The following is a 72,089-nucleotide window of genomic DNA, read 5'->3' on the forward strand; positions in this document are numbered from 1 at the left end:
TAATTCTTGCAGGTAACAAATATTTACCTAGAGTAAGGCACTATCCTGGGCGGATGAAAAAAAGCAAAAGCCTCTAATCACATGGAGTTTACATTCTACTCAGGGCAGACCCAGATAGGCAAACAAATAAGGTAAATAAGTGTGGTGTTATTTTCATCAGGGTTATTGGGAGACACAAAATAAATAGGGTGTGTGTGTGTGCGTGCGTGCACATGCCTGCCCGCACACATGAGGGGGAGGTTATTTTAAGGAACTAGGTCATGTGATTGTGGAGGCTGATGAGTCCAAAATCTACAGGATAGGTTATCAGGCTGGATCCCAGGGAAGAGTTGCAGTTTGGGCCCAAGGTCAATCTGCTGACAGAATTCCCTCTCACTCTGGGAGGTGACAAAGATCCTTTGCTTGACCAAAGTTTAGTCATGCTCCCTTTGAACTGTCCCATAAATAAGGCCTATCTGTGCATTTATTTAAAGAGTTCAGTTTTAACAAGAATCCTGCTATGTCAGTTTGGTGAGAATTCTTCATTTTTGATATCTGATCAAATTCTTCATACCTGCTGTTTCTCTAGGAGCTATATGATCATGCTGGCCTGTCTTCAGCAAAACTCCTTTTAGGTTGGCTCAATCAGAATCCCCCAGGCTTGCTATCTCCTCTTAGTAAATTTTCATTCATGAATGCCCCTCCCCTAAACTTGCTCCTTGGCTATAAATCCCCACTTGTTCTGGTTGTATCTGGGATTGAGCCCAATCTATATTGGGTTGGAATCTCTCTTCCTCTATTGCAGTAGTTTTTTATTTGAAGAAATATTAATATCATCTAAAAAAAAGACATGGAGTACCTGGGTGGCTCAGTTGGTTAAGTGTCTGACTTCAGCTTAGGTCATGATCTCACAGTTCATGAGTTCGAGCCTGGCGTTGGGCTCTGTGCTGACAGTTCAGAGTCTGGAGCTTGCTTCAAATTCTGTGTCTCCCTCTCTCTCTGACCCTCCTTTGTCTCTCTCTCTCTCTCTCAAAAAGAAAGAAAAATTTAAAAAATTAAAATAAAGATAAAATAAAACTTCACATAAATATCTAGAATAATGTTTAACTAAACCTCTGGGTATTCTGGACCAACCAAGCTGACACATAAAATGAATCATCATAGATGTTTATTTTGCTAGATGGAGATAAATGCTAAGGATGTCCATAAGTCAGGGAAGGGAAAGAGCAATTAATAGGGAATAGACTTAAGTCATTAGGTAGAATCACCAGATTTCACTAAAACAGTGATATTAAATAATGGCTGAAAGGAGGTGAAAGAACAAACCATGGGACTATATGCTGGAAGAGCCAGTAAAAGGACCACCAGGTACAAAAACTATACAGCAGGAGCCTGCCTACTGTATGCCAGGATAACAAGGAGATCAGAGCTTTTGGAACAAAGTGAATGGGGTAAACTGGATAGGGACTGGGAAAGTGGAAGAGAGGCCAAGACCCTTGGGCACATGTAGATCTTTGTGAGGACTTTACTCTTTATTCTAATGGGCTACAAAGCAGAGGACTGCCATGATCTAACATATTTTTAAGTAGGCTATCTCTAGCAAAAGTGCTGAAGTTAAACTGAAGGTTAACAAAGCTGGAGACCTACTAGGAGGCCACTGTAAGAATCCATTTAGGAAATAACAGTAGTTGTGAGAAGTGTGAAAATGGTAGCAATGGTAAAAGAAATCATTGTACTGTGGACATACTTTTGAAAATAGAATTTAAATTTGTAGTTTTCTACAAATTGATTGTGTAGTGAGAGAGAAAGAAAGTAATTAAACCAAATTTGAGCCTATGCAATTGGAAGAATAGAGTTGCCATTAACTGGCATAAAGAAGTCTGAAGGAGAATATGTTGTCTTGTTGGGAGGAACCATAGAGTATTTGTCAACATGTGAAGTTTGAGAGATTTATTAACATTTAATAATACATAAACAATATCTAATTAATTTATGGAATATGCTTGGCAATCTATCAAGTGTAGTATCAGTTTAGAAGAATGGACTTATGGACTTATCCCCTTGAAACTCTACATTATACCATAGACCATTTGGAATAGATACCTAGTTTTATATATTATTTTGACATTTCTATTTCATTAAGTTTTTTTTGTTTGTTTGTTTAGTAGATACAATTTCATCTGTATTTACCCCTCATTCACATTTTCTTTTCAGATAGTAAATTGATTAACTTGCATAATTTAGTATAGGTATATATGGTTCATCTTTATGGGTTTTGGTCATTATGATCCAAGAAGTCAATCATGGCAGCCAATTAAGTCAATCATGGCAGCATTTTTTACAATAATTAAGTTTAAATTTATTGTAATTTAAAAGGAAAAATTGCTTTCTAAAATTCTCGGTGCCAGAGAAGAAACAGAAACAATTTTTAAGCTCAGTAATCTGTTTTGATGTTTTCAATATGGGAAAACTTACAAACATTCAACTTAGAAAAAGCACAGTCTAGCCAATGAAATTAATGTAGATCAGATAAAGTTCATTATCAAGTAACTTATTTATTTAAATTTTTCTTTGAGTATAGTTGACACACAGTGTTACATTAGTTTCAGATTTTCAACTAATGATTCAATTTCTTTAACATTATGCTATGCTCACTGCAATTGTAGCTACCATCTGTCACCATACATTATTACAATGTCATTGACTATATTCTCTATGTTGTCTTTATACCTGTGACTATTCATTCCATAACTGGAAACCTGTATCTCCTACTCCCCTTCACTCATTTTGCCCATCTCTCTACCCCCTTCCCTCTGGCTACATGCAAAAGAATGAAACAAGGCCACTCTCTAACACTATACACAATAATAAACTCAAAATGAATTCAAGACCGAAATGCGAGACCTGAAACCGTAAAAATCCTATAAGAGAGCACAGGCAGTAATTTCTCTGACATCTGCCGTAGCAACTTTCCCTTGATATGTCTCCTCAGACAAGAGAAACAAAAGCCAAAAAGTAAACTATTGGGATTACATAAAAATAAAAAGCTTTTGTGCAGCAAAGGAAACCATCCACAAAATGATAACATCAACCTATTGAATGGAAGAAGATATTTGTAAATGATATATATGGTAAGGGGTTAATATCCAAAACATATAAAGATACTTGTACAACTCAACACCAAGAAAACAAGCAATCTGATTTAAAAACAGGCAGAGGACCTGAATAGACTGAGCAGTTTATATCAAAATAAACTGATTGTAGGAGGTGAAAGAAGAGGACTGTATACCTGAGAACGTTGAAAAACACAGACTGGGTATTTAAACTGATGACGATGATTAGTCGGATGAACAAGTCACACAAGCTTTGAGGTACTTCGGAACAATATAAGGAGTCGTTGTCTAACCAATACAAGTCAGTAGAATGCATTCTGGTCTTTGTAGGAAAAATAACATCAAAAAGAATTGTTTTAGGATTCTAAGGAAACAGATGGGGACCAATATATGCATCTCATAATGAAAAGGCAGTAGAACTTCAACTGAGTAGTTTTTAAGTGATTCTCATTGATTAAAATTATCCGCCATTTTTCTCTTCCTTTTTGAGTGACTTTTCCCTTGGCTTTTTGTCATTAACACACAGGAATAAAGAATTAATATGCATTTAAATCATTGCTAAGGGAAATTTTTTGTCCGTGTATACAACCTTCATTGGCCATGGCAATGAGGCTTCTTGGCTACAAGTTTCAGGCTAAGTCATATATCATTCCTATTAGATATTTCAAAATTGAGTAATTGACCACATTTTTTAAAAATATTTTTTTAATGTTTATTTACTTTTGAGAGAAAGAGAGAGACAGACAGACAGAACATGAGTGGGGGAGGGGCAGAGAAAGAGCAGACTTCAGGCTCCCCGCTGCCAGTACAGAGCCCAATGTGGGGCTCAAACTCACAGACTGTGAGATGACCTGAGCTGAAGTCGGATGCTTAACCGATTGAGCCACTCAGGCGTTCCAGCACATTTGTGTGTGTGTGTGTGTGTGTGGAGAGCTTATTTAAATTTTTCAGAAAGTGGAACTTTTAAATATTATTAATTAAGTGCATTCCCTTCCTAGTTTATATTTTCACAATAATGCAAAATAATTTTGATAATGTAATGTTATGTAATGCAAATGATATTAAAAGCAGTATATTCAACTGAAGATCTTCGAGTGAGGGCAATGATTCCCATATTTTAGCATGCATTACAATCACTTAAGGGACTTGTTAAAAGTCAGTATTACTGGCCTCATCCTCCAGAATTTCCTATTTAGTAAGGCTGAAGCAGAGCCTGGAAATTAGCATTTCTTTTTTTTTTTTTTCAACGTTTATTTATTTTTGGGACAGAGAGAGACAGAGCATTAACGGGGGAGGGGCAGAGAGAGAGGGAGACACAGAATCGGAAACAGGCTCCAGGCTCTGAGCCATCAGCCCAGAGCCCGATGTGGGGCTCGAACTCACAGACCGCGAGATCGTGACCTGGCTGAAGTCGGACGCTCAACCGACTGCGCCACCCAGGCGCCCCGGAAATTAGCATTTCTAACAAGATGATACCCATGCTGCTGGTCTGGGGATGGCAATTTGAGAACCACTGAACTAGAGGAAGAAAAGAATTTGGCAGAAGTCTATAGTTGTCCAGATATCTCATTAAACATATTTATCATATATGAGCTATCATTTTTATTGTTCTATATATACATGCATAAAGAGCTAGCTGCTCTTGAGTAGCCAGCGTTTGCATAAGTGGTAGCTTGTGTCAAGGCCTGATTTAAAGCCACATGGATACATTTTAAAGAAGGAGTTAAGTATCTTAAAGTTGCAAGTTAAATATTTATAAATTGCAATTTTAATCTCTCGTAGCTTGGTGTGGTGGCCCCATAGTTAGGAGGAATTCTAGTCGTGGAAGGGAGAAGGGAATGCCTGCTTTTGTACAGCATGGACTGGTTGACAGTGGACTCACTGAATATCGAGGAGTCATCTCACCCAGAGGCATCTCATAGATCATTGAGAGGTCAAGATTAGCTGATCATGAGTGAATCATTTCTGGAGATGTGAAGGACATAAATCTCATGTCTGTGGTAGACCCTGGAAGACTTGGGACCTTCAGGAAGGCTCTGCTGCCTTGTTGGGAGCATTAGTTTTATAAGAAACTTTTTCTTCTGCTACTGCAGAAAAGCAGCTGGGACAGAGCCCAACCCAAGCTCCCAACCATTTATTTAGTGTTTATTTTTCCTTAGCTATAAAGTTGTCATTCAACCTACCCACAATGTGTAGTCATACACTTAAATTATAATAATTATCGCTAATATTTAACTGTTATGTGAAAAATGCAAACATATATTATAATTGATATCTCTTGACTCTTAATATCTCATGGGTTTCTCTTAGATATGAATGTAAACAAAATACCTTCTATATGCTGTCATTCCTGTATGTGAACTGAGTAAGTGATAAATAAGCTGTTTCACAGGAAAAGTCAGGATCTGGACCCACACTGTAACATATCACAAAAGCATAATCTTTATAAGCCACATTTTCTAAATATGTATTTTATTACAATGAGGAAGCCACTTTCTAGGTGTAAGGAAACATATTTGGTACAAATAGGTAGATAATTTTGTCATGGATCTGCATGTTATGTTTATAACTTCAGACAGTTACAGCACTCAGATTTTATAAACAAATTATATACTTCCAGAGAGATATATTGTTGCAAAGAAATACAGAGTCATAGAACTTTACAATTAAAATACAAATAATAACAGAAAAAACAGATTCCACTTTTATAAATTATCTTATTTTAGAGCTTCCAGGTGATTAGTCTGTGGCTGGGTTTTCTGCTGTCAATCTTAATCGTACTTCAACTCACCGTGTTTCATGCCTTCTAATAAATGTGATGACAGCATTCATTTCATGAAGATATATGTATATAATTTAATTCCTAATGTAATGGATTAAGAAACCTGAAAAAGAAAATACAGACTTTCGTTTTAGTCAACATGGCACACTAGATAAGATGTGAACAGCCCTCCTGATTTAACAGCTAAAAGTCTGGATTAAACAACAATTTTAAAAATTGCTTGTAGGGGCGCCTGGGTGGCTCAGTCGGTTGAGCATCTGACTTGGGCTCAGTTCATGATCTAACAGTTCGTGGGTTCAAGCCCTGCTTTGTACTCTGTGCTGACAGCTCAGAGCCTGGAGCCTTCTTTGGATTCTGTTTCTCCCTGTCTCTGCCCCTCTCCCACTCACTCTCTGTCTCTGTCTCTCAATCTCTTTCTCTCAAAAATAATAGAAACATTAAAAAAAAGTAAAAATTGCTTATAAATGTTGAGCTGGTACACAAAAAAGGGAGAAATCTGCCCAGGAAATAAAGATAGTCAGGTAAAACCAGTCTTTGCCCCTAGGATTTCCACTGTTCAGGGTAAGTCAAGTTGTGTTTCACTGAGTGCATGGGGTTAAGGGACCAGGAGAAAAAGTCAGAACCCGATGAATGTGGGCGTCCAATAAGAAACCTGTGCAAGAATCAGTAGGGCTACATGATTGCCTTTGTTGTAAGGACGAGATAGAAATAAATTATCCAGGAAAAAAGGGACTGCAAGGAAACTTCTCTCTCTTTAAATGAGGCTGGGTTTGGCCGACTTTTTCTGTGGAGGGACAGAGAATGAATATTTTAGGTTTGGTGTCTCATAATTACTTAACTCTGCTATTGTAGTGCTAAGGCAGCCATAGGCAATATGGAAGTGATTGGGCTTGCTGTGTTCTAATAAAACTGTATTGATAGACCCTAAAATTTAAATGTTATATAATTTTACTTGCAATGAAATATTATCATTGCTTTGAATTTTTAACCATTTGAAAATATAAAAACCATTATAAGCTCACAGGTTGAACAAGAACAGATGTCCTGTGTTTGACCCGCCAGCCATAGTTTGCCAAAACCTAATTTCAACAGTGTGATATTGGTATACTGATACAGGAATTAACAAATGAAATAGTGTAAAAAACCCATTAATGGACCCACGCATAATGAAAGCTATTTAAAATAAAGTGGCCTTTGCATATCTGTGAAGAAAGATGGGCTATTTAACAGGAGAACTGTTAATTTATACAGAAAAAAAAATTACAAACACCTTAAATTAAATCTGTACCTTACATTATGAGGAAGAAAATAAATTCTGTATAGGTGAAAAGATTATCAGGGAAAATGAGACATTTCAGAATTAATGTAAGAATATATTATTTTATAGCTTTATGTTACGGAACAGTCTTTTTTGGGGAGGGGAGTCTTAAACAGGACATGAAATGTACAACTGTAAAGCTGAACATCGATACATTTGGTGATGATGACCTTACTATGAATAACTTCTGTACATAAAACATCGAAAAGAGAGTTAAATATGTCATAAATGGATAAAGATATCATGTGTTTTCAGCAAAAAGTTAATGTCCTAAAGATGTAATCTGCAATTTAATAGAAAAGAAAAACAACCAACAGAAAAATGGGAAAAATAATAGGAATTTCATAGGAACATGGAAAAGATGTTAAACCGCATTCATAATGAGGCAAATGCAAATTAAAGTCCATGAGATACCATTTGGCAACTGCCGTGTTCACAACATATAAAGGTCTGTTGGCACAATAAATTGGTATCTTCAATCACTACCTGGGTAAATGAAATGTGTGCACAAGCTATAAGCCCATCAGTTCTACTCTCAGTTGTTCCAAAATTGTGAACAAGCCTATTCATGGAGCTTTATAAATAAACACTCAGACATGCACTCTCACACAAGCAAACATATACTCAAACCTCAAAAACAATTGTTGAAAATCTGGAACTCCCTCAAACATACACTAATTATAAATTATGATTCATTCATACGCTGAGATAGAAATCAGTGGCCGGTGGGGCACCTGGGTGGCTCAGTGAGTTAAGCATCCTACTTCAGCTCAGGTCATGATCTCACAGTTCATGAGTTTGAGCCCTGCATCAGCCTCTGCGCTGACAGCTCGGAGCCTGGAACCTGCTTTGGCTTCTGTGTCTGCCTCTCTCTCTGTCCCTCCCCTGCTCATGCGCTGTTTCTTTCTCTCAAAAATAGATAAAGATTAAAAAATTAAAAACAAAAAATTAGTGGCGAGTGATAAATGAGCAAACACTTCATCAATCAATATGGATGTGGCTCTAAAACATATTTTTGAGAAAATTAAGCATGTTACAATAAAATATATAGATTCCAGGTTTATAAAGTTTAAAGGCAGGCAAAAATCACAATGCATATTATTCAGGATGTATATAGTAAAAGTGTAAAGAGAAACAAAGAAGTGGTTTTCACGAAATGAAGTAGTTACTTTGTGTGACTAAGAGAAAGAGATGTAATCCAGGGGCAATATTTAGGCCTTTCGTAGCTGAGTGATAAATATATGGGATTTTCTTACAGTATTTATTTCATTTTTAGTACTGTTTTGTATGTACACCAAGTCCATAGTAAAAATGACATAGTGTTATATTTAGTCAGTGATATTAAAATTATTTATTTATTCTTCTATTATAGAACCTAAAACTTGAGTTCAGAACACAAAGACCAAGAATTACAAACGCTGTTCTGCCCATTAATGATGAGCAGATCTTCAGAGAAAAGTTGTCTATGTAGGGGCGCGTGGGTGACTCAGTCGGTTGAGTGTCCGACTTCGACTCGGGTCATAATCTCACAGCTCGTGAGATCGAGCCCCGCATTGGGCTCTGTGCTGACAGCTCGGAGCCTGGAGCCTGTTTGGATTCAGTGTCTCCCTCTCTCTCTGTCCGTCCCCTGCTCATGCTGTTTCTCTCTCTTTCTATCTCTCTCTCTCTCAAAAATAAATATTAAAAAAATTTTAAAAAAATTAAAAAAAGTTGTCTGTAGAAACTTGATTATTACTTGTTAGGCATTTTTATGTGCTTTGTTTTTTATTTTAAATTTCAAATTCTTAATTTCCTCATGCACATAATATTAAAGGCAAATCTCTAAACTTGTGTTTCTTATAAAAGTCCAATATCTTGTGTTTATCCACTTCTCCACTTTATTTTTAGAGATGTATTTTCAGAGCCCCTAGACATTTGTTCAAACAGTTCAATGTCCTCCAGATTCAATAAATATACTACTATTGATTCCAAGTGTATTTTATTTTATTATTTTTTTTTTAATTTTTTTCAACGTTTATTTATTTTTGGGACAGAGAGAGACAGAGCATGAACGGGGGAGGGGCAGAGAGAGAGGGAGACACAGAATCGGAAACAGGCTCCAGGCTCTGAGCCATCAGCCCAGAGCCCGACGCGGGGCTCGAACTCACGGACCGTGAGATCGTGACCTGGCTGAAGTCGGACGCTTAACCGACTGCGCCACCCAGGCGCCCCCCAAGTGTATTTTAAACAATTTGGATCTTATACATTACAAAAGTTGGCTGGATGAAAGGTAACAGGGTTCATATCCAAAAAGCAATGCGTTAGATCAGGACAACTATAAAATAGACTGACCATCTAGACATGAAACATTTTGAAAGGACATTTGCTATCAGTCAGCAGCACCTGCACACCAGCAAACACAGACCCTCAGAACCAGACACACACAACAACACACAAAAAATTAAATGAGCTAATGATTGAAAATGCTTTAAATGGTGCTTACTACTTAGTATATACTCTGAATTCTTGCTAAATAAATAAATCTGCATTTGAAAAGCATATTCGGTATCCAAGATCCAAATCCCAAAGGTCATATAGGAGGGTATACCAGTAGTTTGCACTTCAGGGAGAACTATACTTCAAACAACTGCATGACCAACTTTCTACATTGGTCTTTCCTCAAGTCCAGAGAAAAGAGGAATACTGATATTTTACTTTTCAACCAACAGAAGCAGCAGTAGTTTAGTAAAATGATTTACACATGCGTAAAGAGAACCCTTGTGATGAAGGTGTTAGAATATTGTTCAAGATACTAAAATGCAGTGGCATATTTCAGAACTCATCTTATTACCTTGACAGCTTTTGAGAATATAAAAAATTGGGCGAATTGTTCATATGCAAAAGTGCAGGCCACGTTTTACAAAGATGAATGAAAAAACTGGAGGGTATTATGGTAAGTGAAATTAGAGAAAGACAAAAATTATGTGATGAATTTGATCAATGTACTCTTAAAATTAAGAAAGGTCATGCCAAACCTTGCCTTTTTATGTTCCTGCTGCCTACATCTACTCCCCCCATAATTTTCACTGCCAGCAGAAACAAAAATAAAAGACGAGCGAATTTATGCCTAAGTTATTGAGATAAGTTATTTCAGTTTTCCCTGCACAATCAGGTAGCTTGGGAGAAAATAAAAATGGTTTAATGCACATTGGAAAGAATTCAACACTTGACTCCCTTCCCTTGTCTTTCCAAATATGACTGCACCATTGAATTCAGGCTGTCTCCTAGGGGAAGCAGTTCAAAAACATAATTTAAATGTGTTAGATTGTTTCCTTCTGAAATAATTTTATTACTTGATAAATACTTGTGTGTTACTACACCCCAACTACACCAAAAAATAAGATAACTTGACATAATTTTGTTATTCTGCCTGGAAAGTAAATCATTTCAAATAAAGAAGTTGAAAAATATATACTGATGAAATCTCCTGGAAATCTATAAAAAGAGTCTTTTTTGTTATTGTTAGAAAAAGAAGAACGCACTAATAATTATCATAGGGAAGACATATTGATGGATTCTAAAATTAGTAGGCATTAAGGAGAAAGAAGATATGTGTGGAGCTTCAAAGCATCTCCCCCTACCCCCAATTACTAATTATTCTGGTGGTTTTTAGATAAAGCCACACATTCTTTACCCCTTCTTCCTCCAGGAAATACAGTTTAATGCACTTCTTAAGTGGGGCTGGATTATGTGAGTGGCTTCTAATGGACACGTTGTAGAAGAGGAAAAATGATAACTTTACAGGCAGAAAACTGTCAGATACCACCTTAATCAAGGTGAATACCATCAGTAATAAGTCATTCTGAGGCCATATGCCTTCTGATGCAAAAAGTGAGGCTTCTCATCTCTGGAGTAAACTTCCCCAAATCTATAACCTCCAGCTATTATGAGAAAACAAAAGACAAAAATTGAGAGACTTTATAGAAAATACCCAACCACTGTTTTACAAATTGTTAAGATCAGGAAAAGCAAATTCCTTGACCGAGAACTGTCACAGATTGGAGAAGACCAAGGAGGAATAATGCCGTGTACTATCCTGGATTGGATACTGGAACAGATGAATAGCAGATTTGTCGGGGGGGGAAGGACTGGGGAAAGTGGAATAAATTCTCTCGTTTAATTAATAGTAATATAACAATGTTGGGGTGCCTAGATGGCTCAATCAGTTCAGCATCAGACGTTGGCTCAGGTCATGTTCTCAGGGTTTGTGAGTTCTAGCCCCTCATCAGGCCCTCTGCTGTCAGCACAGAGCCCGCTTTGGATCCTCGGTCTCCCTCTTTCTCTGGGTCTACCATACTCTCATGCTGTCTCTCAAAAATAAATAGACATTAAAAAAATGTATTAGTATAACAATGTTAATTTCTTGGTTTTGATAAACAACCACGGTTACATAAGAAGTTAACATTAGAGAGTGTTGGGTGAGGGGAATATGAGAACTCTTTACAAAGTTTCTATAAATCTTGGGTGCCTGGGTGGCTCAGTCGGTTAGGCAGCCGACTTCGGCTCAGGTCATGATCTCATAGTCCGTGAGTTCGAGCCCCGCGTCAGGCTCTGTGCTGACAGCTGAGAGCCTGGAGCCTGCTTCGGATTCTGTGTCTCCCTCTCTCTGCCCTTCCCCCGTTCATGCTCTGTCTCTCTCTGTCTCAAAAATAAATAAAATGTTAAAAAAAATTTTTCAATAAATAAATAAATAAACGTTAAAAAATAAAAAAAAAACAGTTTCTATAAATCTAAAATTGTTTCACATAAAAGATTGCTTAAAAACTTTAAAGAACACTCATTGATGTACACCAAAACTAATATATGTCAATTATACTTCAATAAACAAAACAAAACACAACACAACAAAACAAACAAAACACTCGTTGTGGCAGTTGGCTTGGTTGCTATAACAAAATGCCATTCACTGAGTAGCTTAAACAACGGAAATTTATTTCTCAGAATTCTAGAGGCTGGGAAGTCCAAGGTCAGAGTGCCAGCTCATTGAGTTCTTCGTGAAGATTCTCTTCCCGGCTTGCAGATGACCACAGTCTTTGTATCCTCACATCATGGTGGAGAGAGGACAATCTCTCCTTCTTCTTTTTTTATAAAGCCATTCATTCAAGCAGGAGCCTCACTAATTCAATCATGAGGCCCTACCCTGAAGACCTCTTCTAACTCTAAATGCCTCCTCAAAGCCCTGTCTCCAAATACCATCACACTGGGGGGTAGGGACTCAAGATATAAACATAGGGGAGGGGAACACAATTCAGTCCACAGCATTTCTGTCTTCCAAATTTCTTAGAGTAGAAGTGTTCTTTTTTAATTGAAAATGAGGACTTGTCTCTAAGAAACCTTATGAACTGACTGCCTGTTCTCTCTTTTGTTTTGTTTTCTGTTTTGTTTACTCAGCATCCATTACCTCCTCAGGCCCTCTTTCCAAACCCAGATATCCCTCTGAAGAGTCTCCCCTCTATAGCACTACTCCTTACGCATGTTGTGCAAGTTGAGTGGCTAAGAGGAACAAGAACCCACCTAGGTTTAGTAAGTTGAGAATGATGTTCACATCACTCCACCAGAACCAGTGAAACGAAATGAGACTTCTGAGATTTGTGATGGATAAGTGCTCTTTCCTTCTGGACTCGAATTTGTTAGGATGTGTGGAACTGCTGTAACCGACATGTAGCAAGAGGAACAGAGAGACAAAGAGATCCTAGTGACATCATGTGTGTGTTTGATCAAGCTGTACTTTATGTTCAGTCTACTTCTAGACTTTTCAGTCAAATAAACCAAATGAGTCACTTTCTTTATTTTTTTTAAGTTTATTTATTTCAAGAGGGAGTGCGAGCAGGGGAGGGGCAGAGAGAGATGGAGAAAGGGACAATCCCAAGCAAGCTCCATGTTATTAGAGCAGAGCCCGATGCTGGGCTCAAACTCATGAACCGTGAGATCGTGACCTGAGCCAACACTCCGACCTGAGTCAGAGGCTTAACTGACTGACCCACCCAGGTGCCCCAGTCACTTTCTTATTTAAGCCATATTGGATCTGTTTTGCTGACATGTGCAACCAGTGAATACAAATACTGAATTTAATTGACATGAATACAAATTCACAAGATATTTATTTGAGCAAAAGGAAGTAGTAGAATGTATTCATAGCATTTACAACTAATCAGACAGACCTAAACTTTTACATAATATTGTCATCATTTTTATTTTTTTTATTTTTTATTAAAACTACTATTAATAGGAATTTGATTATAACAAACTATATGTGCCCTGAGAAGTAATGCTCTTCTGTTACTACAGATTCCTCATCTGTCAAATGGGCATTAACAGAGAATTAATCCCCAAGTGTTCTTGTGAATATTATTTGAGATTATATAAATACATATACATGCTGGAGTTAAAAAAAAAATATATGGTTCAATACATGTCATAAAAACAATAAGTAAACAATAAATAGTGTCTTATTCTTCTTTTGATGGAAAAACTAAAGTATTTTATTTTCTTTCTGCTATTGACACATTTTCTTGCGGTTTTTTCCTTCCAGAATGCCTATTTCTTGAGGGTTAGTCAACTTTCATAGAGGCACACATAAAAGATAATATTGTACAAAACAATTATTTATATTACAAGTTTCTCCTGTCTCAAAGTAGCCATATATATATAGATAAGTTAGAGTGGTAATATCCAATTTGGTAGCTGCTAGCCTATATGAATAGTTGTGTTAGGTTAAAATTAAACAGTATTAAAATTTCCATCCTCAGTCACACTAGCCACATTTTAAATACTAAGTAGCCACACAATTCTAGTAGCTGCCACATTGGACAGCATGTTTGTAACATTCTAACAACATAGAGAGTTCTGTTGGAAAGTACTATGCTGGAGTTAAAAAAAAGAAAAACAAAAGTGAAGAGCAAACAGACATACTCCAAAGGTCCAAAGGTCAAAATTTAGTTGAGTTTTAAGAAATGATTGCATAATGACTGCCAATATAATAAATCCTCTGTAAGAAATTCCCTGAGGCTAATTTCTGGAGAATTCCCCGTAATGTCCAGAGCTGAGATTTATTGCTCTGCAGAGAAACATCTAATCATCAGATTTCATGCGCAGTGATTCCATATTCTGATAAAATCTAAGACCTTAATGTCATACTCATTGTCCACTAAAGGTCAATATTTCTACTGTAGCCATCTGCAAAGTAATATGCATCAGATACTAATTAAATTTTTATAGGTGTCCAATATCTAGAACTATTTTCTTTGGTGTTTCCCTGTCCCAGTTCACTGTCTGTAACACTGGAAAAGTTATCTTTCTAAAAGCAGTTTTGATGACATCATTTCTCTGCTTAAAAAGCTTCAATAATTCTTACTTCCTAGGCAGTCTATATACCTTAGCAGATTTACAAAGCCCTTCTCAATATTTGCTTAGCCTATTTGTTTAGTTTCATTAGCCATTTCTTTCCTGTCTTCCCTCTGGCAACATAAGCATTCTTCATTGTGCATTTACTTCTTTTTAGCTCTCTAATCTTTTCCTAGAATGATTTTCCATCTCTTCTCTGCTTGGGATCTCCTCTTTTCTTTCCAGACACAGCTGAGACACCCCATTTGCCATTATATCCCTAGCACCTATTAAACACTTCACTGTAATGGTCCCTAGGATTTATTACACACTTCCATAAGAGGACTGTTCCCTTCTAGAGTAAGTATTTCTGTGTGCTGCTGTCTTTCCCACTAGACTCTGAACCCTTAAAGGACAGATATCATGTGTTATCCCAGGAAGTACCTCCCCTGCTATATATCCAGCACATATAGTTATTCAGTAAATATTTATTGGCTAGATATCCTTTAATACTTGCACTATAAATTTGTCTAAATTTTACTCAGTTTAGAATATTTATTTTAACCTGATTATTTTATAGATGGGGAAACTGACACTGAAAGACTATAGTTTTCCTCAAGGTCACATTACTAGTGGAGCTGAAGTAGCTAAGGGAAATTAGATAAGTTTCATGATGATTAAACATTTAATGTAGATAATGCCTCACTAGCTCCAGCTAAAGAAATGAAATAGAAGGGAATGATGTCTTCTAACTTATAAAGGGAAGAAAAAAGAAAATGATGTTGGATTTTGATGCACAAATCCAGGATTTTGCAGTCTGAGAGACAGACTGCTGCAATATCCGTTACTTGTCAATAGTCTGTATGAAGGGGTAGAGGTGGTAGGAAGTGGAAGCTGCTGGAAAAAGTGATGAATGCAGGAATGGTGACTAATTACTATGTAGATATCATTTTTCCAACTCATTTCTTTTTGAAACTCTTTTTAGGGTAAAGTTTTTAAAACATGGGACTAAGAATATCATCAGCCTTCAAGTGTACTACAAACCATAAAAACATAAAAGGATCAGAAAACTGGCAGTGATGACATCAGTCCATTGTTCTCCGCCAAATTATATGGGAAGGTAAGTGCACGCTTAAATAATAATTAGTATTATGTTGACTCAGGAGTTTATAATAAGGACTGTGACCATCCTGAAAACATTAATTTAAAGAGCACTTAGAGTTCATGTGAGCCAACATTTTTTTTTTCACATGAGAAAAATGAGATTTAAGAGAAGGTGAGTAACCACTTGATTCATCACATGGAATATTGATATCCAATATTTTAATATTATAATTGTTTGCCATTTGATATTTTGTCAAAGAACAGTGTTTTTTAATTTTTAAACATTTTCAATATTTATTAAGTATTATTTATTTAATAATGTCAAAGAACAGTGTTTTTATAATTTTTAAGAATTTTTAATATTTACTTATTAAATATTTATTTGGGGGGGAGGGGCAGAGAGAGAGGGAAACAAAGCATCCAAAGCAGGCTTCAGGCTCTGAGCTGTCAGTACAGAACCCGACACAGGGCTTGAACCCACAAACCACGAGATCATGATCTGAGCTAAAGTCGGACGTTTAACTGACTGAGCCACCCAGGTGCCCCAAAGTACAGTGTTAAATACATCATGGTAGAATTCCAAGTTATTTGCATCCTCTGGGACATTAGTTTCTACATTTTTCAAACTGCTGTCCATTTTGGCAACATTCCCTAAAAATAGGCCAAATACAAAATCTTCTGGGGAAAAATACAAAACAGGAAAGTGTTCATTAAGATTTACAAAAGAATGTTGAAATTATGAATTTGTGAATTATATAAATATCAAATCACATAAAGTAATTTTGTGATGTAATGTCAGAAAAGAAAATCCAGATATTGTCATAGCGTATCTACCTGTAAGTCCCATCATAATGTGCACTGCACATTATAAGATCTCTGTTATAGACTGTTTCTTCTTCAGTACAATTAAGAGATATATACTACAGAATGATACATACTATATTTCGATTCATAGGTTATTTTTATTATTATAGTTTTTAATCGTTACGGAAAAGTGTTAACATATACTCAGTTGACTTGGTGTTTGATTTGACTGTGCCTCTAATAAGATAAACTGAGCTCATTTCACATCAAGATGTTTATAATCATGATTTTGATTATCGTTTCCTTAAGAATGTATTAATCTATTCAATATATACATGTTGAATGCAATCTAGGTAGGTAGTAAAAAGTAGAAGGACCATGAAATTTGTAATCTAATAGATCTGAGTTTTATAGCTTATTCTGCAATTTATTGGCTCTGTAACCTTTAACAAGTCATAGAAGCTTTTCTTAACTATAGTTGTTTTATTTGAAAGAACTTTTTTTCACAAGATTGTGGCGAGATTTAAATAATATGTTGGGTATAAAGATAATAATAGTAACTTTTCTTATTTGTCATTGCATTTCAAAGATGATCAGGAAGACATTCTGTGAACTTAAAAACTCAGTCATTAGGGGTGAAAATAAAATAATGTAAATCAGAATTCAATATCAACTCAGTACAGGCACAAGAAGTGAGCCAAATTCTAAATTATCATTGTGAAAGTTGAAAACTTTACTTGGGGATTTTCCAGCCTGGGATCTGATCTTCTATCTGGTTACAAACCCTGAAACGCTGTCTGCAGCTGGTATGCATTTTAAGACCAAACAGCCTTTATTTGTATTTGTACCTCTGGAATTCACAGATAAATAAAACATAATTATTATTAAAGAAATTGCTTATTACAGAATTTAGAAGGGACAGATAGAAATGTGTTTAGGCTGGTATTACTCCCTGGACAAGAAGATAAAGTTCAAAAAAATTAGTTTGTCTATATTTTACTACAAGAATCCATGGCTATTCTTTTAGTTTTAGGCCAGCCAAATGTTAATTTAAAATTATATGATATTTGTTTTTCATGAGTCATGTAGTTTATTTCCACAGCTGGACTCTAACAATGCAATGAGGATAAATATAACCTAAATAAAAGGTCCCAATTTTGGCCATGATGCCTGAGTCAGCACTTGAAAATCCTCAGAAACTTCTTTTCTAAATTTTAAGAAAAAATCACTATGATCGAGAATTGTTTTATCTGCATTTTAACACAAATATAAATCTCAGACTTACTGTGGGATTAGAGTCCATTTATATGAACAATAAGGCAATATTTGAAGAAAAAACAAAATATACTTGAGTTGACCTTGAATAACAAATGACTACAAATCAAGAACATTTCTTTATAAATTTGTATCACACTTAATATTCATATATGTGGATTTTCCAGGGACGCATTCACACCAAAGATAGAAATAACACTTAATCTCTTTGGAATGTGTAACCCATATGTACTATTACAAACACCAAATTGTGGCTTTTAGTTGAACTGACCAGAAATATGTTTACCATATGATCATCTTTTTCTTCTTAAACCTTATTATTATGAGGAGACATATATTGCGTACATAAATATTGTACACATCGCCTATTTCTCTTTGTAACCACAGTGTAAGAGGGAGACTATTTTGTATCCTCTAATTTAAAATAAGGTCAAGTAACTTCCCCATATCATATTAGTAGATGTCAGATCTGGGATTTGAACTCAAACATAGTGGCTGAAATATCTGTGTTCTACTCGTATATATATATATATATATATATATATATATATGCATATATATATGAATACATATTACTATATATATAGTAGTAACTGTATATAACTATATATATATATATATAGTAACTACTACATATATGTGTGTGTGTGTGTGTGTGTGTGTGTGTGTGTGTAGTAACTACTATATGGTATACTATATGTATATATGGTATATACCTATATATATATTAGCTCCTTATTATAAGTTGGGGTAAATTACTTGACTTCTCTACATGTCAGTTGTGTCATTAATAAAAATGAGAAATTAATAAAAATGGGAATCAATAAAACTGGGAAGTAGTACCTTCTTCATAGGGTTCTGTCTGGCATATAATAAAACTATACAGTATGAGTGTTAGTTATTATCATGTTCTGTGTAATACCCAAAGTGAGACCTTTAACAACTCAGTTATGTGTCTTTAATATCTCTAATTCTACTCTAAATATATGTGTATGGGGGGAGGGATCTGGGAACAGCTCTAAGTAGCTAATACTGCCATATCCTTCTCTGCTATAGATGTAAGACATACAAAAAAAGTACAGAACAGATTCTCCTACCATTAATTATTCTATCAGCCACTCTAAGTCAATATAAGGGTAGTTGAAGAGGCTATTAATGAGGGTTTCTTTGAAGAATTTTCTGTGAGCTGTGCCCTGTATTCCCTGGGATTCGAGACTTGCAGGTCTGACATTTGTTGGAGGTAATGGTTAATTTCATGTGCCATTTTGACTGGCCACTTGGTACCCAGATTGAACATTATGTCTGGATGTGTCTGTGAGGGTGCTTCCAGATAAAATTAGCATTTGAATCAGTAGACTCAGTAAAGTAGATTGCCCTCCCTGATATGGGTGGGCATTTTTCAATTCCTTGAGGGCCTGAATAAAACAAAAGGTGGGAGAAGGGGAAAAATTTACCCCTTTTTTCTGCCTCACTGATTGATCTGGAACATCTTCGCCTCTTATGCTCCTGCCCCTCAACTGGGATTTGTACCATGAGCTCCCCTGGTTCTGGAGTCTTTGAACTTAGACTAAATTACACCACTGCTTTTTCTGGGTCTCTAGTTTGCAGCTTCTCAGCCTCCATTGTCCCATGAGCCAGTGCCTCATGCAGATTTTGATACTGACAGTGGTTCTAGAGGAATAAAATGTTAAGGATGAGTTTTCTGAAGTGGTTCTGGGGTATCTGAAATTGGCTCGCCATGCTGATTAGAGTTAAGGACTCTGGTAACTCCATTTACAGTATTAAAGGGAGCACTGATAGTCCATGTTATGATCTGTTTGTAGAGATACACAAACTATCTGTATTGGATATTTCCTTCTTTCTTTTGTTTTAAGTTTATTTATTTATTTGGGAGAGAGAGAGCAAGCATGGGGGAGGGGAAGAGAGAGAGAGTGAGAGAGAGAACCCCAAGCAGGCTCTGCACTGTTAGCACAAAGCTCCACGTGGTGCCCAATCTCACAAACTGCCACATCATGACCTGAGCTGAAATCAAGAGTCAGACACTTAACTGACTGAGCAACCCAGATGCCCTAGATTGGATATTTCTTTAAAAAAAAAAAAATTTTTACGTTTATTTATTTTTGAGACAGAGAGAGACAGAGCATGAACGGGGGAGGGTCAGAGAGAGAGGGAGACACAGAATCAGAAGCAGGCTCCAGGCTCTGAGCACAGAGACCGATGTGGGGCTCGAACTCACAGACTGCGAGATCATGACCTGAGCTGAAGTCGGACGCCCAACCGACTGAGCCACCCTGGCGCCCCTAGATTGGATATTTCTAATCGACTTCTTAGAAACCAGGAGCTAGCTGACTCTCTATTTCTATATGATACTTTCAAACATTTTTTGAAAACTAATGACTATAATTACATTAGCTGGTTGCTCCTAATGTCACTGGACAAAGTGGTGAAAAGAGGATGAGTTCAGTGATTCGAATTCCCAGCTCTAATGCAGTAAATGACCTGGGAGCTTTTAGGTGTTCCTGAAGGAGATCCTTACCTCCTGTAGCCACTGGGCTGAAATTGCTGACAGTCCATGTAGAACCTCATCTTGTGGCGGAATTACAGCACAACTTGAACTCTCAGCCTCACAGGATATCTACTGTTAAGGTGAGGGCACTGGCTGGGAAAGAATGAGATCTTGCAAGTAGGGATGGTGAAGTTTGGGAAGATCTGATGAAGCTGGGGACACTGGGCCTGTAAACTCTGATGAGTCTTCTTTACCAGTGGAAGAGGCTTTTCTATCCCTGATGGAAGCATCCATTGGAAAAAATATATATAAGTAAAAGGGTGGCTCTACTTGGTAGAGCCAAAAGAGAAAAAGAAAGAAGGGGTTGAGGAGGGGAAAAGAGTGAAGAGAAAGAGAGAGAGAGAGAAATAAATAGGTTGGAAGAGCAGTCTACATCTCTGTAAAGCATGAAACAAGAGTATCATTTTTTCTTAATTTTTTTTAACGTTTATTTATTTTTGAGACAGAGAGAGACAGAGCATGAACAGGGGAGGGGCAGAAAGAGAGGGAGACACAGATTCTGAAACAGGCTCCAGGCTCTGAGCTGTCAGCACAGAGCCCTACGCGGGGCTCGAACTCACGGACCGCGAGATCATGACCTGAGCCGAAGTCGGCCACTTAACCGACCGAGCCACCCAGGCGCCTCAAGAGTATCATTTTTGTAGTAAGACATGGCTTTTATAAAAGGGGATCAGCCTGGAGTCATTTTAAAAAGAAATCCATCCCAAAAGACCACTTATAATGATGTGGTGATAAATTGATTCTTTGAAAAATAAGAAAAAGAATACTAATTTCTATTATTTTCCAATCTCTGTGGTCTAAATAATCCCACCATAGCCAATTTTAAGATACCAATATATGCCATATATATTGGGGGACATAGCATAGAGGAGGTAAGCATACACTCAGCTCTCTAGCCAATATGAGCTAGATCCACCACAGCCCTGAAAGAGCCAACCATTGCAAATGTGAGGGGAGATTTGAACAGCAGCCCACCAGTGAAGACATTGCCTTCATCAAAGGAATTGCTATTGGAGACCACTCCTGGGGACCTCAGACAAACTATGAAAAGACCCCCAATTATGCATCCACCTTATCCAGATGGCACCAAAACTGGGCTACAATTGTAGTCTAATCAAGGATCTCCCTTCCTCACCCATCTTCTTGTTCAACTGGAACTCTGATGGGTCACAAACAGTGACTGGGGAGTAGGTAGAGGAGATCCAGAGAGGACATGAAAATTGACTATTACCTCTGACCCCCTCCCCACCTGTTGATTTCCCATCCTGTAGAAAGGACACAATGTTGGAGGCAGGGCGGGAAAACTCTGTGTTGGATAGAGAATCAAGTTTTATTTTCTACCAGGGGTGGACATTTTAATTACTAACCAACTAAGCAGTGACAAGAAAAGCTATGAGAACTGTCTGGGATTTCATCTAGGGAAGTTATAAGACAAAATAAAGTTTGTTTTTGATTGCACCTGCCAAATCAGTTATACCTCCACTGTATCTTCTGTGCCTGATCAATGCCACATGAGATTACGTTCAGAGTTCTGGCTTGTTTCTGCTTCCATTTGTAGATAATATGATTCCTTTTAATAATGAAGAATTACAGAGAGGGAGGCAAATCAAATTAGGACTGTGATTTATGTAAATGTGTCAAATGAAGAGAGCTTGTCTATGGGAAAGAAGGGACATCTATATGAATGTGTGTAATCATATTTGCTCCCAAATTGCTCTGTAAAGCTTCTATCCTATTTGTATACCTCCATCCCAGTTTGCGTGAGAAATTACAGATACCTACCTGTTTATAGAATAAAGTATTTTCTAGAAAAATTTTGCATGTATTCTATTTGATGACACTATATTCAGAAGACATAGAAAGGGATTTGATTGGATGACAAGAGTGTCTTGTGAAACCTCAGGTATTTATACATAAAATCACATGCACATGAAGATTCTCAGCAGAGCCAGCATGTCTGTAATACTATCCCTTCAAGGTGTAAAAATCCAAGCTATATTCCCAGTTCTGCCACAGCTGCCACATGATTTAGGCAGCTCTCTTAACCGCTCTGAGCTTTCTACATAAAATGTTCCCTACTTTGAGAATTTCAGTTTATACACCAGTGCTCTCTAAAGGCCTTCTACAAATGTTGCTGTAAACTGTTTCATCATATCTAGTCTTATCATTAGAACCTATACCAAATGGGAACGGAAGATGGCGGCGTAGGAGGACGCTGGGCTCACCGCGCGTCCTGCTGATCACTTACATTCCACCTACACCTGCCTAAATAACCCAGAAAACCGCCAGAGGATTAGCAGAACAGAGTCACCGGACCCAAGTGCAGACGAGAGGCCCACGGAAGAGGGTAGGAAGGGCGGCGAGGCGGTGCGCGCTCCACGGACTGGCGGGAGGGAGCCGGGGCGGAGGGGCGGCTCGCCGGCCAAGCAGAGCCCCCGAGTCCGGCTTGCAAAAGCGGAGGGGCCTGACGGACTGTGTTCCGACAGCAAGCGCGACTTAGCGTCTGGGAGGTCATAAGTTAACAGCTCTGCTCGGAAAGCGGGAAGGCTGGAGGACAAAGGGAGGGTGAGCTGCGGAGCCCCCGGACGACAGAGCTCAGTTTGGCGGGGAACAAAGGCGCTCGCCAGCGCCATCTCCCCCGCCCATCCCCCAGCCAAAATCCCAAAGGGAACCGGCTCCGGCCAGGGAAATTGCTCCTTCCGCGCGAACACCCAACTCTGTGCTTCTGCGGAGCCAAACCTCCGGCAGCGATCTGACTCCCTCCGGCTGCCACAGGGCCCCTCCTGAAGTGGATCACCTAAGGAGAAGCGAGCTAAGCCTGCCCCCCCTGCCGCCGTGCACCTTGCCTTCCCACCCCAGCTAATACGCCAGATCCCCAGCATCACAAGCCTGGCAGTGTGCAAGTAGCCCAGACGGGCCACACCACCCCACAGTGAATCCCGCCCCTAGGAGAGGGGAAGAGAAGGCACACACCAGTCTGACTGTGGCCCCAGCGGTGGGCTGGGGGCAGACATCAGGTCGGACTGCGGCCCCGCCCACCAACTCCAGTTATACACCACAGCACAGGGGAAGTGCCCTGCAGGCCCTCAACACACCAGGGACTATCCAAAATGACCAAGCGGAAGAATTCCCCTCAGAAGAATCTCCAGGAAATAACAACAGCTAATGAGCTGATCAAAAAGGATTTAAATAATATAACAGAAAGTGAATTTAGAATAATAGTCATAAAATTAATCGCTGGGCTGGAAAACAGCATACAGGACAGCAGAGAATCTCTTGCTACAGACATCAGGGGACTAATGAACAGTCACGAGGAGCTGAAAAACGCTTTAAAGGAAATGGAAAACAAAATGCAAACCACCACAGCTCGGATGGAAGAGGCAGAGGAGAGAATAGGTGAACTAGAAGATAAAGTTATGGAAAAAGAGGAAGCTGAGAAAAAGAGAGATAAAAAAATCCAGGAGTATGAGGGGAAAATTAGAGAACTAAGTGATACACTAAAAAGAAATAATCTACGCATAATTGGTATCCCAGAGGAGGAAGAGAGAGGGAAAGGTGCTGAAGGGGTACTTGAAGAAATAATAGCTGAGAACTTCCCTGAACTGGGGAAGGAAAAAGGCATTGAAATCCAAGAGGCACAGAGAACTCCCTTCAGACGTAACTTGAATCGATCTTCTGCACGACATATCATAGTGAAACTGGCAAAATACAAGGATAAAGAGAAAATTCTGAAAGCAGCAAGGGGTAAACGTGCCCTCACATATAAAGGGAGACCTATAAGACTCGTGACTGATCTCTCTTTTGAAACTTGGCAGGCCAGAAAGAATTGGCACGAGATTTTCAGGGTGCTAGACAGCAAAAATATGCAGCCAAGAATCCTTTATCCAGCAAGTCTGTCATTTAGAATAGAAGGAGAGATAAAGGTCTTCCCAAACAAACAAAAACTGAAGGAATTTGTCACCACTAAACCAGCCCTACAAGAGATCCTAAGGGGGACCCTGTGAGACAAAGTACCAGAGACATCACTACAAGCATAAAACATACAGACATCACAATGACTCTAAACCCGTATCTTTCTATAATAACACTGAATGTAAATGGATTAAATGCGCCAACCAAAAGACATAGGGTATCAGAATGGATAAAAAAACAAGACCCATCTATTTGCTGTCTACAAGAGACTCATTTTAGACCTGAGGACACCTTTAGATTGAGAGTGAGGGGATGGAGAACTATTTATCATGCTACTGGAAGCCAGAAGAAAGCTGGAGTAGCCATACTTATATCAGACAAACTAGACTTTAAATTAAAGGCTGTAACAAGAGATGAAGAAGGACATTATATAATAGTTACAGGGTCTATCCATCAGGAAGAGCTAACAATTATAAATGTCTATGCGCCGAATACCGGAGCCCCCAAATATATAAAACAATTACTCATAAACAGAAGCAACCTTATTGATAAGAATGTGGTAATTGCTGGGGACTTTAACACCCCACTTACAGAAATGGATAGATCATCTAGACACACGGTCAATAAAGAAACAAGGGCCCTGAATGAGACACTGGATCAGATGGACTTGACAGATATATTTAGAACTCTGCATCCCAAAGCAACAGAATATACTTTCTTCTCGAGTGCACATGGAACATTCTCCAAGATAGATCATATACTGGGTCACAAAACAGCCCTTCATAAGTTTACAAGAATTGAAATTATACCATGCATACTTTCAGACCACAATGCTATGAAGCTTGAAGTCAACCACAGGAAAAAGTCTGGAAAACCTCCAAAAGCATGGAGGTTAAAGAACACCCTACTAACGAATGAGTGGGTCAACCAGGCAATTAGAGAAGAAATCAAAAAATATATGGAAACAAACGAAAATGAAAATACAACAATGCAAACGCTTTGGGACGCAGCGAAGGCAGTCCTGAGAGGAAAATACATTGCAATCCAGGCCTATCTCAAGAAACAAGAAAAATCCCAAATACAAAATCTAACAGCACACCTAAAGGAAATAGAAGCAGAACAGCAAAGGCAGCCTAAACCCAGCAGAAGAAGAGAAATAATAAAGATCAGAGCAGAAATAAACAATATAGAATCTAAAAAAACTGTAGAGCAGATCAACGAAACCAAGAGTTGGTTTTTTGAAAAAATAAACAAAATTGACAAACCTCTAGCCAGGCTTCTCAAAAAGAAAAGGGAGATGACCCAAATAGATAAAATCATGAATGAAAATGGAATTATTACAACCAATCCCTCAGAGATACAAACAATTATCAGGGAATACTATGAAAAATTATATGCCAACAAATTGGACAACCTGGAAGAAATGGACAAATTCCTGAACACCCACACTCTTCCAAAACTCAATCAGGAGGAAATAGAAAGCTTGAACAGACCCATAACCAGCGAAGAAATTGAATCGGTTATCAAAAATCTCCCAACAAATAAGAGTCCAGGACCAGATGGCTTCCCAGGGGAGTTCTACCAGACGTTTAAAGCAGAGATAATACCTATCCTTCTCAAGCTATTCCAAGAAATAGAAAGGGAAGGAAAACTTCCAGACTCATTCTATGAAGCCAGTATTACTTTGATTCCTAAACCAGACAGAGACCCAGTAAAAAAAGAGAACTACAGGCCAATATCCCTGATGAATATGGATGCCAAAATTCTCAATAAGATACTAGCAAATCGAATTCAACAGCATATAAAAAGCATTGTTCACCATGATCAAGTGGGATTCATTCCTGGGATGCAGGGCTGGTTCAACATTCGCAAATCAATCAACGTGATACATCACATTAACAAAAAAAAAGAGAAGAACCATATGATCCTGTCAATCGATGCAGAAAAGGCCTTTGACAAAATCCAGCACCCTTTCTTAATAAAAACCCTGGAGAAAGTCGGGATAGAAGGAACATACTTAAAGATCATAAAAGCCATTTATGAAAAGCCCACAGCTAACATCATCCTCAACGGGGAAAAACTGAGAGCTTTTTCCCTGAGATCAGGAACACGACAGGGATGCCCACTCTCACCGTTGTTGTTTAACATAGTGCTGGAAGTGCTAGCATCAGCAATCAGACAACAAAAGGAAATCAAAGGCATCAAAATTGGCAAAGATGAAGTCAAGCTTTCGCTTTTTGCAGATGACATGATATTATACATGGAAAATCCGATAGACTCCACCAAAAGTCTGCTAGAACTGATACATGAATTCAGCAAAGTTGCAGGATACAAAATCAATGTACAGAAATCAGTTGCATTCTTATACACTAACAATGAAGCAACAGAAAGACAAATAAAGAAACTGATCCCATTCACAATTGCACCAAGAAGCATAAAATACCTAGGAATAAATCTAACCAAAGATGTAAAGGATCTGTATGCTGAAAACTATAGAAAGCTTATGAAGGTAATTGAAGAAGATTTAAAGAAATGGAAAGACATTCCCTGCTCATGGATTGGAAAAATAAATATTGTCAAAATGTCAATACTACCCAAAGCTATCTACACATTCAATGCAATCCCAATCAAAATTGCACCAGCATTCTTCTCGAAACTAGAACAAGCAATCCTAAAATTCATATGGAACCACAAAAGGCCCCGAATAGCCAAAGGAATTTTGAAGAAGAAGACCAAAGCAGGAGGCATCACAATCCCAGACTTCAGCCTCTACTACAAAGCTGTCATCATCAAGACAGCATGGTATTGGCATAAAAACAGACACATGGACCAATGGAATAGAATAGAAACCCCAGAACTAGACCCACAAACATATGGCCAACTCATCTTTGACAAAGCAGGAAAGAACATCCAATGGAAAAAAGACAGCCTCTTTAACAAATGGTGTTGGGAGAACTGGACAGCAACATACAGAAGGTTGAAACTAGACCACTTTCTCACACCATTTACAAAAATAAACTCAAAATGGATAAAGGACCTAAATGTGAGACAGGAAACCATCAGAACCTTAGAGGAGAAAGCAGGAAAAGACCTCTCTGACCTCAGCCGTAGCAATCTCTTACTCGACACATCCCCAAAGGCAAGGGAATTAAAAGCAAAAGTGAATTACTGGGACCTTATGAAGATAAAAAGCTTCTGCACAGCAAAGGAAACAACCAACAAAACTAAAAGGCAACCAATGGAATGGGAAAAGATATTTGCAAATGACATATCGGACAAAGGGCTAGTATCTAAAATCTATAAAGAGCTCACCAAACTCCACACCCGAAAAACAAATAACCCAGTGAAGAAATGGGCAGAAAACATGAATAGACACTTCTCTAAAGAAGACATCCAGATGGCCAACAGGCACATGAAAAGATGTTCAGCGTCGCTCCTCATCAGGGAAATACAAATCAAAACCACACTCAGGTATCACCTCACGCCAGTCAGAGTGGCCAAAATGAACAAATCAGGAGACTATAGATGCTGGAGAGGATGTGGAGAAACGGGAACCCTCTTGCACTGTTGGTGGGAATGCAAATTGGTGCAGCCGCTCTGGAAAGCAGTGTGGAGGTTCCTCAGAAAATTAAAAATAGACCTACCCTATGACCCAGCAATAGCACTGCTAGGAATCTACCCAAGGGATACAGGAGTACTGATGCATAGGGGCACTTGTACCCCAATGTTCATAGCAGCACTCTCAACAATAGCCAAATTATGGAAAGAGCCTAAATGTCCATCAACTGATGAATGGATAAAGAAATTGTGGTTTATATACACAATGGAATACTACGTGGCAATGAGAAAAAATGAAATATGGCCTTTTGTAGCAACGTGGATGGAACTGGAGAGTGTGATGCTAAGTGAAATAAGCCATACAGAGAAAGACAGATACCATATGGTTTCACTCTTATGTGGATCCTGAGAAACTTAACAGGAACCCATGGGGGAGGGGAAGGAAAAAAAAAAAAAAGGACGTTAGAGTGGGAGAGAGCCAAAGCATAAGAGACTGTTAAAAACTGAGAACAAACTGAGGGTTGATGGGGGGTGGGAGGGAGGGGCGGGTGGGTAATGGGCATTGAGGAGGGCACCTTTTGGGATGAGCACTGGGTGTTGTATGGAAACCAATTTGTCAATAAACTTCATATAAAAAAAAAAAAAAAAAAAAAAAAAAGAACCTATACCAAATGATCATAGGTTTAATTCTTCAATCAGCTGGATACCTGCTCACCTTCAAACATAATTAGAATACTTGTATTCTTAGGTCTCCGATAATTGACTTGCAGTATGTATGTATGTATGTATGTATGTATGTATGTATTTATTTATTTTTACAGTTTACTTATTTACTTTGAGGGAGACAGAGAGAGCATAAGCGGGGAAGGCAGAGAGAACAGGAGAGAGGGAGAATCTCAAGCAGGCTCCCTGAGATCAGTGCACAGAGCCCGATGCAGGTCTCAAACTCATGAAACCATGAGATCATGACATCAGCCGAAATCAAGAGTTTGACGCTTAACCCACTGAGCCACCAATGTGTCCCTGACTTACAGCATTTAGTGCTTATATTTATAAAACTGGAAAGGGACTATAATATGCATAAAAATAATTATTTTTGAGTCTTAAAAAAAGTAACCAACTTTGAAAGTGTTAAAGGCAATGAGGTGTTTGTATCTCTACAGTTGCACCCAACCAGTTTGATTTCTTTGTTTCTTCCTTATTTTTTTTGTCACTGAAATTATTGTTTTCAAAAATTGATGATCAGAATTGACCTGTTGTTTTGATGTTATAAAAGTACAATCTATGTTACTCTAAGGGGGACTGTTTCCTATTAAGGACCATTGATCCACAGAAAATAAATCAACTGAAGGCTGCACAAGTATAAATATAGCTTATAAATAATCCATTTCTCTTCTTCTAAATTAAAAAAAAATAAATGAAATGGTTATTTATAACCAAAACATATATCATCTCTAAAATGTTATTTTAATAGCATGACAGTTAAAAGAAAGAAGTGTAAAAGAAAATAACTAGAGACAGAAAAAGAAAAATAAATTAACATATATGCCAAAGAACCCTACACAAAGGTCAGATGAGGGAATCCTGTATCTATACATAAATGTGAAGGGAAAAAAGAGAATTGCAGATACCAACATGTACACGCAGTGTGTGTGTGGGGTGGGGGTGGGTGTGTGTACCCACATTATGAGAGAGTATAAGAAAGGAGAAATAGATTTCTATATAGCAACATCATTTCCTAGAATAATAGCTCTTTACTACAGTTCTTATTAAATGCATGTTTTATTCTCATTCTTACAGGAATAATATAATAATAATAATAATAGTAATAATAATAATAATAAATAAAAGACTATTTCTTTTTTTTTTTTAAACGTTTATTTATTTTTGGGACAGAGAGAGACAGAGCATGAACGGGGGAGGGGCAGAGAGAGAGGGAGACACAGAATCGGAAACAGGCTCCAGGCTCTGAGCCATCAGCCCAGAGCCCGACGCGGGGCTCAAACTCCCGGACCGCGAGATCGTGACCTGGCTGAAGTCGGACGCTTAACTGACTGCGCCACCCAGGCGCCCCAAAAGACTATTTCTTTACCCATGTGTTGTATTGTGGACTTTATTAAATTAAGTTTTAGGCCAACATCCCTCAGCTGTCACCTGCACTTGACAAGTAAGCCAAATTTGAATTCTGTTATCAAATGTGACTCTTCATGCCTTTAAAGCAGTTCCGGGAGCAACAGTATAACAATTGAAAACATTTCTTAAGTAAAAATGCTTTCACACATATTTTCTTTTGGATAGTTGGTTTCTCCCAATTACCATGTTTAACAAACTATACTGGTACATGATCATTACACACTGACATTTTCTGTGGACAAGCATCTAAAGTTACAAGTTTACAAGTCAAATTTATTTAGAGAGACAGGAAAGAATTTGAAGTTTGGGTTTAGGCACAGACAGCCTAAAACTCAAGGTCTGTCACTTACTAAACATTTAATTTTAAATAGGCTTCTTAAGTAATCTGATTTATGTTCCTGTCTTTAAAATGAAGATAATGACATAATTTCAAGTGGGTCATTGTGAGGATTAGAGCTGATATATGTAAAATTCCTGCAATTTACAGGTGCTCTCTAAAAGGTAGTAGTAACACTTTACATTGTTATAGTTTGCATAAAATGGAACACAGGAATATTTTTTTCATTTTCATCTTTTGAAAATTATTAATATGAGTGCTTTTCTATTTATCTCTAGTTTATATCTAATTGTATGTGAATACATATGTATATGTTATATAACTAACATATATATGTTCTAATTATATGTAAGTAGAATATGTAATATACTCACTATATTACTTAGCAACTACTGGTAAGAGACATTTTTAAGATATTGTAAGTATTAGTTTACTATTCCTTTCTAGGGGTGCCTGGGTGGCTCAGTCGGTTGAGCGTCCGACTTCGACTCAGGTCATGATCTCACCATTAGTGAGTTCGAGCCCTGCGTCGGGCTCTGTGCTGACAGCTCAGAGCTTGGAGCCTGCTTCGGATTCTGTGTCTCTCTCTCTCTGCCCCTCCCCAACTCATTCTCTGTCTCTCTCTCAAAAATAAATAAACATTAAAAAAATACTATTCCTTTCTAAACATTATATACAATTAAATTTCTGGGTATTGGATGATACTTCATGAATTTATTATTGGTCTTTGACTAGAATGTATCATCAGAATCTCTAGCAAGACAAAACCACATATTATATTTTCGTTTTATTTTTTTAATTATCTTAGTAATTTTTTCTATCTGTTCTTAAATTTCCAAACTATATATTACATATATTTTCCTCTATGTAAGTTAAGCAATAATATAATTTCATGTTTCATTCAAGTGGATTTTATTGCATTTATATTTCTTATTTTTAGAGAAAATGTTTTCATGTAAAATAGGAATATCTAAATATCTTACCAGATTTCTTATTGCTTTCCTTTCACCTGTGCAAGAGGACACTTGGTTGCAATTAAATGCTGTCTATACTCTTTCTCAGCTTTACATTTATCCTGTTTCAAGAAAAGAAACATCACTTTATTAGAACCTGATGTAAGGAGAGTATTGTCACTGTGGTGTTTGCACTACAGTGGCAGGAAATCTAATTCAATCATTTATGTCTAAACTAAGTATGAATATTCAGTCATACTTGTGTATGTACACAAATTTATAAATAGTCAACTCTTCAGCCATGGTACCAAGAATAGTTGGGCAGGAGCAAAGGTTTATGAAATCTGAGTTTAATTAATTTTATAATCTATTCAACTATGTTTATTTTTTAGTGGGAAAGCTTCCCTGAAATCTCCCGTTAAGTTAATGTTAAAATGCACTTACTCTCAGGGTGCCTGGCTTAGTTCGTTAAGTGTCAGACTCTTGATTTCAGCTCAGGTCATGATCTCAGAGTGTGTGAGTTCAAGCCCCACATAGGGCTCTGCACTGAGAGTGTGGATTCTCTGTCTCTCTGCCCCTCTCCCACTTATGCTCTCTCAAAATACAAATAAGTAAACTTAAAAAAAACCCTAAAATAGGGGCGCTTGGGTGACTCATTTGGTTAAGCATCTGACTCTTGATTTCAGCTCAGGTCATGATCGCTCCGTTCATGAGATTGAGCCTCATGTCACGCTGTGCACTGCCATTCTCTCTCTCTCTCTCTCTCTCTCTCTCTCTCTCTCTCTCTCTCAAAAACATAAAAAATAAAATAAAATAAAATAAAATAAAATAAAATAAAATAAAATAAAATAAAATAAAATAGAATAAAATGTACCTATTCCCCCCAAAGACATACCTGCTGATGGAAGAATTAATTTTCCCTATGTAATTGGGAATGTACTGTGTTTATGCATGGTTAATTCCATACATAAAGAAATGTCCCCAGCAAAACATGCCTCTTCTCCTTTTATCTTAAATATTTGGGCAGTTTGGCACCATTTATTTTATACTAATGGGGATTTGCAAATTTCATTACAGTAACATTGTGAAACCATTGTAATATCCATTTTCCCAGCCTCTAGCACCAAATTTTGATTCAGTCTGCTTGTTCAAATAAAACAAGCTATAGATCTTTTGAAACAGATGGTGCAGATTCTTATTCTGAAACAAGAAAGCAAAATTGCTGCATTTCAGAAATAATGCAGTGTTTTTACATTAGATAAAACAAAGATGCAAATGTTTCTTAATGGGATGTACTATTCAATAAAAAGCTAATCCAGATACCAAGTATTGTACTTTGTGTCATACAGGGAAACTTACCATCAGCTTCAAAAATCTCAAAATGTTAGTTCTCAATTTTGAGTATTAAATTCATAGCTATTTTTTTGCTAAATAAAACAGTATTTATAGTATTTATTATTTCCATATTATATATCAGGAATTATGCTCCTTGTAAATATACTATCTTAGTTTGCTCAAGTTGCCATAACAAAATATCACAGACTAAGTAGCCTAAGCAACAGAAATGTACTTTCTTGCCATTCTGGAGACTGGAAAGTTCAAGATCAAGGTCCAGAAGGGTTTGGTTTCTAAGGAAAGCGGTCTTCTTGGCTTATAGACAACCACCTTCTGCAGTGTAGTCAAATGGGCTTTTCTCATGCATTGGCATAGAGTAGAGACAGAGAGAAGATGAGTTGGAAGGGAGTTTGCTAGCTCTCTGGTGTCTCTTTTTACAAGGACAGCAATCTTATCTGATTAGGGCCCCACCCTTATGACCTCATTTCACCTTAATTACTTCCTAAAGGCTCTGTCTCCCTATCCACTAAGATTAAAGGTTAAAGCTTCAACATAGTTATTTTAAGGGGACACAAACCGTGTCTATAACATAAACCAGATGATATAGAACCAAGTAGTGTAGCTAAAAGCAAAAGCTTTCAAATCAGAAAGACAGTTCAAATCATGGCGCTTCCACTGGTCTATGACTTTGGCAAAGGTACCATTATTATCTTATCTGAATCACAGAATTGTTCTAGGTGATTAACAAAATTCATGGAAACATAACTCCACAAGACTTCCATTTTCTGATTCCACAAGTAAGGAGCTTAGACATTTCCACTCTTTCCTAACAAGTAAAACATCAAAGAGAATGAAAAATCAACAACTCTTCTTAAATTTGTAAGAGAGGGAAGGACACAAGGCAGTTTCCCTCAAGATTGAAAGGACAGACAGGCAAATACAGGGAGTCATGGCTTATAGGAGCAGAGACTCAAAAGCAAAAACCTCTATGAAAACCAGTGACAAATTAGGAAAACCTGATATGTAAAAGTTACTAGAGGCTTATTTGGATAAGTCTGAGAGTTAAAAACTCCAGAGGGACACAGTTAAGGGCGTGGGGTGGTTATCTCTAGGAGTTTGGGCAAGTTCTGGCAGTAAATATTGGAGAAAAATCCCCTCCTGCTTCCATAGGGGGAGAGGGAAAAGGAATCATTATGAAATACACCAGAGAACTCTGTTCTTCTCAATAAACCTGCTCTAAGGGAAAACTACTTAACAAGAGCTTAACCTGTGGGGATGTAATGAGGACCTAACTGACTTGGGGGAAAGGCAGTACCAAACTCAAGCCAGTTTTAGCTTTTCACATGAGAGAAGGGAAAAATCCAACTCTATCCCACTCTATCATACTGTCCCAGAAAAGAACTGAGGAACACCTGTGAGGTTCACAGTCCAGAAGCATAAGCTCTCTAAAAGAGATTTGACCATAGGACCACAGAACACTTCTACTCCCCTTACACTTCACCACCACATTACTAACAGCCTATTTACAGTGGTTCTTTTTATTAAGTGTGTCATATCTGGCTATTGAGAAAATAATTCATTAATTAAAAATAAAAATCCCACAAGAAACAGAAGGCATACCAAAAGGCAGAAAACACAATTTGAAGGGACAGAGTAAGTATCTGATCCAGACATGACAGAGATGTTGAAATGATCAGACGAGGAATTTAAAACAAATACTATTAATGTCTAAATATTCTAAAGGATAAGGTAGCATGCAAAAACAGATAGACAGTTTAAGCAGAGAAATGGAAATCCAAAAATAGAACAACAAATGGTGGAGATGAAAAACTCTGCAACAGAAGTGAATGCTTTTAATGGGCTTATAAGCTGAAGACACAGCTAACGAAAGAATTTCTGAGATAGAGGACGTTTCAATATGAACCTCAAAAACTGAAAAACAAAGAAAACAAAGACTGAAAAAGGAATACAGAACAAAATATCCAAGGACTGTGAGACAACCATGAAAGGTTAATTTAACACATAGTTGGAATACTAGAAGGAGAAGAAAGAGAGGGGAAAAAAGGATCAGAAGAAATATTTGAAACAATAATGACTGAGAATTTCTCCAAATTAATGTCAGACACCAAATTATAGATCCAGGAAGCTCAAAAATCACCAAACAGGCAAATGCAAACAAAACAAAACAAACAAACAAACCGACACCTACGCATATCATTTTCAAAATACAACTAAATCAAAGATAAAGAAGCCCCGAAAGGAGCCAGAGCGAAAACACCTTACCTATCTACAGAGGATCAAATAGAAGAATTCCATCAGCTTCTCCTCAGAAACCATGCAAGCAAGAAGAGAGTGGAGTGAAATGTTTAAAGTGTAAAGAGAAAAACTACACACACTTATTAGAATTTTGAATCTTGTGAAAATTTCCTTCAAACGTGAAGCAGAAATAAAGACTTTCCCAGACAAACAATAACTGAGGTAATTTGTTGCCAGTAGACCTGCCTTGCAAGAAATGTTAAAAGAAGTTCTTCAGTGAGAAGAAAAACAAAAACAAAAATAAAAACAAAAAACCAAAAAATAGGTCAGCAACTCAGATCTATATAGGGTCCCCTGTGTGGCTCAGTCAGTTAAGCACCGGACTCTTAATTTTGGCTCAGATCATGATCTCACAATTGTGAGATCAAGCCCCACATCAGGCTCTGTGGTACACATGGAACTTACTGTAGATTTTCTCTCTCCCTCTCCCCCTCCCAACTCATGCACATGCATGTGTGCTCTCTCTCTCTCTCAAAAAGAAACAAATAAACAAACAAACAAAAAAGTAAAACACCCTCAGACCTTCATAAATAAGAGTATCAAAGAAAGAATAAGTGAAGGTAAAATAAAAACTTTTTTTTTTCTTATTCTTAATTAAACTAACAGGTAACAGTTCACCCAACAATGATACAGGGAACAGACAGGAGGAATTAGGATAGTTTGTTATTACAACATACACTAAGTGGTATTGTTTGCAAATGGACTTTGATTAGCTGTAGATGTATATTGCAAACTCTAGAGCAACAAATAAAAAAATGTGAAAAAAAAGTATAACTAATATACTAAAGAAAAAATGGAATCACATAAAATGTTCAGTTAAATCACAAAAGACAGAAAAAGTGGAAGACAAAGATAACAAAGACAAGAAACTTAAAAAAAATAATAAATATGGAAGAGAGTCAACTAAATAATCCAACCAAAATGATAACCATGATTACTATGATTCATTAATATAATCATCAAGAGATTTGCAGATGCTTTAAAAGATAAGTCAACAAACTCTCATGTCTGCATAGAAGTTAAATGATGAACTTTTATAATAAGCAGGAAAAAAGAATATAGAAAAAGGAAACTGAAATACATTAAAGGACAAGTATGTGTTTGGAGTAGTACTTTATATTTTAAGTAGTATCCATATAGCAAATTAAATGTAGGCTCCCAACGGTAAAGAACAGACTTTGTTATATTCATTTAAAACCTATAATCAGGGCACCTGGGTGGCCCAAGCATCCGACCCTTGGTTTTGGCTCAGGTCATGATCCATGGTTCATGAGATCGAGCCCTGCATCAGGCTCTGTTCTGACAGCACGGAGCCTGCTTGGGATTCTCTCTCTCTTCCTGTCTCTCTCTTTTCCCCTCCCCTGCTCAAAATAAATAAACAAACCTTATTTATTTATCTCTCTCTCAAAATAAATAAACTTTACAAATAAATAAATAAATAAAACTTATAATCAAAATATGCTGTCTCAGTCCTCCATTCATTGTATTGGTAGGAAATAAAATCCTATTAATGTTGAAGTATCTCCTGTGACCCACATGATCATATAATATTTCAAGCTTATATGGGTTGGAAGATGCCTCTCGTGCCCCATGTCACATTGCTCCAGCTCACCTGTTATTACAGCCACAGTTGTGGTGGATAGTTATGTGGAATTTCAGACGAGTGTTATGCTGACAGTATCCCACAGGATACATATGCTATGTCTCTATCCAGTTTTCTACCCAGGACCTAGGAGTTTCTCCCACATCTCAGAAGTCCATTTATAATGAGATACTAAATAGAGAAAGCAACAAGTTACTGAAAGAGTATTTTACCATTCATACACATACACACATGCTAACATGTATATATATATATATATATATATATATATATATATATATATGTATACATAAAGTAATTTCTTATTTTTTGGGTTAGTCATTGTTATGGGTTGAATATATACCCCAAAATTCACATGTTAAAATCCTCCAAAACCACAGAAAAAGGGAGATAATGAAGATTAGAGCAGAAATCAATGATATCAAAAACAAAACCAAAAAACAAAATGGATCAATGAAACTAGAAGCTGATTCTTTGAAAGAATTAATAAAATTGATAACCCCCTAGCCATATTAATCAAAATGAAAAAGGAAATGACCCACATAAATAAAATCTCAAACGGTAAAGGAGGGATCACAACCAACACTGCAGAAATACAAACAATAATAAAAGAATATTCTGAGCAATTATATGTCAACAAATTGGGCAATCTGGAAGAAATGGATTAATTCCTAGAAACATATAAACTCCCAAAACTGAAACATGAAGAAGTACAAAATTTGAACAGACCCATAACAAGTAAAGAAATTAAATCAGGGGGTTGCCTGGGTGGCTCAGTTGGTTAACCTTCTGACTTTGGGTCAGGTCATGATCTCAGGGTTTGTGGGTTCAAGTCCCACTTCAGGGATCTGTGATGACAGCTTGGAGCCTGGAACCTGTTTTGGATTCTGTGTCTTCCTCTCTCTCTTCCCCTCCCCTGCTCACTCTCTGTCTCTCTCTCAAAAATAAATAAACGTTAAAAAAATTTTAAAAAAATTAAATCATTAATCAAAAATTTTCCAACAAACAAGAAGTCAGGACTGGGTGTCTTCCCAGGGGAATTCTATCAAACTATAAAGAGTTAATACTTATTCTTTTGAAGCTGTTCCAAAAAATAGAAATGGAAGGAAAAATTCCAAACTCATTCTTTAAGGCCAACATTATCCTGATTCCAAAAATACACAACGACCCAACTAAAAAGGAGAATTACAGACAAATATCCCTGATGAACATGGATGCAAAAATTCTCCACAAGATACTAACAAATCAAATCCAACAGTACATTGAAAGAATTATTCACCATGATCAAGTGGGATTTATTCCTGGGCTTCAGAGTTGGTTCAATATCCACAAATCAATCAATGTGATATATGACATTAATACAAGAAAAGAACCACATTATTCTTTCAATAGACTCAGAAAAAGCATTTGACAAAACACAACATTCCTTCTTGATAAAAATCCTCAAGAAAATAGAGATAGAAGGACATCCCTCAACATTATAATGTCCATATATGAAAAACCCACAGCTAATATCATTCTCAATAGGGAAAAACTGAGAGCTTTTCCCCTAAGGTCAGGAACACAACAGAGATGTCCACTCTCACTACTGTTGTTCAACAGGTACTGGAAGTCCTGGCCTCAGCAATCAGACAACAAAAATATATAAAAGACATCCACATAAGAAAGGGAGAAGTCCAACTTTCACTCTTTACAGACAACACGATACTTTATGTGGAGAACACAAAAGACTCCATCAAAAAACTGCTGGAACTGATCCATGAATTCAGCAATGTCTCAGGATATAAAGTCAATATGCAGAAATCAGCTGCATATCTATACACCAATAATGAAGCATCAGCAGGAGAAATCGAGGAATGGATCCCATTTACAATTGCACCAAAACCACAAAATACCTAGGAATAAACCTAACCAAGGAAGTAAAAGATCTGTGTGCTGAAAACTATAGAAACTTAATGAAATAAATTGAAGACACAAAGAAATGGAAAAATATTTCACGCTCATGGATTGAAAGAACAAACCTTGTTAAAATGTCTATACTAACTAAAGCAGTCTATACATTGAGTTCAATCCCTGTCAACATTACACCTGCGTTTTTCTCAGAGCTAGAACAAATAATTTTAAAATTTGAATGGAACCAGAAAGGACCCTGAATAGCCAAAACAATGGTGGATAGTCATAACTAAAGGCATCACAATTCTGGACTTCAAGCTGGATTACACAGCTGTAATTATGAAGACAGTATGGTACTGGCACAAAAACAGACACATAGATCATTGGAACAGAATAGAGAACCTAGATATGGACTCACAAATGTATGGCCAACTAATCTTTGACAAAGCAGAAGAAAATATCTAATGGAAAAAAAAAATGTTTCTCCAGCAAACGGTATCGGGAATACTGGACAGTGACACACAAAAGAAACTGGACAATTTTTTTATACCATACACAAAAGTCAGCTCAAAATGGATGAAAGACCTAAATGTAAGATAAGAAAATGAACAAAAACCCATCAAAAGCCTAGAGGAGAAAACAGGCAACAACCACTTTGACCACGGCCACACCAACTTCTTACTCAACATGTGTCCAGAGGAAAGGGAAACAAAGCAAAATTGAACTATCAGAACCTCATAAAGTTAAAAAGCTTCTGCATAGCAAAGGAAACAATCAACAAAACTAAACGGCAACTGATAGTATGGGAGAAGATATTTGCAAATGACATTGGCTAAAGGGTTAGTATCCAAAATCTATGAAGAACTTACCAAAGTCAACACCCAAACAACAAATAATCCAGTGAAGAAATGGGCACAAAACATGAACAGACGCTTTTACAAAGACACATCCAGATGGCTAACAGACACATGAACAGATGCTCAACATCACTCATCATCAAGGAAATACAAATCAAAACCATGACCAGGTACCACCTTACCCCCTGTCAGAATGGTTAAAACCAACAACTCAGGAAACAACAGATGTTGGCAAGGATGTGGAGAAAGGGGAAACCTTTTATGCTCTTTGTGGGAATGCAAACTAGTGCAGCCACTCGAGAAAACAGTAAGGAGGTTCTTCAAAAAATTAAAAATAGATCTACCCTATGACCCAGCAATTGCACCACTAGGTATTTATCCAAAGGATACGAAAATGCTAATTGAGTGGGCACATGCACTCAATGTTTCTAGTAGCACTATTAACAATAGCCAAATTATGGAAAGAACCCAAATGTCCATTGACTAATGAATAGGTAAAGAACATGTGGTATATATATACAATGGAATATTACTGGTGATCAAAAAGAATGAAATCTTGCCATTTGCAACAATGTGGGTGGAACTAGAATGTATTATGCTAAGTGAAATAAGTCAGTCAGAGAAAGACAAATATGTGATTTCACTGATGTGAAATTTAAGAAAAAAAATAGGTGAACATAGGGAAGGGAAGGAAAAGTAAGATAAAAACAGAGAGGAGGCAAACCATAAAGACTAATAAATAACAGGGTTGCCAGAGGGGTATTGGGTTGGGGGATAGGCTAAATGAGTGATGGGCATTAATGAGGGCACTTACTGGGATGAGCATAGGGTGTTATATATAAACTATGAGCCACTAAATTCTACTCCTGAAATCATTATTACACTATGTTAACAACTTCAATTTAAATTAAAAAAAAAAAAATAAACCCTATCCCCCAATGTATTAGGACTTCCAGCCAATATCTGACTTCCAGCCTCCAGAACTATGAGAAATAAACCTTAGCTGGGAATATGTGCATGGTGCAGTTAAATTTGGGGGGGCGGGTATGTACATGCATATGTCCATGAATGACCTCAAAAGCACCACAAATATTAATTTTCTAGTGGTTAAATTTGAAAATGTGGAATTCATGAATAATGAGCAATTACATGGTCATATTTAGACATATTTTAACTTACAACTATAATAAATGAGTTTCTCTATCCACAGATATTATTCCATCCTCTCAATATATGTCATCCAGATCAATTGGGGAAAAAAAAAAAACAAATAATTGACCTCTTTATGTCATAGAAATAAATTGAAAATAGCTATCTTTGTTCCTTGTGGAATTATACTATATGGGGAAATGATTGTTCAACTGCCATGTACTATGTATCTAAACAATCAGAGGAATGTTAGAATCCTAGGTAGGTTTTATAGTGGTTCACTATAAAACATCATTGCCTTTTAAAAAAAGCAATTATGAATAGATTTTGTTGCTATACTAGTGTCTCCTTTAACACAATCTGATTTTAAGATATATGAACCTTTTTTATTTGTATTTAATTTAGCCACTATGTGAAACCAAAGTTTGTGTAACAAGATCTTACTGTGTTGGTAAGACATCTTCAAAGCATTTTTACATCAATGTATCTCTTTCTTCCTTTTCACTCCCACATTCCTTTGACAATCTACTGTCCACTGAGATTAAAGTCTCTAGACAAGTTTACTTAGAAGAGCAAAGGATGAATAGAAATAGTAACTTCATATGAGATCATTTGCAGGCTCACCAACTCCATTTCTTCTATTTTCTCATGCAGGAAATATATTTGAATTGTTAGACTATGAAGGCCCTGATTTTTTTAACTTTAATATGGAAATGAATTTCTGACTCGAGAAAATGCTGTCAATTTTTAAATTTATTTGGCTTCTTCCATATACATTCCTGTGAATCCTTCATAGTTCTGTTTAGTCCCTTGTGGAAATATATTATTTATATTGAACTAGGAACTGACACTATACTACAACTCTTTCTCCAAATCACTTAATTTTAAAAGATGGAGTAAAGGAAAGACATGTTTACTTGAAAGACCGGTTTTTTGAGCTAAGCATTTACTTTTTGCCTGTGTATATTTTCTTTGCTTTCACCCCTGAAGCAAAATGAGAAAGGAAAAAAAAAGTACTACAGAAAAGACTTATTGCTCTATCTGGCATTTTTGCTGCAATTTAGACAAATAGTGGAAACTTAAAATTATAAAGATCAAAATATCTAAGTTCCTGTCTGAAGAGACTCCATGAACTAGTGAGCTTAGAGGAAATGAAGAATTGCTTAATATTCCCTTTCGTATTAGAGAATGCCATGGCCCTATAGAGCAAATTGTTCCATAGACTGAAATTTTTCTATCACTATTTATTATCAGTATCTCCCTGGGGAAAAAAAATCTGATCAGCTATAAAATAAAGGTGGATGACTGGTGAGGTTAGATAATGTAAGGTGTTAGAACGGCCAACACTTTACCCATTATCTCATTTCCCCAAATCTGTCTACAAATAATGACCTATTCTTCACAGAGAAGAGTAACTAAATTCTGAAATTCTTCCATACTTTTTTGTGGTATAATAATCATAAAAAAACTACTAAGAATCAGTATTTTGTACCAGTATTTTGAACTATTAAATTTTATACCTAGAACTTAATAGCTGTTTGACTTTGGTCAAGTCATTTTCCTTCTCTGGCCCCAGTTTCCTTAACTGCTTTAATGGATACAGTAATACTTTCTCTTTTATGGCATAGAATTTTGGTATTAAATAAATGGTGCTCTATAAAGTTCAAGCTGTTCAACAGGTATAGTTCTCTAGAATATTTGGGGAATATGATTTGAATAATTCACACCTGAGAAATAAAAACGTGTAACCAAATTTTAATTGAAAAAAAATTTAAGTTTACTTATTTATTTTGAGAGAGAGAGAGAGAGAGTGGGAGGAACAGACTGAGATTGGGAGAGAGAGAATCTCAAGCAGGCTCCACACTGTCAGCATGGAGCCTGATGTGGGACTTAAACCTATCAGCTGTGAGATCATGACCTAAACCTAAATCAAGAGTTGGATGCTTAACAGACTGAGCCACCCTGGCATCCCTAAATTGAAATTTCGAACAACAAATCTGTGAAAGAACCCCCCCCCCACTAAAATCACCATATGTAAAATTTACAAAGGAAGTCAATCAAAAATGGTGTCATGACTTTTGGAACCTTGGATAAAACGAGGCAATAAAAATGGTTTGGAGCTGAATATATCCTTCTGGGAAGAGTGATAGGCTTTAAGTCCTCATTTTACTTCATGTGGAAAGTAAAGGAGGAGGCTGACTCTTGGTTCTGTTGTAGGGATGGGAGCTTCTTATAGTTCCTATTTCCTGCAGCTGAGCACAATAGATTCTTGTTACCTGACCCATTCTTACAAAGCCAGGTAGGTTACAGAAAAGGGAGAAGTGATAGGGTGAGCTTGCATTTCCAGAATTTGTTGGGGACAAAGGATGTATTAGTGTGTATCATGCTGAAAAAAAAAAAAGAAGAATCACCTTACAGACATTTTTCTCCCTTTATAAGTGGGCTGCCTAGAGAGGTGGACAAACCCAGAATCAAGAAGCTGGAAATGAATATAGAATTCTTTGGGACTAAAAGAATAGGAATTGATCTATTGGAATAGATGCTATTCTGCCCAGGAAAGAGGACCCAGTAATTATGCCCAGTGAAAGTCATAGTTAAATATTAGCCATTCCCAGAGGATAAACTAAATTTTGAGATGAAACAGTTTAAGAAAACCTTATCTGTGCTCTTACTACTCTTTCTTCCTTTGCTACCATATTTGACCCAGAAGGGTTCACATTTGGTAGCAAGCCAAAAGGGAGGAGAAAAAGAGAAAAACAAGTCAGAGGAACAAAGAATCCAGCTTTCTAACTACATGTCATTTTCCTACTATGAGTTTTCATTTGGTATCAGTTTTAAGCTGTTCAAATGAAAATTTACTGTCAAACCAGCTTACATTTTATGATTCATATCTTTTAATGCACATCATATATATTGAATAGAGACTGTATCTGTGACACAGTGACTCTTAGCCTGCCATTTTCATGCACAAAGTGCATGAACTTTTTAAAGTTTTCATTTTATGTCAAGGGAAAACCTTCCCCTACCAAAGGAAGTTTAATGGAAACAGTGGAAGACACAAGAGTGAAGTTGAATTTTGACCATGCCATGAGTAAAGTGTGTGCAGCATTTCTGTAATGATGGAATAAAAAACAAGGAAATCAAGCCCATCCTTTTTTCCCCACTCTTAAAAAATTTTTTTTCTTAATGTTTATTTATTTTTGAGACCAAGAGAAATAGCATGAATGGGGAGGGGCAGAGAGAGAGGGGGACACAGAATCTGAAGCAGGCTCCAGGCTCCCAGCTGTCAGCACAGAGCTGGATGCAGGGCTTGAACTCACAAACTGTGAGATTATGACCTGAGTTGAAGTCAGACATCTAACCGACTAAGCCACCCAGGTGCCCTGCTTTACTCCCCCTTAAATGGGATTCAGTTTAGAAACCCCGCAATGCTTCTCATAGTCTCTTTGCCCAGTCACTTTTACCTTTTCCCATTTTTCTTACCATCCATATTGTCTAGAACCTCTTTTTTTTTTTTAATTTTTTTTTCAACGTTTATTTATTTTTGGGACAGAGAGAGACAGAGCATGAACGGGGGAGGGGCAGAGAGAGAGGGAGACACAGAATCGGAAACAGGCTCCAGGCTCTGAGCCATCAGCCCAGAGCCCGACGCGGGGCTCGAACTCACGGACCGCGAGATCGTGACCTGGCTGAAGTCGGACGCTTAATTGACTGCGCCACCCAGGTGCCCCCGTCTAGAACCTCTTAATCACTAATCTCTTACCCTTCAGAGCTCATTTCTGCCCTCAGCACATAGTGTTTTACATGTCTTGTCATGTCATTGTTCTTTTATTTTTTCATTGTGTATGTCCACATAAATTCTTCAACAGATTCTTATTTTTTCCTTATAATTGTTTAAAGAATTTAGGGGCACCTGGGTAGCTCAGTCACTTAAGCATGTGACTTAGGCTCAGTCATGATCTTGTGGTTCATGAGTTCGAGCCCTGCATCGGGCTCTGTGCTGACTGACAGTTCAGATCCTTGAGTCTGCTTTGGATCTGTGTCTCCCTCTCTCTGCCCCTCCCCCTCCCCCTCCCCCTCCCCCTTCTCATTCTAATTCTCTCTCTCTCTCTCCCTCTCTCTCTCCCTCTCTCTTTCTCTCTCTCTCAAAAATGAATTAAAACATAATTCTTATTTATTTTTAATTTAATTTTTTATTTTTTTTCTCCAAGATTTTATTTAAAGTCAAGTTAGTTAACATATAATATAGTACTGGTTTCAGGAGTAGAATTTAGTGATTCGTTAATTACATAAAACACACAGTGCTCATCACAGCAAGTGCCCTCCTTAATACTAGCACCCGTTTAGGCCATCCCCCCAACCACCTCCCCTTCAGCAACCCTCAGTTAGTTCCCTATAGTTAAGAGTCTCTTATGGTTTGCCTACCTCTCTGTTTTTAATTGTATTTTTCTTTTCCTTCCCCTATGTTCACTGTTTTCTTTCATAAATTCCACGTATGAGTCAAATCATATGGTATTTGTCTTTCTCTGACTCATTTCACTTAGCATAATACACTCTAGTTCATCCACATCATTGCAAATGGCAAGATTTCATTTTTGTTGATGGCTGAGTAATATTCCTCTGTGTGTGTGTGTGTGTGTGTGTGTGTGTGTGTACACACACCACATCTTCTTTATCCATTTAGCAGTCAGTGGCTATTTGGGCTCTTTCCATAATTTGGCTATTGATGATAATTCTGCTATAAATACGGGGATGCGTGTGACCATTTGAATCAGTATTTTTGTGTCCTTTGGATAAATACCTAGCAGTACAATTGCTGGGTCATAGAGTCATTCTCAATTTAACTTTCTGAGGAACCTCCACAATGATTTCCATTTGGCAACACCAGTTTGCATTCCCACCAACAGTACAAGAGGGTTCCCCTTTCTCTCCATCCTCACCAACATCTGTTGTTTCCCGAGTTGTTAATGTTAGCCATTCTGACAGGTGTGAGGTCATATTTCCTTGTGGTTTTGATTTGTATTTCCTTGATGATCAGTGATATTGAGCATTTTTTTTTCCATGAGTCTCTTAGCCATAGGTTTGTGTTCTTTGGAGAAATGTCTGTTCGTGTCTTCTGATCATTTCTTAAATGGATTATTTATTTTTTGGGTGTTGAGTTTGATAAGTTCTTTATAGATTTTGAATACTAACCCTTTATCCAATGTGTCATTTACAAATATTTTCTCCCATTCCATTGGCTGGCTTTTAGTTCTGTTGATTGTTTTCTTCACTATGCAGAAGCTTTTTTCCTTGATCAAGTCTCACTAGTTCATTTTTTTTTAAATTTCCCTTTCTTCCACAGATGACTAGTAAGAAGTTGCAGTGGCTGAGGTCAAAGGACTTTGATGGTTTCCTGTCTCACATTTACATCTTTCATCCGTTTTGAATTTATTATTGTGTGTGGTATAAAAAAATTGTCCAGTTTCATTCTTTTGCATGTTGCTGTCCACTTTTCCCAACACCATTTGCTGAAGAGACTGTCTTTTTTCCATTAGATATTCTTGCCTGCTTTGTCGAAGATGAGTTGACCATATCGTTTTACATCATTTTTGGGTTCTCTAATCTGTTCCAATGATCTATGTGTCTGTTTTTGTGCCAGTACCATACTGTTTTGATGATTACAGTTTGGTAATACAGTTTGAAGTCCAGAATTGTGATGCCTCCATCTTGGTTTTCCTGTTCAACATTACTTTGGCTATTTGGGGTCTTTTCTGGTTCCATACGTATTAGAGAACTGTTTGTTCTAGCTCTGTAAACAATTCAGGTGTAATCTTATAGGGATTGCACTGAATGTGTAGACTGCTTTGGGTAGTATAGATATTTTAACAACATTTGTTCTTCCAATCCATGAGCATGGAATGCTTTCCCATTTCTTTGTCTTCTTTAATTTCTTCCACAAACTTTCTATAATTTGCAGTGTATAGATCTTTCACCTCTTTTGTTAGGTTTATTCCTAGGTATCTTACGGTTTCAGTGCAATTGTAAATGAGACTGGTGCTTTGATTTCTCTTTCTGTTGCTTCATTAATGGTATTCATATGCAACTGATATCTGTACATTGATTTTATATCCTGTGACTTTTCTGAATTCCTTTTTCAATTCTAGTAGTATTTTGGTGTGGTATTGCGGCTTTTCCACATAGAGTATCATGTCGTCTGCAAAGAGTGAATGTTTGAATTCTTCCTTGCCAATTTGGGTGCCTGCCTTTTATTTCTTTTTGTTGTCTGATTGCTGAAGTTAGGACATCCAATAATATGTTGAACAGCAATGGGGAGAATGAATATCTCTGTCGTGGTCCTGACCTTATGGGGAAAGCTCTCAGTTTTTCCCCATTGAGGTTGATATTAGCTGTGGGTCTTTCATATACAGTCTATATGGTATTGAAGGATGTTCCTTCTGTCCCTACTTTCTTGAGGGTTTTTACCAAGAAAAGATGTTGTATTTTGTCAAATGCTTTTTCTGCATCTATTGAGAGAATCATATGGTTCTTATCCTTTCTTTTATTAATGTAGTGTATGATATTGATTTATTTGCAGTATTGAACTATCCCTGCATCCCAGGAATAAATTCCACTTGATCGTGGTGAATAATTCTTTCAATGTACTGTTGGATTTGATTTTCTAGTATTTTGTTGAATATTTTTTTATCCATGTTCATCAGGGAAATTGGTCTGTAATTCTCCTTTTTAGTGGAGACTTTGGTTTTGGAATCAAGGTAATGCTGACCTCATGGCATGAGTTTGGAAGTTTTTCTTCCATTTCTATTTTTTGGAAGTGTTTCAGAAGAATAGGTAGTAACTCTTCTTTATAGTTTGGTAGAATTTCCCTGGAAATCCACCCAGTCCTAGAACCTTGTTTGGTTAGTTTGTCAGGTTATGTGTTTGAGACTTTTCTTCCTTCTTGATAAGCACCTGTATTGCTATATGTCTCCCTCTTATGACCATTGCAACCCAAAGGTTTTGGACTCTCATATTTTCATTTTCATTGCTTCCATGTATGTTTTTTTTTAATTTCTTATTTAATTCCCTGATTAACCCATTCATTCTTTAGTAGGATGTTCTTTAATCTCCATGTGTTTGTGGTCTTTCCAAATATTTTGTTGTGGTTAACTTCAAGATTCATAGTTTTGTCGTCTGAAAATATGCATGGTATGAACTCAATCTTTTTGTACTTTTTGAGGCCTGATTTGTGACCCTGTATGTAATATAATCTGGAGAATGTTCCATGTGCACTCAAGAAGAATGTGTATTTTGCTGTTTTAGGGTGAAATGCTCTGAATATATCTGTTAAGTGCATCTGGTTTAGTGTGTGATTCAAAGTGATTGTTTCCTTGTTGATTTTCTATTTAGATGATCTGCCCATTGATGTAAGTGGGGTGTTAAAGTACCCTACAATGATTCTATTATTATCAATGAGTTTCTTTAATATATTATTATTTGATTTGTATATTTGACTTCTCCCATGTTGGGGCATAAATATTTATAATGTTAGATCTTCTTGTTGGATAGACCCCTTTATTATGATATGGTGCCCTTCTTCATCTCTTATTAAGTCTTGTTTAAAATCTAGTTTGTCTGATAAAAGTATGACTGCTCTACCTTTCTTTTGATGCCAGTTAGCATGATAAATGGTCTAGAAGGGTCTTGTGATTACACAGTTGGATTTAAGGAATTTTCACACTGGCTTTTTTTGTTGTCAATTTTTTTTCTCCAGTTTGAGGAAGTAAGTTAGTGTATCTCACATATGGATATATGTTTAGAAACTGTCAACCTGTTTTTCCCCAGATTTATTGAGGTATAATTGACAAATTGAAACTTTCAACTTTTTAAGTCCTGCAGATAGCTGTGGTTTGCATTATATTATTTTGTTCTGATCCTTTGTTGACCAACATACCTACCTACCATTTTCTCCATCCCAAGGTTAGAGTTACCAACAGTGAGAATCTGGTTGTCCTTCATAGTATAAATTATTGTTTATTACAGTATTACTTATTATTTCTAATTGTGTATTATGCCAGTGTAATTTTAGGTTAAGTGATTCTAAGCTTTGAAGCTTCACTCGTGGCTTACTGACAGAGAGTCCAAGAGTATAGTTCTTCCATTTGGAGCACAAAGACAGAACAATTTTCCCTGGGTCACTGGCATTCAGTATTGAATTCAGAATATGAATTCCAGTCACTGTCCACCTTGTCAAATACTTGTTGTATTCCTATACATAAATGTCAGGCTTTATGGATTTTGGTCAGAGTTGACCCTTATGACAGTCACTGTAAACTCTCACAAGCTGGCAGTGGCTTTCGCTTCGTTTCTCCTTCTGTGATTTCCGAGGCATAGTCTAACCATAATTCAGAATCACTTTATTTGGCTCCTAGTTCATTAAATTCCTCCAACTTCTCAAGTTTTTCTATTACTGGTTCCTATGCCAGCAGTTCTGAAGCTTACTTTCTTCATAGGTCTATTATCTTTGCACTTGTCCCCCTAACAATGGTATTTGCAATAACAGAACCCAGCATTGGCCTTGAATCAGCTTTAAGAAATCTGAGATTACATCTCAATAGTTATACAAAGAGACTCAATTTGTTAATGAACAGGGAGTGAAAATTATTTTTCAGTCTACTTCTTTTTAAAGTTTTTCTCTAAATTTAGCAAGCTTCTGCATCTCTGAATACATTAAGTTATCTGCATGAAACATACAGTTTCAAATAACACATACTGCATGATTTGCAAATTTGAATTCTTCATTCTTTCCAAAATACTGCTAAGATGTTTCACTGCTCCAATGCCTTATAATTAAAGATTCATTGCCATGTCCCATGTTCCACAATTTGACTCAGGAGAGTGTAGAGGAAGGTGTTAACCTGGGTGTACCTGACCATCACTTGTCTCAGAGAAGCCTATTGGCCTCTTCAAATCCTTCTTATTTTTCTTTCTTTCTTTCTTTTTTTTTTCTTGTTTGCCTTCTCAGATTCTGAACCTATTGAAAGAGGCCAATGTTGCTTAATCTCTAAACATTATCAGAGTCACAAAACACTTTTTAAAAGCAAGAAACTAATTTTAAAAAGGTTTCTATCATTTATATTTATCCTTTAAACATTATAGGAGGGATCCTAGAGGTAAAGCCGCAGAATACTTTTTCTTTTCTCCATTTCTTCAAGGCTTTTATTTTCTAGAGATTCTCATTTACTCACCCCTCCCACCTCCCTTATCCCCACCTCCTCTACATTTCCTGTGCAGTGTGTAGCTCCTTCTCTGGGGTTCTTCTTTACTAATTACTCCAGCCCTTTGCTATGTAGATTTATTTAGTACTTCTTGCTAAACTGTTCTAGTTCTCTTCCTTCTCTCAGATTCTGTACTTTTCTGATTATTCTTTGATTCTGCATCATTCTGCAAGGCAGGAATGAAAATCGTTACTTATTACAGTCTTTTCTTTCAAGAGCATTGTGAATATTTCTGCTTCCATGGTTTTCTTTTTTCTTTTTTTAATTTTTAAATTTTATTTAAATCCAAGTTATTTAACATATAGTGTAATAACGATTTAAGGAGTAGAATTTAGTGATTTGTCACTTACATATAACACCCAGTGCTCATCCCAACAAGGGTTCTTCTTAATGTCAGCATGCCTCCAGCAACCCTCAGTTTGTTCTCTATATTTAAGAGTCTCTTATGGTTTGCCTCCCTCTCTTTTATTTTTCCTTCCCTTCCCCTATGTTCACCTGTTTTGTCATGAAAACTATACCAATAAAGAGATATAGATTATGTGAGAGTGTGACAAGACATTTTCATAGGATCAATTAAAATCTTTATGAAAATGGTCATATTACCAGATACCTATTAGGAAGTCTAAAAATTCATGGAATTACAGTGATTCTATATCAAGTTAATTTTTTTACATCAACTTAAATTTAAATGGCAATATCATGGTGACGGCCGTGCCTTTCCAATGCCTTTTTATTCTGATAACATTTCCGAAATGAAATACTTCTCTTTATTTCTTGGGTTACTCTATTTGTATACAATTTAGTTACATTCACATTTAGGGAAAGATAATAATATCTATAAACTTTCTTTCGGTCCACTGAAGGACATTCCCAAGTGTCCTCTCTACAAATATATCTGGAATTGCTCAGGAGGGCTTATATGTTTTTATATTTTCAGTCCTGGTTAAACTGTTTTTTTCCATGTAGGTGGAGAGAGAATTGAGAGGTAGCCCTTAAGTCTTAACTTTTCAACTCCTGGTCTCCCAAGATAGCTGGACCAAAGAAATAAAATGCCCTTCTTAGTCTATCTCACTGTTACCACCACTGCCTTTTCAGATGTGAGAGATGTAAATTGTTTGTATTATATTATTTGAGAACACTTGAATTTGTTCTGGAGAACAAAAAAATCAAATAAATAGAACAATAGGAAAAACTTATGTGTTCAGTAAGGATAGTAATTAAATAAGTATTTTGTGAGAAACAAAATTCATAATGTATAAAGTACAGATAGTAAGTTAGTAAAACTGGGGAAATATGATTAAAAACAAAATCACCTTCCAACCTAGAAATCATCTCCACAAAGGTAGTAAAGAAAGAAAATGACTGTATTATTAAATAAGCATTAAATGATGATGTCATGCACATTTCAGGTAATCGGCTCAGAGATTACAAAGACCAAAAGCAATCTCATCCTTTGATATAGTTAAGCAGATACAACACATTACATACATGTTTTCAAGATAAACAAAAACTAGTTCTCAAGAAAAAGGATCTCAGAGCACCATCCTAAATGTGTATGGTACTTGGGGTGACCACTGTGTTAGCTAATTGACTTTATCCAGAGGAGAAACAATTATACTATTTAAAAAAGTGATACATGTACATACAATATTTCCATCCTTCATTTTATATGTTGGGTAAAGTCAGTATTATCCGTTTTAGTTTGCAAACACCTGGATGCAGAGATTACATCTTCTGGACTTAGAACGAACGATGATTAACAAATCTCATATTCCTGGCTATAGTTGAATACTCTCTTTAGTTCAGTTTCAATACCATATAATTTTTCCACATCTGAATTTTATATATGCCCTTTATGCACACACACACACACACACACACACACACACACACACACACACATTACTCAAATAGTAATAGTGATTGTCTGATATTCTAAAAAAAATTTTTTTAAATGATCCAAAAAATAATGTAGGCTGTTCTCTAATGTAATTTATTTCTGGAATGCATGCCATGAAATAGATTGCCATAAGATTTTTTATTTTTACAAATACATTGAGGGTTTGTATCTCTTATAAAGATGAAGGGATAAATTAAACCAAAGAAATGACTAACCATAAGCCATGAAAAATACATATAATTTTAAAAATGTTTAATAATGTCACACTAGATGTCTTATATAGGTTTGAATATATATAAATATGTTATATTTGTATATATATACAACATATATATTGCATATACATATACATGCATTTATATACAACATACATGTTATATATACAATATACAGATATATGTATTATTCAAACCTATATAAGACTTATACTATTATAAACTATATATATATATACATATATAGTAAATGTCTTATATAGGTTTGAATATATACAAATATAGCATGTATTTGTAGTATATATATTATAATGTTGTTCTCATTGAAGTCCCCAATTATTTCTCTGCCCATTATGCTTTAACCAACAATAGTAATTAATTACCCATTGTCTTTGATACTTCTGACCAATAAGTCTCTTTTTCCTGTATGTTGGTTTTGAGAATAAATTCAGATTTTTTTTTGCATTGCTTTCCTCCCCACCCCAGCTTTATTGAAGTATGATTTACAAGTAAAAATTCTATACATTTAAAGTGTACAATGTGATGATGCAATATGTATTGTAAAATGATTATCACAGTCAAGCTAATTAATGTATTCATTACCTTGTGTGTGTGTGTGTGTGTGTGTGTGTGTGTGTGTGTGTGGTGAGAACATTTAAGATCTACTCTCCTAGCAAATTACAAATACATAATACATCATTATTAACTATAGTCAACATGATGTACATTAGGTCTCCAGAATATTCGTCTTTCAAGTGGAAGGTTCTACCCTTTGACCAACATTTCCCCTTTCTCCCACACCTTGCCCCTGGTAACTACACTTCTACTCTCTGTTTCTATGAACTTTAACTATTTTAGATTCCACATAAGCAGGATCATGAAGTACATGTCTTTCTCTGACTTATTTCACTTAGTGTAAAGACCTCCAGTTTCATCTGTGGTGTCGCAAATAGGGGGATCATTTTTAAGGCTGAATCCATTCATCTGTCATTGGACACTTAGGTTATTTCCATATTTGACTATTGTGGAAAATGTTGCAATGAATGTGGGGATGCAGATATCTCTTTAAGATAATGATTTTATTTTCTTTGGATATACACCCAGAGGTGAGATTACTAGATCATATGATAGTTCTATTTTGAATATTTTGAGAAACTTCTGTATTGTTTGTAAATGACTGTACCAATTTACATTCCTGCCAACAGTGTATCAACGTTCCCTTTCCCCCACATCTCACCAACAATTGTTATCTTTTTATATTTTGATGATCACATTGGTAACAGTTGTTAGAATATATTAGGATATATCATTGTGGTTTTGATTTGCATTTCTCTGATGAGTAGTGATGTTGAACACCTTGCATATACCTATTACCCATTTATATGACTTCTTTTAAGAAATGTCTATTCATGTCCTTTGCCCATTTTAGTAATATGTATGTATGTATGTATGTATGTATGTATGTATGTATGTATTGCTATTTAGTTGTATAAGTTCCTTATGTATTTCGGTTATTGACCCGTTATCTAATACATATCTGATATCTGTCATTCTGTGGTTTGCATTTTCATTTTCTTAATGTGTTTTTGTTTGTTTTGCTTTGCTTTGTTTTTGCTGTACAGAAACATTTTAATTTGATGTAGTCCCACCTGTTGTTGTTTTGCTCTTGTTGCCTGAGCATTTGGAGTCATACGCATAAACCACCCCAAGACCAATGTTAAGGAGCTTTTCACCTATGTTTTCTTGTAGGAGTCTTATGGTTTCAGGTCTTACATGACCATATGAGGGAGCATGTGGGTGGCATAGTCAGTTAAGTCTGGCTCTTGATTTCAGCTCAGTTCATGATTTCACGTTCATGAGACTGAGCCCTGCATCAGGCTCTGTACTGACAGCATGGAACCTGCTTGGGATTCTCTCTCTCTCTCCCTCTCTCTCTCTGTCAAGAATAAATAAACTTAAAAAAATGAAGAATATGACTCTCTTTTACATTGATTCAGTGTTCACTATATCAGGAGGATTTCTGGTTATACACATTATCTTGAGTGTTAGCAGGCTAACAAAGCTTAGTTCCAGGGAACTCAAGGGGAATAAGCCAAGGATTACTACTGTTGATAATCTTCTAATCCCTAGCTCTACAGAATATGATGATAAATGTTTGGTTTTTTCAATGGCCCTTCCAAATCCACTGAAGTTAGGAAACCCATTTAGCCATCCAAGTCTCTCACTGATATCCATGATTTATAGAGAAAAACTATTCTAGCACTTTTTAAAAAATAAGTTGTTCCACTCATCAGCAAATTTATCAATACCTTGGTGAAAACTATGTCTTCTCATAAGTTTATAATGGAAAGACAAAATCTGCATTCATAGCCTCCAAAAATGATAGATTCTTCCCTGTACCTTTTACTAAATAATTTCTGGAATTTGAAATCTTTGTACCATGGACTACTGGTGAGTTGAGATCTCAGACACATGTAGGAAGAAATTAGATTAAAACTAAAATATTTAATACATGCCCTCTGGTGATTACATCTATATTAATAAATAGCACATAATCTGAAAATCCTAGTCTTCATTTGGTTGGACTGTTTCTGAATTCATTTCCATAAATACTCTTCAGATTTATATCATTATGAAGTGGCAAACCTGTTTTTCTTGGTATTTAGGCCCTCTCATATATTTACTATAAAATACTCGAAGGTATACTTGTTATTTTCAAATGCCTTAATTGTTTTTATTAAATTTTCTAAATGTTTATTTTGAGAGGGAGACAAAGAGAAAGCAGGAGAGGGGAGGGAAGAGAGAGAGGGAGAGAGAGAACCCCATGCAGGCTCTGCACTGTCAATGTGGAGCCTGATGTTGGGCTTGATCCCACGAACCATGAAATCATGACCTGAGCTGAAACCATGAGTCGGACGCTCAACTGAGTTACCCAGGTGCCCCTTAAATGCCTTAATTTTTATATTAGAGCTGCATTAGTTGATATTAAATGCAACTGATGTTATAATTTGGCAACTCCAGAATTGAATAGCAAGAGTTCTTTCTGTGTTCTTCAACTCTGTGCCTATAGGTGATAAAAATATTTTTACCATGTTCATGGACGCTCCTTGCGCTTCAGTATATGATTTGACCTGAACGTTTTGGGAGTGAAGATTATAATACTCTTTTCTTAAGCCATCCAGTGCTGTTTGAAGTAGTTATTACATATAATAATTATTGAAGTCCTCATGCCCTTTATACTATTGTATATTATAAGTACCTCAGTCTCTCAAACTTTGTCTTTCTCCTAGCTGACACAGTGATACATGAACTTGTAGTTTCACATCTGCATGCTGTATGTTTAGAGTTTCCTATCACTAAATATGTAGGGATGTGGTTTTCATTGTCTTCCAGATTCTTCCTGATTGTTGTGAACTTTGTTACTACTTCCAGACCCAATTCATGGTGTCATAAGAGTTTTTGTTTTCAGACAACAGAAATTAACTCTGATTAATTCAAGAAGACAAAGTATTTGCCAGAAAAATAGCAGATACTCACAAATTAATTGGACGTCTGATAAATGAGTGTTAAAAAATAGGGATGTAAGACTAGGCAGTCAAGAACAAAATCACATTGCCCTACAGAATCAGTCTTATAACAGTGTGTTCTCTGAAATAACTCCTACATGGTAGTAGATACCTCCATGGGAACAGAATGAGCATGCTGCTACCGTCAATTCAGAATTGATGCTAGTACTACTAGTGGTAAGGTGAATTTTAAACATCCCTGCTTCTCTTAGTCACTTTTTCAAGACTTAAAATCCGTTCTAGTTATACCAGTTTGGCTGAGATTAGATTAAATGTATTATATGGATAGATACAGATGTAGAAATATATCCAAGTATGTGAGCATAAATAGAGAGATACAGGTAGAACTGATAGATAGATAGATGATAGGTAGATAGATGAGAAAGTATGTGTGTGTGTATAATGCATTATATGCAGTATTTTTATAAATACAAAAAGTGCTTCACAAAGTACAGGCACAAAAACAGGGCTCAGGGGCGCCTGGGTGGCGCAGTCGGTTAGGCGTCCGACTTCAGCCAGGTCACGATCTCGCGGTCCGTGAGTTCGAGCCCCGCGTCAGGCTCTGGGCTGATGGCTCAGAGCCTGGAGCCTGTTCCGATTCTGTGTCTCCCTCTCTCTCTGCCCCTCCCCCGTTCATGCTCTGTCTCTCTCTGTCCCAAAAATAAATAAAAACGTTAAAAAAAATTTTTAAAAACAGGGCTCAAAAATATTAGCTATTGTTTACTCAAAGAGACAAATGAACATTGCTTTCTTCCCTTAGATGTATTTATAATTACTCTTAACTGCTATTTATTCTCTACTCTGCCCAGCTAAGAGAACTAGACATAAAGAAAGGAAAGGAAATAATTTTTGCCATAACTATGGTCTACTTAGATCATGCCATTGTTATACATTATATGTACAAAAGTTGTTAAACAAGAATACAAAATAATAAACAGAAAAAAGTATTTGAACGAAATAGAATGCACCATCTTATATTGACTTATAATAGTGCATTTAGGTGACCTTGAAATAAATGTCCGTTCATATGATATGAAACTTTGAATTTTTGAATTAATCACACAGAATGTGTGATTAATATATATATATATATATATATATATATATATATATATATATATATATATTCTTAGGATCTTAGAGGTAAAATTATGCTGCTTCTCAGCACTTAATCTTTTTCTTGTTCTGTTCCTTTTTTGATATCATTCTATGACATAAATACAATTCAATAAAATGAAAAATTAGAAGAGTAAATTCAACGCATTATTGTTCATTATTATGTATTTTTACTTTCCAGTCATTGAAAACAGTGACAATTAAAATAGGAAAACATCTATAATATAAAGAATTTAGTAATCATATAATAGAATAATGTTTTCAATGAGTCTTCAAGAAAACTAGAGGCTATAAAACTTTTACTAATCTTGATTAAGGGTAGCATCCACCATTAATGGCACTAAAACTAGATACTACATCCCTTCTCTGAGTCTATATTATTACAGCACCATCTTAGCTTGCTTGTTAAACAGCCATCATCATAGGAGATGAGCGTTGTAGTGGTTCATTAGTGACTGTCAGATGAATAATCCAGAAATGCCTATTTCAAAAATGTAATTTATTAGACAATTTATATTCTTTTCTTCAGATGATGTCTTTCCTTTCGTGTCTGTAGAGTTTAACTTTCAAATTCAGTGAACTGTTATTACGGGTATCAAGTTTTAGAACTATTCCCTGCCTTTATATTTTTAGACACTCAACTGGTTGGATTATTTTAATAGAATTAATCACATATATCAGTCAATATGGTAATTCAGTCCAATCTTTTTTGTCTGACTTAATTCCACTGTCAAGACAGATAAAATGCCCCCAGCCTATTAACAAGGAAACTGAAAATAACTAACTATGCTTTGGGATTCGATGTTTTTTCTGGCAAGTCAGGTCACGCCTCAAAAAAAAAAAATCCTCCTACCATATGAAAGTTAAAAAAATAATAAAACCCAGAAAAAAAATTAAATTGAAAAATTCAGCAGCCTGGATTTCTTGGCTCTGAACAATGCCATAAATTCATTTCTGGTCGAGGCCATAGAGAGCAATACTTTATTTCTCCCTTGAGTTCCATAAAATCAATGAAAATGAGACAGATGTTTGTCAAATTTTTTTGGAAGGTAGATGGCATAGAAAGCAAAGATTCCAGGTGACAAACACAGGTGCTGAAACGTGGATATTGCTGAAGGATTATTTGTTACATTTAAACATTTGGAACCTAAGAGATGTACCAGTCTGGGGTCAGATTCATAAAAGAGTTGAGGCCTTTCCCTGAATAAAAATAATAATAAATACAATGAAATAAGCTATCCTGGAAGCAGAAATAAATTATACATTGAATGATGGAATAATGTTAAACGCTAACACTGCATGAGGAAGAAACCTCCTAAATGAATGAAGTCATTTTTACCATGTTTTCTATAAATTGGTGGGAAGTAACACATCTGAGGTTGGATACTTGCCATTTTCTTTGTAAAACTGCCCCATCCTGTGGAATTTCAATGTATGGATGAGAAAGATCAATAAAACAATGTTGTAATTCACAGCTATAAGCACAAAGAAATAATTCTATCAGAAAGTGAATCACGTGGGTAGAGTATCATCATAGATTTGATAAATGGTAATGAATTTACTTTCAGGGAAGTACCAAACACCATAAGCAGAAAATATTACCTATGAATTTTGCACTATACAGAGAACTGTGCTTCTTTTTAAAAACCTTGGAAGCTAGAGAACAGAGTATTTTCAGGGAAATTTCACGCTATGTTGAGTCAATGAAAGATGTCTGAAAACTTTTAGTTTGGAATATAAATAACCTTAGTTATTATACAGTATCTTTTTTGACAAAATCTATTTTTTTTAATGTACTACTTAGCTTTCTTTGCTTCTCTTAGAGAACTTTTCTGAAGGCCTTCTTAATTACAAAGTTTGCTTGAGGGAAGAACTTTATTTTTCTTATTTGGCTTCTACCATTGAATGCCCACAATGTTTGGGATGAAAATGAAAGCTTCTGACAACCAGAAAATAAATGTCTATCAGATGACATGATGCTGAACATTCCATAGTATCTATATACTTTTGTGTCTCCAGGTGATTGATTGTTACATATTGGGAATGTAGGAAAGCATTGTAGTTATAGAAATCACTTTTGATGCTGAAAGAGGCTACCAGTGGGAATATATCTGGGTTTCATGTAGCACAAAGATATATGTTGATACCTCAGGGCACCTGGGTGACTCAGTCAATTAAGCGTCCGACTTTGGCTCATGTCATGATCTCAGGGTTGGTGAATTTGAGCCCCGAATTGGGCTTTCTGCTGTCAGTGCAGTGCCCACTTCAGATGTTCTGTCTCCCTCTCTCTCTACCCCTCCCCCACTCCCTCTCTCTCTCAAAAATAAACAAATATTGCATTAAAAATTTAATAAAATAAAAACATTTAGTAAAATAAATTTAGTAAAATAAAAAAAAATTAAATTAATAAAATAAAAAAACATTTAATAAAAAATGTTGACAGCTCAAGAAATTATTTTCATAGCAACAAAGGCAATAATACAAAGATAACCTTTGAAAATCCTGAAAATTAATGTTACCACCCATGTTCTAGGATGTAATTATAAAGTATGAGAATGGCAGCAGATTTTCAGAGATAAGATACATCTACTTGTTACTATTTTTGCAGGAAAGTTGCCAATGTGTCCCTACCATAAATAGGTAGATAGATAGATAGATAGATAAATAGGTAGATAGATAGATAGATAGATAGATAATGTGCTTATTTATGACAATGAAACCAACAAAATGGAACTTACTCTATGAACCAATGAAAATGGTTCAGTTTTCTATCTGTTTAGCAAACTCACGTTATTAAAAATTCTACGCATCTCAAATATTGGGAAACTAATATGCCTTTATAAATTAAAATATATTCTTATATAGTGAGTTTAGATGTACCCATTTTTTACATGGCATTGTTCCAACCCATTATCATGGCATTCAGAGTAAGGAAGCAGGAACTGGTGCTGGCAGTTCTGTTACGTGGTCCTGGAGTAATCATTTGAGTATACAAGGGTTCCGTTCTGAGTTCTTTGCTATATTAGTTGTGTGACAGGCAAATATTTTAAATGCTTTGAGCCTTGGGGGCACCTGGGTGGCCCAGTTGGTTAAGGGTCCAACTTCAGCTCAGGTCATGATCTCAGGGTTCGTCGGTTCGAACCCCGCATGGAGCTCTGTGTTGACAGCCCAGAGTCTGGGCCCTGCTTCAGATTCTGTGTCTCCCTCTCTCTGACCCTCCCCCGCTCATGCTCTGTCTCTCTCTCTCTCTCTCTCTCTCTCTCTCTCTGTCTCAAAAATAAATAAACATGAAAAAATTGTTTTTGAATAAATGCTTTGAGCCTTCAGAAAAAAAAACAAAAACAAACTTTCAGGGGCGTCTGGGTGGCTATGGTGGTTGAGCATCCTACTTTTGATTTCTGCTCAGGTCTTGATCCTGGGGTCATGGGATCGAGCCCTGTGTCAGGACGGATGCTGAGTGTGGGGCCTGCTTGAGAATCTCTCTGTCTCTCCCTCTGTACCTCTTCCCTAATTGTGCGTGGTCTCTCTCTAAAATGAGAAAATAACTAAAATTAATAAAAATAAAAAATAAATTAAAAAACCTTTGAAACAAAAAGGTATTACTTTTTATGTTTATTTTAAGTATAGTTATATGCAAAATGTTGTACATTATGGACTCTTAAAATGTTAGTTTTTTCACGTTTCTTTTATCCTATGGCCTGACATTTCATCAACGAATGATTCATTGCTAATAATAAACTACTTCATTTAAAATTGAAATGTCTCTGTGAAGGTTAAGATTTTAATATCATATTTTCAGTTAGTTTAATTAGGTTACTTTATGCTTTTATCTAAACTCAATCTCCAAAATAGACGATATTATGGAAACTAGAGTTTTTATAGGGATGGCAGGCAGGTGATAACTGTGATTTCTGTGTATAGAACTAGAAAGAAATTCCATTTAGCTTAAAAGAATTGAACTCAGAATTTTCAAGGTTGACACTGAAAAAGAATTTTCAAATTCAGAGTAGTAGCTGATCTATTTACTTATAGCTCTTTTCTGCTTGGGTTTTCACGCACTGGGGTTCTCTTATCACAACATGCTTACCTAATAGGAGAAAAAGGGAAGAAGTGTCGAGGGCATTTTCCCTTCAAACACTAGAAAAATCTCTTTTTCATTTCTGAGAGCAGAATTGAGAGAGGTGAGTCTTCAAAAAGATTCCCTTAATAAAGTACAATGGGAGAATTTAAGAGCAATATGTACAGAGTAGAGAACGAAGTGTTTTAAACATCCGGTTTGTCATCTCGTGGGTACTGGTCCAGCCCTATCTTCCTTGTTCTCTGGAACTCCCAGGATTTAATCCTTGTCACATAGAGTCCCATTTCCTAATCCCTGTACTATAAGGACATCCTAGGGGATGTACTGTAAGGACATCCTAGGGGATTTCCCTAGGAGAAATCTAGGTTCCAAATAGGTGCTTCCAGATCTGGCCTAGTGGTTGATACATTGTCACTGTGCCGGATGCATTTATACCTCACAATAACCCTGTGGAATGGGCACTGTTTTTTTCATCATTACTATTTTACAAATAAGGAAACTGAGGTCAGGCTTACTCTCCTGCTAACAAGTAATAGAGCTGGGATTAGAATTTCGGTATTTTATTTTCAATTCCAGTGCTTTAAAATACTTTTTTTCTCTTCTCATAGAGTAGAACAATGAAAAATGGAAACCATACAGGTTACAGGAGAACAAATGACTAACAAACTGAAGGGTATTTTTTAAAAATGTATCAATTTAAAGAAGGGGGAACCACAGCTAAAATCTACTGCTATATATTATTGGTAATACCCTAATAACAAAAGCTCTCTAACATCTCGTGATTTCCCTGTATCTGTACTTGGGTGTGTGACATTCAGTCTTGACAATGTTGCTTTGCTTTGGCTAAGCAATTAAAATTTATGACAGAACAGGGGCACCTGGGTGGCTCAATCAGTTAAGTGTCCAACTTCGTCTCAGGTCATGATCTCACTGTTTGTGGGTTTGAGCCCTGAGTCGGGCTCTGTGCTGACAGCTCAGAGCCTGGAGCTTGCTTTGGATTCTTTGTCTCCCTCTCTCTCTGTCTCTCTCTCTCTCTCTCTCTCTCTCTCTCTTTCTCTCTCTCTCCTCAAAAATTAATAAACATTAAATTCTTTTTAAATTTATGACAGCACATAAATGATACGTATTAGAATTTTTAGCCATTGAGTAACTTTGTCTCACCATTTTTTTTTTAATTTTTTTTTTCAACATTTTTATTTATTTTTGGGACAGAGAGAGACAGAGCATGAACGGAGGAGGGGCAGAGAGAGAGGGAGACACAGAATCGGAAACAGGCTCCAGGCTCTGAGCCATCAGCTCAGAGCCCGACGCGGGGCTCGAACTCCCTGACCGCGAGATCGTGACCTGGCTGAAGTCGGACGCTTAACCGACTGCGCCACCCAGGCGCCCCTCACCATTTTTTAATGTATCTATAAGATAGAAGAACAACTCACCAGTAATATGCCTGAACAATGCATACAAATTAAAAATGGGTTGAGTGTGCAGGCTTTACGAACACACACACACACACACACGTACACTCAGTCAGTTTTGGGGTCAGTTCTCAGCCTACCAGGAAGATGCCAGCAGCTTGCTAGTTGCCTATGGACCATGCATGAGAACATGTCTTCTCCTCTCCAGGTAAGACAAGGCCATAGAGAGTACTTTTTGACTTTTTGGAGCTTAGTCTTCCCTCTCTGTGGAAGTCCATACTGCCAGTTAGGCAGGATTTCAGTTAAGAGACTGACCAGGGTGAGAAGATCCCCCTCTGCAGATCTCTTGGCAACAGATGACAGGGGATGCTGCTGGCACTGCCCTTCAGCCTCCCCACCAACACCACCCCCTCACTGTGTTGGCGTTACATTAATTTGCAGAATTTAATCTGTGGAGCAGAGGAGCCTGGGGCTTTTCTAAAGCTTCCCCATTTTCCTATTTGAGAACTGTTGGAGAAGAAGTTACCCATTTTCATGCTTTATTTCTCTTCTTATAATAGATTTGGAAATAACTGGGACACTCAGCAACAATCCTTGGAAAATCTGCAGTTTCTTTCACAGAGCTCTGATATTGCCTTGGCTATACATCAAGCAACATCTGAAAGAAACCAGAGCCAATGGGCTGACAAAGTCAGAGGGAGGCACCTTAGCTCCTTTAAATCATGCATTCTTTTTTATTCCTCTCTTCTGAACACCAACTAGAATGGCTGGTATTCTTCCTGAATATTAAATCTAAAGTAGACCGGGTTCACAAAATGCTAGCTCTAAAGAGATTTTAGAGTCTCAACTGCTACTTACGTTCTTCTTGTAATAGAAGAAGAAATTGAGTCTTGGCCTAAAAAGTGATAGGACATTCCTAAGGTCACAAAGATACTAGCAAACCTGGAGTAGAGCCCTTTATCCCTGAGTCCTGATATTGTATTCATGCTTCCAAATTGTTACCTCAGTAGAATTAAAGAGTTAGGCTTTATCATAGAACTAATGCAAGTGCATCCACCCTCCATATTAATTTTTTGGCAATGTTGCTTGAACACACACCATTAGTCAATTGAATACAGTCCTATTTTACCAGTTATTTATAATAATGCTTAATCACAGTGTCATGATTATTCTGCTGACAATAGTGTACAAGACACTTTGTTAAACATTCATATGCATCATTTATTTCCTTTAATCCTCACAAGAACTTTATACAAAAATAGTATTACTATTTGAATTAAAGATGAGGAAACCGAGACGAAAAAAAAAGGAAAACAAACAAACAAAATGAAGTCTCTGAAGTCTGAAGCCCCTTATCTAGAAAACGAGTCTCTGGAGGCATGTATCTAGGATTGGTACAAGGAATCTAACACAACTTCCTTTTTTTAGTGTCCCTGTTATTTATTTTATTTTATTTTATTTTATTTTATTTTATTATTTTATTTTTAATTCTAGTGCAGTTAACATAAAGTGTTACATTAGTTTTAGGTGTACGATATAGTGATTCAGCAATTCTGTACATTACTCAGTGCTCATCATGATAAGTGTACCCTTAACCCCCATTGCCTATTTCACCTATTCCACCCACCTCCCCTCTGCCAACCATCAGTTTCCTCTCCATAGTTAAGAGTCTCTTTTTTTGGTTTTCCTCTTTATTTTTTCCTTTGTTTATTTGTCTTGTTTCTTAAATTCCACATGAGTGGAATCATATGGTATTTGTCTTTCTCTGGCTTATTTTACTTAGCATGATACTTTCTCGATCCATCCATGTTGTTGCAAATGGCAAACTTTCATTCTTTTTTATGGCTGAATAATATTCCAGTGTGTGTGTGTGTGAGTGTGTGTGTATGTGTGTGTGTGAGAGTGTGTGTGTGTGTGTGTGTGTGTGTACCACATCTTTATCCATTCATCTATCGATGGACACTTGGGCTACTTCCATGTTTTGGCTATTGTAAGCAGTGTTCAATAAACAACATAAACAACATAAAGATTGTATATATCTTTCAAAAGAGTGGTTTTTTATTCTTTGGGTAAATATCCAGTAATGAAATTAATGAATCATATGTTAGTTTTATTTTTAATCTTTTGAAGCACTGTTTTCCACAGTGGATGTACCAGTTCGCATTCCCACCAACAGAGTACAAAGGTTCCTTTTAGTCCACATCCTTGCCAACAGTTGTTGTTTCATGTGTTTTTTATTTTAGCCATTCTAATGGGTATGAGGTGATATCTCATTGTGGTTTTGATGTGTATTTCCCTGATGATTAGTGATGATGAACATCTTTTTATGTGTCTGTTGGCCATCCATAAATCTTCTTTGGAGGAATGTGTCTTCATGTGTTTGCCCATTCGGTTATTTGTGGGGGGTTTTGGTGTTAAGTGGTGTAAGTCCTTTCTGTATTTTGAATTCTAATCCTTTATCAGGTATGTCATTTGTAAGTATCTTCTTCCATTCATTCGGTTCATTTTGTTGATTGTTTCCTTCCCTATGCAGAAGATTTTTATTTTGATGTAGTCCCAGTAGTTTATTTTTGGTTTGTTTCCCTTGCCTCTAGAGACATGTCTAGAAATATATTGCTATGGACAATGCCTATTTATTTTTTGAATAAGCCATCTCTTTCCCTCCATTTGCAGCACCTCCTTTATTATTCAGAGCTCTTCCCTTGTGTGGTGATGGTATTTTTTTCCAAATAACACTCATTCTTTTGACTGAAGTTTGCCCCTTTGGTTTTTAACCTGCTTTGTTTCAAATTTCACACTCCTCTAGATTCACTACCAAGTAGTTAAGGCTGTGAATTCAAATTCCTAAAAACATTAGAAAATTTAAACTGCTTCATGTCAGTGTTACAAAAAACACAATGCTGTACAAACTCTTCTTGAGAACACTTTCCAGATAATGTAACAAAATCCACCAGGTGGAGTCATATCTATATAAATGCTACTTCTTGAAAAGCATATTCAGTCAAAGAGGTATTTGGTTTGAAAGTTAGACTGGTGATTACGAATCATCATCATAATCTCAGTTATATATAGATATATAGGTTGTATATAGTAGGTTGGTATAAAGTATAAAGTAGGTTGGTAAGGGCACCTGGGTGGCTTAGTTGAGTGTCCAACTGTTGATTTTGGCTCAGGTCATGACCCCAAGGTTGTGGGATCCTGCCCCACTTAGGACTCTGCACTGTGTGTGGAGCCTTTTTAAGATTCTCTCTCTGCCTCACTCCCATGCTCACGCTCTCTCTAAAACTAAAAAAATAAAATAAGGTAGGTTGTAACCTCATAACCTTATAAAGTATTTTTTAAAGAATTGAGTAAGGAAATATATATAAAATACATGGTACAATGCCTGGACACAATAAGTGCTAAGTAAATGTTAGCCATGATTATTATTAGCATTCTGACTTCATTTTTTCTCCTATTTATTCGCAACCCCTGTAAACAGTTTATTTTCCTTGTTTGTTATCACTACTTCATTGATACTATTCTAAGAGAAGTACTAACAATCAGATTGATAATAGTAGTTTTTTAAGTGTTCTGCTTGTATTCTAAATAGTATTTATTATAACCAACTATCAACCTATTTTTTTAAACATGGATTTTTTCAGTTGCTCCAAAAATATTGTATATACAGTTGTCTTTTCTATTCCTCAAAAAACTCTATAGGGGAAGAAGATGTTAACTATTCTTGTTTTTTAGATTGTATCAGTTAATGTCAGTTATCTATCACCTTGATAATTCTTTATAACAAACAACCACAAAACCTCACTGGCATACAACTATAAACATTCATTGTTTAAGCATGTGGGTGTAGTTGCACTAATCTTGGCTGGGCATTTTCATGTCTAAGAATTTCACTGGTTATTGTAGCATCCAGACCCATGTTGCTGACATGGTTCTGCCCATAAGTCTTTTATCCTCCAGCAGTTTAGACCAGACATATTCTCATGGCAGTTGCAGTGGTACAGGAAGTGGAACTATGTTATGCCTTTTCAGGCCCAAACTTTAAATTTGTTCTTTTTTAGCAAGTCAGATGACCAAGCTTGGATTCAAAATATGAGGAGGTAGACTTGACCTTTTTAGTGGTCAGAAGTGCAAAATCAAATGTCCAAGAGCATGGTTACAGGAAGAATGAAGAATTGAAAAAAAAATAATAATTCATCCCTTCAAAGAAGAAACTGAGCCTCCCAAGTTCAGACACCTAGTACATTGCAGAGTCAAATTTCAAACCAGGGTTGTCTGATTCCAGAATGATGATCCAATACGTTTTGACTTTTCTTTCCATTAAAACCTCTTTCTTCCCTTGTCTTCTAGAACACACTTTTCCTGGATCTACTCTCAACTCACTAATGATTAGTTATGTCTTTTTTGCTGATTCTTCCTCCTCTGTCTAATCCTTAGTCATTAGACAATGTAGAGATAATCTTATTACTTTACTGTAGACTTTCTTCTTTATCATTTCATTTGATGGAGGAAAAACAAAAACATCTTGGGGCACCTGGATGGCTCAGTCAGTTAAGCATCCAACTCTTGATTTCAGCTCAGGTCATGATCTCATGGCCATGAGATCAGCCCCGCGTGGGGCTCTGTGTTAGGTGTGGAGTCTGCTTAAGATTTTCTTTTCTCCCTCTCCCTCTGCCCCCTCCCCAGCTGAAGCAGTCATGCATGCTCTCTCTCAAAAAAAAATTCTTTTTTTCACTAGTCTTTGACTAAAATGCATCTTTCTTTTAAAGTTATAAATGTAGGCTAAAAAATACATTAGCATTAGCAAGATCCTAGAGTTTGTCATGAGTAGAAATAACTGATAATTTCACCTCACATTACAGTTTTTTCAAGCATCTCAAAATACTTATGCTCATCCAACTTTGAAATCATGACACTTATTAAACTTCAGATAAATCTTGATATTTAGTATTTTAATGAAGAAACATACACTTAATTATATTAAAATTTATTTACTTATTTTAATGTTTATTTTTGAAGAGAGAGAGGGGGAGAGTGTGAGTGGGGGGAGGAGCAGAGAGAGAGGAGACACAGAATCCGAAGCAGGCTCTAGGCTCTGAGCTGTCAGCACAGAGCCTTATAGGGGGCTGAAAGTCACAAACTGCAAGATCATGGCCTGAGTCAAAGTCAGCGCTCACAGTCAGCAACTGAACCCCAAGGTGCCCCTAAAATTTATTTTTGGTAGTATATATTTTAATGCAGTTGACTTGCTACATAATTCATTATATTTTATTTATTGTATTTAAAACATTGATATGATAAGCGTTCTTAGATATTATGAAACTGGAAAAATCTACATAGTTTAAAAAAATATATTTATCCCAGAAATAAACCCACGCAAATATGGCCAGTTCATTTATGACGAGAATAAACAAAGGAGACAAGAATATACAACGGGAAAATAACAGTTCTCTTCAATATGTGGTATTCGGGTTATTGGGCAGCCATGTGCAAAAGAATGAAACTGGGCCACAATCTTATACTGTGCACAAAAATTAAAATAGATTAAGGGATTGATCATAAGACCTAAAACCATAAAACCCTTAGAAGAAAACATAGGCAGAGGTGTATAAGTTTGGAGAAGTTATACATTACTCAACTACACAGTGGGGACATTAATGGTTCTTCTTGTATGGTCATTTCGGGGCTTGCCTTAAATGTAATGCAATATAACGTAACGTAACATAACGTAACGTAACGTAACATAACGTAACATAACATAACAAACATGACCTAACATGACATAACATAACAACATAACATAACATAAATGTTGTATAATAATATAACATGCCATATTATATAATATATATTATAATACAACATGTAAGACATTATATTATAGTATATTTATAGCTTATGTATATATTTAATATTTTAAGCACTCAGTGACTGTGGTATAATAATAACTATTTATCATAATTTATTAAATTTGAGACATCACTTTTATAAATGATACCACTCTTTTTTTTTTTTTTTAATTTTTTTTTTTCAACGTTTATTTTTTTTTTGGGACAGAGAGAGACAGAGCATGAACGAGGGAGGGGCAGAGAGAGAGGGAGACACAGAATCGGAAACAGGCTCCAGGCTCTGAGCCATCAGCCCAGAGCCCGACGCGGGGCTCGAACTCACGGACCGCGAGATCGTGACCTGGCTGAAGTCGGACGCTTAACCGACTGCGCCACCCAGGCGCCCCATGATACCACTCTTTAATGTACATTTAAGAAATAAGAAAATACTGCAAATTAACTATGATATGCCACTGATTACAAGAAGTATCCTGATTTTAATATGAAAAAAAATGTGCATTTCAGACTCAAAGAAATTTTAACATCTCTTAAATAAACATATAAGCTTTGTTTTCTCAGGAGGGAAACAAGCATAATCACATTCATAATTCACAAAATAATATTAATAAAAATATTTCAACTAAAAGGATGTACAATAATTTCATTCATTCATTTACATGTTCATCCAGTTAGTCAATAAATAATTACTAATTACCTGATAGTAATATTTTTTCATAATTTAAATGAATAAGCTTGATAATTAGGTGGCACTTCATATGCTCTATTCATATTTAAACAGAACATCTAATTTGTATCTGAAGAATCCTTTCTATTTCTTATGTATTTTGTGTCATGAAAATAATCAAAGTCAGTCTTCTGGATAAAGACAAATAAATACATTTCCTCCATACAAACCTTTATTGCTACTTCTGTTTTACTACCACCAATCTCAGAGTTTCTGTGCGATTTGGCCATTTGTAATTTTCACCATATGGGTTTTGTCCATCTCCACATATGGTTGGCACCCAACATATCATTTTAATTGTCACAATAATTTCTTCTTGACTCTGAATTTTAAGTTTTTATTCATGAGCAAATGTGGTCTTTAAATGTTTCTAAGAATATCTATAGTGACACAGGATAAATTTTCCTGATCTTATAATTCCCCCAAATTTCCCAATCTAGCTGTTTTCTTTTATTTGAAAAAAAAAAATCAGTATCTCTTGAATGTCTTTGAGTAGTTGATTGCTTGTCATAAATAATGATCTCACTACCTTGCATAGTATACAGAAATACGAAAATTGCCCTTAAGATGCTTAAATTTAATTGGGGAAGCAAGATTTACATGTACATGGAACAACAAAAAAATGTAGCATGGTAATGCTAAGATTATCAGAGAGAGAAAAAGAGGGAGAAAGAACTATGTGTGATACAAAAGGGAAGAAGGGAAAGTGCTTCCCATAGGAGGTAGAACTCAGGTTGGCTTTGGGAAATGGCCAGGTGTGCTATGGCCAGAAAGGATAAGAGGGCCGACCTCAGTGAGAAGAAAAATATATCAAAACCAAAATCAAAGTAAAGCTATGGCATATTGATGGTGAATTAAGAGGGTTGGTCTGATCAGGAATAATGCAAATAAAAGGGAAGAGTATGAGAAATGCACAAGTATTGATAGGCAGCATGTTTCAGAGAGATTTCACTGCAGTGGTTTTCAAAGTGAACTGGAGAAATGAAACATGTAGAAAAGCAATAGAAAATTCATGATACTCATCCTGCCATTTAAACTCCTAGTCCATAGTCACATCTGTATCAATCACAGTGCCCTTTCCCCCCAAGCAATATGGGGTCTCAAAATCCATCACACATGACATCCCAAGTATTACTGCCAGTCAGTCAGACTTGGCAGTTGAAACAAAACCTTGAAAGGGTGTTGGACACGGATCAGAAAATCTAAATTCAAATCTTACCTCTCCCTCTACTTCTATCACCTTTGGCAAGTCACAGCTTCCACAAACTGCATTGTTTTCATTGGTAACCTGGGAATGAATAGTGGTTTCTGAGGCCACTTCAATAACAGCATCAAATAAACTGATAAACAAACATCAAATAAGCTAATGCATGTGGGACTATTTTGTAAATAAACAGAATTGTCATGCAAATTTAAGGAGACATTATTCTGTATCTTTAAGATACGGAGATACTACATTTTACATCTTAATTTCCATATCTAGTTAAGTTTGGAAAGCACGTATTCTTTCTGCTTTGAACTATGTATGTAGATTTGCCAAGGAAAGCAGCACTCAGACACCGATTTTAAAATACTTGTTCTTAATATTTTCCAGTTCTTAAGAAGGAGCTGTTGTTTATATACTGGTGACTTGTCTTGGCACATAGTTTATTTTTTTTCCTTGCATAAAACCTATTTATAAGTGGCCTTTTTTTTGCTAATTTACCAGAATAAAAAATACTTTTACCAGGATAAAAGATATTTATTTTATTCCTGTAAGTAATAAGCTGATATCTGTTAAGATTTGAAGGTGTGGATAATTATGGAAGTATGAGGTATTTTACTTTTTTCACTCAAATAATTTATGCAAGTTAAGAACACAATAGGAAAAATAAGAGGTCACTTAACACATAGGTGAATATTCTGTATTCAGATGGATTAAATATTATTCAGCTGTTTCTTCCTGTAAATCATTTCGAAACAAAGTGCAATGTTATTGTCCGGTCAGCCCTTGGGATGTGCAATATATTTTTCAGTCGCCTTCCTTATTCCATTCGCCAATCAAGTATATTATTTGGGGGATAATGCTCTGTAACTGTTACTGCATAAAACATAAAATTTCCATATGTACATATGGGCCTTTAAACAAAGGCAAACCAAGCCCTGGATTACAGTTACACAGTCATGACACAGACAAAATTAGCAAAGGTGAAAAGAGACTGGTAGCCGCAATCTAGTCATCATTCAGGACTGGTACTCAAAATTATGGAGGGGGGTGATTACATGTCTCATGATAGGAACTTCTGATAAACAGGAGTTGCCAGCTTTAGTTGTTATTCCTTTAAAGAGTGTCAGGGCATTATGGAGAGAAGCCATGCGATACCAAGAATGCCTGAGCCACAGTCAGTAAAAGGAAGACTAAAACACTAAAACAGGAAATTATGGCCCATGTGAAGGGGACATACATGCGAGGTAGAATAGATACAGAGAACCAAACTTCAACCAGACATTACTAATGAGCCTTTCTTGAGATATTTTGATGATTGGATGTGTCTACTGGTTCTTAAAAAATTTTCTTTTTAACTACTGCCCTACATCAGTTTAGTCATGTCGACTTACCCATTCGAGTACATAATGATTTTTTCCTTTCTGCAGTGAGTGGGGGTCTGGTTGAAAATTAGCCCGGATGGATGGTCACATTTCCACTCAGTGTTGGCCCTGTTGTTACTGAAGATGAGGAAAGAAACACCAAAGTGATAGGATTGTCAAATTTGTTGAGCAAAATGAGTTAAGTCGACAGTTCAATGGGATAAAGTAAATTAATTCCACTCCAGATTTGTTATTTATCCAACACTATTAATCTGCCTAGCACGACCCCAAGAAATGAAACATAGTGAAAGTACTGTTACATATGTTTGAAAACTCTGTGGAATATCTCTGACAGCTTCCTTATACTAAATGTTGATTCCATTTAAGATATCTAAACATTTTTTATTTTTTTTTCATAATATTTTCTTTTTTTTTTATTTTTTATTTTTTTTCTTCTTTTTTTTTTTTAATTTTTTTTTTCAACGTTTATTTATTTTTGGGACAGAGAGAGACAGAGCATGAACAGGGGAGAGGCAGAGAGAGAGGGAGACACAGAATCGGAAACAGACTTCAGGCTCCGAGCCATCAGCCCAGAGCCTGAAGCGGGGCTCGAACTCACGGACCGCGAGATCGTGACCTGGCTGAAGTCGGACGCTTAACCGACTGCGCCACCCAGGCGCCCCTTTCATAATATTTTCTAACTTACGAAAGGTACATTTAGAAAGTTAGACGTTTATTTGGAACATCATTCTACCTTCATCGCTCCCTCCCTCCCTCTCTTCCTCCTTCTTTTCTTTTTTCTCCTTCTTTCCTTCCTTCTTCCCTTCTTACCTTCTTTCCTTCCTTCCTTTTTCTTTTTCTCTCCATCTTTCTTCCGTCTCTCTCTCTCTCTCTCTCTCTCTTTCTTTCAAAAATATCAACCGTATTTGCTGACCCAGTAGAGTGGAGTGAATAGAAACATTGACTTTGGAATTGGGCTGTTTGTGTTTTATTTACAGACCTACACATTTTAGATATATGACTTTACATAAGTAACTTAATTTCGCTGTGCCTTA

Source organism: Lynx rufus, unplaced genomic scaffold (assembly GCF_022079265.1).
Source record: "Lynx rufus isolate CCGP_SWC_20201006 ecotype Redwood Valley unplaced genomic scaffold, mLynRuf1.p SCAF_9, whole genome shotgun sequence".
Classification (NCBI taxonomy): Eukaryota; Metazoa; Chordata; class Mammalia; order Carnivora; family Felidae; genus Lynx; species Lynx rufus.